General features: G+C 41.1%; 1 protein-coding gene across 1 annotated transcript; it reads right to left on the bottom strand.

Moving 5' to 3' along the window:
- Nucleotides 1-57,800: 57,800 nt before the first annotated feature.
- Nucleotides 57,801-63,241, bottom strand: LOC148020236 (casein kinase 1-like protein HD16). Its single transcript, XM_087700565.1, has 17 exons — nt 62,971-63,241; nt 62,112-62,787; nt 61,880-62,005; nt 61,732-61,805; nt 61,522-61,591; nt 61,346-61,401; nt 61,167-61,238; nt 60,974-61,068; nt 60,827-60,893; nt 60,611-60,740; nt 60,190-60,408; nt 59,934-60,064; nt 59,230-59,404; nt 58,966-59,056; nt 58,681-58,838; nt 58,379-58,567; nt 57,801-58,298 (listed from the first exon to the last, which is right to left on the bottom strand). Exons 2-17 carry the CDS (start codon nt 62,688-62,690, stop codon nt 58,239-58,241), a joined length of 2,292 nt encoding a protein of 763 aa, XP_087556691.1. The 5' UTR covers nt 62,691-62,787; nt 62,971-63,241; the 3' UTR covers nt 57,801-58,238.
- Between the last annotated feature and the right edge of the window lie 8,848 nt (nt 63,242-72,089).

The raw sequence follows: 72,089 nt of genomic DNA, 5'->3' as shown, positions 1-72,089 counted from the left end.
AATGTTTTGGGCCTGCATTGATTTAAGTCGCTGTACATTAACATGACCAATGCGTTTATGCCAGATATCAATATCTGCAACTACACGGTCCCATGTGCAAACATTGCTGCACTCAATTCAGGAGTGTCTGCATCCAATGTAAACATTCTGCCCTGCTTCTTTCCTTTTGCTATCAAGCGACCTTTATTTTTCATATCATCAACAAAGCATCCATGAGGATTAAATCTGACCTGCAAGCCCAGCTCAACCATTTGACCAACAGAAACCAGATTCTTGGTGATATTTGGGACATGAAATACATCGGACAGGTATTTCTTTTTCCCATCCTGCATAGACAAAGGAATTTTTCCAATCTGCACAATAGGATGTGCAGTATCATCACCAGTCTCCACAAATCCTGGTTTTTCCATTTTCCTTGCATCCTCCATCCAGTCTGCATGACCTGTCATGTGGTTTGATGCACCTGAGTCAACAAACCATACATCGTTGCTTTCTTCTGCACTTGTCATAGAATTATTCATGTGCTACACCATTAAAAAATGCTCATTTCTGTCATCACCCTGTCTACTAGAAGATGCATAATTCCCTTATTGCAGTTTTCCATTCATGATGTCATTCTGCTTTTTATAGCAGTCTTTAGCCATATGACCCATTTTACCACAGTAGTAGCATTCAACATTACTGTTTGCATTTTGGTCTCTTTGCCATCCACCACGACCTCTTTGGCTCCCCCTGCCTCTAGAGTTACCACGTCCTCCTCCATAGGACTGGTTTTCTTGAGTTTGCTGCATATTCTGATTTCTACCACGGCCTCCAAATCGGCCTCCTCTACCTCTGCCTCTACCTCTTCCAGCATTTGAGTAGAAGACAGCTTCTTTTGAAGTTCCTCCTGAAGAAGATGCACCACCATTTCTCTGCTCCTCAGAAATTAGAAGAGCAATCAACTCCTCAAAGTCAGGAAATCTTTCACGAACTGAAATGGATGTCCCAAACTGTGCATAATCCTTTCCTAGACCATTCAAGGTCACAGAAACTAAATCATCATCTTCCACTGGCGACCCAATGGAAGCAAGTGCATCTGCAATCTTCTTCACCTTCATGTGGTAGTCATTGATGCTCATATTTTCTCTCTGCACATTATGCAACTCTTGCTTGAGCTGCATTTTCCTGGCTTGCGTATTTGTGCTATACATTTTTGACAAAGTATCCCATGCCTCCTTTGGCGTACTTGCATCTTGAATATGCACAATCATAGAGTCTGAAATGCTGATAGACAGCCAGTACATAACTTTCCTGGCTCTCTCATGCCATGCTTTAAATGCCTGCATTTGCTGTTGATTGGGAACATCAGGAAGAACTGGTTCTTCTTCATTTCCTGCAACAAATTCCCAATATCCTTTTTCCATAAGGAAATTCGTCATTCTAAACTTCCATGCTTGGAAGTTGTTCTTGTCAAGCTTTTCAGTGACAATCTATGAAAGAGAATCAGATGCCATTACAGAACACTGCAAAAAATTCTGTCACTGCAAAAAACACAGCTTCACCCTCACAAGGGAAAATCTGCAAAACTGGCGAAAGTGGTATTTGACCACACAGTCACTTCCTAGTGACGATTTTGCATCAGCAGGCAACAAGGATGATTCTGTAACTCCCAATGTCTCTGCGCACAAGCATACGATGCAATTTCTACAGTAACTTTTCACCGACCTGTAGAACAGTGGCTGCACAGCATAAAACTGGGCCTTTTCCTGAGTGCATGCAAAAAACTTCCGCCTCCAAAACAGGCCCCGAAATGGCCTCAAATCAAAAAAACAAGGTCGCCAAGGGCTAAAGCCCTTACCCGCAGCATATATTGCCCTCTTGCTTCACCGCGAAGGGTGTCTCAACCTGAGACAATGCACTCCTGCACTTTCCGGCTGTGCTACCTGCAGAGATCTGCTCCCAAAACAGAAAATGAAAGCAACACTGCTCCTCTTACCAGAACACCGCGAGCTTGGCTTGCTTTCTTGAGCTCCTTACCACGAACAAGGCTCTGATACCATGTCAAGATTGTGGGAGAGAAGGAAGGAGTCTCACTTGAAGCTTTCTTGCTTGCACAATGGGGGAATACACACAAGGGTGGAGGCTAAAAACAATTTTCCTCTTCTTAGTTGTGTAAGCCAAAAAGAACTCTCATACAAAGAAATAGAAGAACCCTATATATGGGTCTCAAACCAAACTCAACTAACTAAGGTGGCATACTAACTGAGCCACGAACTAGAGTAGATAAGGATAGCTGTCATGTAGCTATTATTCATGGGCGGTGTACCAACCGCGTCTGCAACTGATAAGTCCGTGACATAAATACACAACGGTCACCCTGGCATATCACGAGTGGAGCTCGATATCTCAACAATAAGTTGATGAGGATTGCAAATTTATGGTTATGCACTAAACCTCCCCTAAGGTTAGTGGTAGGAGCCCTTCACCAAGGTTAGAGGCTAGGATCGGTCCTAGATAGAGAGGATGTTAGGCTAAGGGGCGACAAGGGTGCTAAGGGAATTTGGCCATAAATCCCTTGGGTTGGTTGAGGATCATGGTCAGGGACCAACCTAACCCCTACAAGCCTAGGATGGACTTCTTGGAAGGTCCTAATGCTAGATAAGGGTGGATTGGTGGATCCTATGCTGTGAGACTTGGAAATGAGTCCTAGATTAAGGGATGGAATATTATGCCTTAGAAAATATACAAGATAAATACATTATTTTGCAATTTCCTTCACATGATTGTTTGACATTATCTTTATGTTAGTCACAATAAATTACATAAAGGAACCATTTTTTACTAGTTAATTAAAGAAGATATCATTGCATGTCAAATATAAATGTGTAGGTTAATTAAATAATAAAAATATACCTTCAAGGAAAGTGAGAGGGCATAAACCCCAGATAGGTCTGTCCTATGGATGGTTGGTCTTGGTGAGTCAAGAGTGTTCCTTGAAGACCCTAGAATTAGGAAAAGGTTGAATGCTTAATTGCCTAGTATGTTGTCTTAGATCCTCTGATCAATGCCACTTTAGGACACTAGAGTTACCCTAATAGTAGGGGGTCAATGCATATCGCTCCCCTTTGTTTCTCACTCACTATGAACCAAGTGCGGCATTGATCTACTTCAATTTGAGTTGACTTGCAAATGCATTAGCTCAAAGATTGATACTAGACAAGCTATTAGGTGACCTTAACATCCAATTGAGAACCTAAATTCAAGTTGATCCTTATGGATTGAGATCGAAAACTGTCATTACAAAGTGGCCTTGAGAGAATTTAGATGACAAACTTCGTGTTATTCAAAGGATTACTAGGTGGCATTACTCTCTACTCAGCATGCAACTAAATGTCACTGAATCAGCCTCAAATCTATAGAGAGAGAGAGAGAGAGAGAGGAGTTGTACTATGATGAATGCTATAATTGAGAAAGAGAAGAGAGGTTAATAGTTCCTCAAAAGGCTATATAAGTCCTAGCTTCAAGATTAGTGGGGAGTCTTTTTTTGAAATATTGCATGCCACAAGAGAGAGAGAGAGTAGTGGGAGGGGAAAAAAAGATAGAAGAGAGAGGTAGAGGGAGATTATGGTTATAAAACCTTTTTTAAAATTAAAAAGGAAGAGAAAAAGTAATTGACATCAACCATCAATTTGCTGCCATTTGCCATCTTGTGCCACCACTATATAGTTCGATTTGATGCATCACCAATTCTCTCACCAATGCCACCCCTAGTTCACTACACAAGGCAATAGTCCTCCCCTGCATGCAACCATTCCAATAACAAAGGCAATGAGAGAGAGGATGATGATTATTACAAAGAGAGAGAGAGAGGGAGAGAGAGAGAGAGAGAGAGTAATAGTTCCCAATGATGAAAGTACTCCCCCTAAAAGCTACGTAAACACTTATATCGTAAGGCTAAGAAGCTATTAGCATTGAATTTTTTGGAAGAACATGATGCTACACAGAGAGAGAGAGAGAGAGAGAGAGCGAGAGGGAAGATAGTAGAAGAAAGAGAGATAGGAATACGGGGGGGGGGAGAGAGAGAGAGAGAGAGAGAGAGAGAGAGAGAGAGAGAGAGAGAGAGAGAGAGAGAGAGAGAGTGTGTGTGTGTGTGTGTGTGTGTGTGTGTGTGTGTGTGTGTGTGTGTGTGTGTGTGTGTGTGTGTGTGTGTGTGTGTGTGTGTGTGTGTGTGTGTGTGTGTGTGAAGGAAGATAGGGAGTGAGTGAGAGATAGATAGCAAAGGGAGGGAGGAAGAGAGAGAGAGATAGAGAGAGAGATAGAGAGAGAGAGAGAGAGAGAGAGAGGAAGGGAGGGAGAGAGCAATAATATTGGTCTCATCATTGATCGATAAGCAAAAGGAATGGATAACACTCACTATAATCAAAGAAGAGTGGAGACTTGAAGGATCACCTTAGAGATTAGAAAATGTCAAAGATTGTAAATACATCCACAATATTTCTTGACTCAAGCAACCTATCTAACACGGCTACATGAGACTCAACAAGAGTATAGGACCAAATTTTTCTAAGCACATATATAAACTCTTGTATTAAGACTATTTAAGTGCTTCAAAGCAAGAATTGTTGATAGCCTCTATGAGGGAAGAAGGTTATTCTAGAACCTTGAAATTTACTTGTCAGACCCAAAGAGAGGCAATGGATTTATAAGAATTCCCTCCTTGAAAGCAATAATATGTCATGTAAGAGATGTAAATTGTTGAGAAACATGGATCTTGAGCAAGGTTAGCTATGAAGGTTGGAAGTCAATGACAAGAAGCATGATGATATGGACTAGACACATTGACTATTACTCAAGTGAATTAGGTTCCAAGATAGATTAGCTTGGAATCATAAACACAATCTTGAGTAGGCATGATAAGAAATAAACTTTTATAGTTGCAGGATAGTTCCACTTTTCCTCACTGTGCCTATGGGATACATAACATCTCTAAGCTGCATGTTCCTTGCCTTGCTATTCCATACAAAGAGGTGACACATAGGTGTGATTGCATATTTATCAACACCCCTCCTCAATCAAACCATGAAAGGCAATGAGTATATAGAGGCTATTATGAGTAGAACCTTGCTAATAAGTGTGGTCATACCACAAACAAGGTGAAATATTTAGAGGCTATTGCAGGGAAACAAAACATTCTACTAAGTGTGAGTACACCAAAGACACGGTAAACGTCCAGGGACTATTACCAGGCCTCACTGAGTGTGTAGAGGATCTCATGCATAGGTTATATTAGGAGTACAAGACTTACGATAAGAACATTAAGACATGGCAACATGTTTCTAAACATGAGAGCTGCAATAGCTGTGTGGCAAGAGGAGCAGGTGCAATTTTAGTTGGCGAGAAAGAGCTATAGTTTGCTACGCGATTGGCACTAGTTTGTGTTGAGATGGCAAGCTCAACACGTGCGGACATTGATGATGGACCACCTGGCTAGATGGGTCCGCACGTTTACACTTAGCACATTGGTGGTCATTATGATACTCACATGGCCACTGACTTATCACTTATTATATTTAGTTTGTTACACCTACCTATAGCAGGAAAAGACATAGTGCCAGTCGATTAGTGTAGTCAATTATGCACTGTTTGACTTAGTATGCCACTTTCCTTTATGTTGTATCTTATCTATACTTTGTGTACATTATATAGTGTGTGCAAGAAGAAGAAAAAACCAGCAAGAAAACGTTTTGTCCTCCATCTCTCTTTATGTGTTCTTTAGTGAGCTTCCTCTTGTGTATACAGTGTGTGTTTGGTGCAGCAGCTCAAGCAAGTTGAAGGATGGATTTTAGGCCCGAAACGTGCCTAAAAATAGGAGAAAAATGTGGAAATACGGGGAAAAATGCTCAACCACGAAGGCGGCAGCTCGACCTAGGACGATTTTAAGCGTCAAGTGCTTGACGGGCGCCCGTACGACACTCCGAGAATTTTCATAATTTTTCCGTGCGCCTGTGCCAGTCAGTGGAGCTGCCAGTCAGTGCAGGATGTCGAGATGAGCTCATAGAAATTTTCAGACTGACGATCGGAGTCCGTACGCGGAAGATGGCCCGAAACCGGCCGGGGTGCCCAAAAGGGGGCCCAAATTGGAAATTCCAAAAGGTGTAAGGGAGGGGGGGTGACCTTTGGCACCCCCCCCCCCCCCCCCCCCTTTCAAAAAAATGTGATGTAGGGGGGGGGGGGGGGCGGCGGCTGTTTTTCAGCCGCCGAAAAAATCGCCCCCCCCCCCCCAATCATGATGGGGCTTGATAAGCAAGCCATGAAGGTGATCATGCCAGGCTTCTGCATCAATCCTACGCTCCGTATCGCCGGTCTCCGCTCCCGCAATGATGGACTGTAGAGAGAGAGAGAGAGAGAGAGAGAGAGAGAGAGAGAGAGAGAGAGAGAGAGAGAGAGAGAGAGAGAGAGAGAGAGAGAAAATCAGTCTTTCTCTCTCCTCCTTCTCTCTCCTCTTAACCCCCGTTCGTGCGTGGAAGAGTAGAATGGAAATGGATGGCCGGATGGATGCCGATTCTTGACGAGACTGAAGGGCAATGCCAAATCATTGTAGATTGCTAATTCCAAGCAGAATTCAAGGCTGGAAATCAGTCGTGGGACGTGCCAAATTTAATGGAAAAACCCGCAAGACACGGTAATAATTGTTTTTACAAAGAAAATGGCCTTTTGATGCAAATTTGGTTGATAAAAATGTGTTCATATGGATTAAGTTTTGAGTATGTCGTGCTTTGAGTTGTTTTCTGGCTGTTCATCATTTAAAAATTAGAAAAAACATGTGCGGGATAGCAGAAAATAGAAAACCGAGACACGAAAAACCATAAAAATGAGGAAAAATAGGGTTTTTGGGCTAAAAATGATGCAATAAATTAATCCACACCTACTAAAATTCTTTTTCTGCTGAAATGAACTAAGGGCCACAGCCCATAAACTGAACTTAATTTTCAGTAATTAAAAAATGGGAGAAAATGGGAAAAATTGCAAGAAAATGGTGGAAAAACCCTAAAAAATAGGGGAAAATTATATTTTGGGCTTCGGAAAATTAGGAAAATTATGAGTAATGTCCGTGAATGTATAGTGAGGCTGAGGCATGAAGATTCGCTTCAAATCAGCCTTGCTTCCGTGTTTTAGTTCGGTTTTGTCCACTTTTGATATGAGAAATAATGGAAAAAGCCGTAAAATGCCATGCAACGAAGCATACAATCGTTAGAAAGAAACCATGAAAGGGATGTTTTTTGCACTTGTGCACGATACTGTTTTACTAAATGTTTGAGCACTAGGCATCCACCAAATGCATGGAGCATGAAAAAGAATTTAAAAGTATCAGTGTGATCAGCTCCTGGACATGCATTGCAATTGGTTTATGAGGACATGACCTACGTTGAGAGGCAGTGAGATACCCATGCTGTAGGCTAGTCGTGGGATCCTAAAGGGGAAATCAAGTAAGGACAATGGTACATGCCTGGACACGTTTATTGGGTACCGTGAGCGACGTTTGTGCGAAATGTCTAAATGTTGAGCGACACATCGAGGGGCCAATCCCCAAGGTGTAGGAGAGTCACAGAGGGTTGACGGCATTCAGCCGTAGGAGGAACCCCATGTGTATGTGATTTGAGCCTTTTGGCTATGTGAAAGGGACTTCCTCTGAGGAGTAGTGGGCTAGGATCAGTTGGACTACAACGTATTACAAACGCAATGTTTAGGAAGGCAGAGATTTTGATAGACGCTCCTGGCCGCGAGGCCGAGGGGTTGTCTTGTGCGTAGTGACGAGGTCCGGCTAGTGCATGAGCCAGTGCCGGCCCGTTTTTTGGTCCATCACAAGTCCCCCCATCACGTGATTCTTGACATGGTATCAGATCCACGCCACTGAGAGAGGCTGATTTCAAAGGCTGAAGTAAAGGAGAAGAAGCAAGGTTTGAGCAAGCAAGCAATGGGTAAGAAGCTCTCCCATTCTTCCACTCTCTCTCTTGGATAGTGCCTGTGGAGGCACCGGAAGCAGGGTCGAGCAAAAATCTCAAATTGCTGTGAGATTTGGTGTGCAAGCAGATCACTGTATATTCTATAAATGAACCCTTTAGGGCTTGCCACAGTTATTTTGGGCGTCTGAGGCCGTTTCATGCCCCGTTTTAGAGCTGCAAGGTTGCGGACAGCAGTTTCAGGGTACACTGTGATTTTGCCTGTATTGACTGAAAGTGGGTGCACATGTTACAGATTGCAAATCTGTAATTTTTAAAGTGTTTACAGAAAGCAAACATAAGGTTTATCTGCAAACAGATTGCAGATTACATGTACTATTAAGCAATCAGTGAAAAAGGTTGCTTGGTATAGTGTTGTGCACGTGTTGTGAAAGATTGCAGAAGAGTAGCTTGCTGTGTTGCATCCTTGTTTGTGATAATGGCAAAGAACAGTGGAAATCCCATTATTGAGAAGCTCGACAAGAACAACTACCCTTCATGGAAGTTCTGTGCGATGAACTTCCTCATTGGAAAGGGCCTTTATGAATTTGTTTCAGGTGAAGAAAAGGAGCCAGAGCTGGGTATCCCCGACTGCAAATGAGTTAAAAGCATGGAAAGAGTGGAATGTGAAAGCCAAAAAGGTGATGTATTGGCTATCTGCAGTCATTGATAATACTATGTTGGGACATATCAGGAATGCAGAAACTTCACATGCAGCTTGGACAATTTTTGAGAACATGTTTTCAGTAAATACAAAGGCACGAAAGATTCAACTCAAGCAAGAGTTGAATGCCTTGAAGAAAGAGAAAATGCCTATCAATGAATATGTGTTGAAGGTGAGGAGCATTGCAGATGCTTTAGCAGCGATTGATGCAATGCCAGATGATGATGATTTGGTTTCATCCACTCTGAGTGGCCTTAACAATGAGAAGGCATGGAAATCATTTGTTACTTCAGTATATGTACGGAAGCCATTTCCAGATTTTGATGAGCTGATCTCTCTCATGATTACTGAACAGATCAATATGCAGGGTGATTCATCTGAAAGAAATGGTGAACATGTCCAAGCATTTTACTCGAGTTCAGAAAGGGGACGTGGTAGATCCTCTTCGAGAGGCCGTGGTATGGGACGTGCTGGCGATAACCAGCAAAACAGGTTCAATCAATAGTTTGGTGAAATGCAGGTTTCAAGAGGCCAAGGAAACTTTAGAGGCAGGGGGAGCTCTAGAGGAAGAGGTGGATGGCAGAACAGAGGCTCTGGAAATTCTGCTATTGTTTGTCATTATTGTGGCAAGACAGGCCATATTGCAGCCCATTGCTATGCAAAGAAGGATGATATTTGCAATGGTAAATTGCAGCAAGGAAACTATGCATCGTCTTCATCACGATAGAATGAAGACAAAAATGAGCGTCTTTTTGTTATGCAGCATATGATGAATGCAGTTACAGGAAAGGGGACACATGATGATGTATGGTATGTCGATTCAGATGCATCTAACCATATGACCAGTCATGTTGAATGCTTTTGAGGGATGCAGGACTTACAAAACCCAGGCTATGTGCAGACACGTGATGCCCTTATCCTTGTATGATGGCCAGACAAAGAGTCTGACATATGTATTGCATGTGCCATCAATTACAAAGAATCTAGTGTCTGTTGGCCAAATGGTAGAGTAGGGGTTGCAGGTCCGATTCAATGCAAAAGGTTGTTTTGTAGAAGACTTTAATGATAAGTGCAGGTTGGTCTCAAAAGGAAGTGGAGTTCGTCGAATGTTTACTTTAGATGCTGGAATTCCTGCAATGGATGCTGCTATGTATGCTAAAGAAAAAGGAGTAGTTGCAGATATTGAAATATGGCATAAACATATTGGACATGCAAATGTGCAAAGGCTGAAATTAATGCAGTCCAGAGGATTGGTTACAGTGTTGCCTTCTTTTAGAGTTGCAAAATTGCATAAAGTCTGTGAAGCATGCCAGTTTGGTAAGCAGGCGAGACAACCCTTCTTGTGTGATAGAGAAGTGAGCATAAATATACTTGATGTAGTACATACAGATGTTTGGGGGCCTACACAGAATGTATCTCTTGGTGGTAGCAAATACTTTGTCACATTTATTGATGATTGTTCAAGGAAGCTATGGGTATACTTCATGAAGGAAAAGAGTGATGTGTTTGAGTACTTCAAATCTTTTAAGACAACTATTGAAACAGAAATAGGCTTAAAAGTGAAGTGTTTGAGATCAGATGGAGGGGGAGAGTACCTCTCTAATGAGTTCAGTGGCTTCTTGAGGACTCATGGGATAAAGAGGCAATTTACTTGTAGGTATATCCCACAGCAAAATGGTGTTACTTGTAGAAAGAAAAAATAGACATATTGCAGAAGTTGCACGGGCATTAATGGCTGAAAAGAATATGCCCAAACATTTTTGGTCTGAGGCTATCCATACTGATGTCTACATTATGAACAGAACTCCCATAGCTACAATTCATGGGATGACTCCTGAAGAATGCTTTACTGGCAAGAAGCCTGATGTATCGCACTTGAAGGTATTTGGCTGTGTTGCATATGTTCATGTGCCAGATGAACTACAGAAGAAGCTTGATCCAAAGGTAGAAAAATGTGTTTTTATTGGATACTCTTTAGAGCAGAAAGGGTATCGCTGTTATAACCATGTCACAGGTGAGTTCAGAGTGAGCAGGGATGTTATATTTGATGAGATGGAAAGTTGATATACACCTGTTGGTGATGTTTTGGATTATGATAATGATCAGGACAGCTATGTGCAGAAAGATAAACAAGAATCACAAAGTCTTAGTGGACCAGAAACATCATCTGGTACTACACCTACAGTGAGCCCTTGGTTTGGGAGACTAAGGAGTAGCCCCACATCTTCAGATGGATCTATAAGTGTTGCAGGGAAGGACAAAGGAAAGAAGAAAGTGCTGGATGGTAATGATGCATCTACCAGTCATTTGGGATTTGATGGAGATTCTAGTGGTTTGGAGAGTTTGGATGATGAGCTTTGGCATTCCTTTAGTCAAGATGCCAGGTGTACAGAGAGCTCATAGTAATGTAAAGGCTCCATTGAGTGATCTAGTGGTACGCAGATCTAGCAGGGTCAGATACCCTGTTAAAAGATTTGGTTTTGAAGGTTATGCAGCTCACCATTATGCTTATATGGTGAAACTAGTTGAGGATGTTGAGCCCACTTGTTTTGAGAATGTTGTTGGTCATGCTCATTGGGATGCGGCAATGGATGAGGAGATGGCTGCATTAGAAGCCAATAAGACTTGGGAGTTGGTATCCTTACCTAAGGGTAAGAAAGCTATTGGCTGTAAGTGGGTTTACAAAGTCAAGCATAATGCAGATGGTTGAGTTAGTAGGTATAAGGCTAGGCTAGTTGCAAAAGGCTATGATCAAACATATGGCATAGATTATGACGAGACATTCAGTCCAGTTGCTAGGATGGCAACTATTAGGTATGTGATTGCCTTGGCAATAGCCAAAGGTTGGAGTTTGCAGAAAATGGATGTTAAGAATGCCTTCTTGCATGGTGAATTACAAGAAGAAGTGTATATGGAGCAGCCAGCATGTTATGAGGATTTAGAGCATCCTACATATGTGTGCAAGTTAAAGAAGGCGGTCTATGGGCTGAACCAAGCACCTAGAGCATGGTCTGGCAAGATTGGAGAGTATCTTGTCAATATTGGATTTTGTATTTCTGATGCTAATCACTCACTTTATGTGAGAAAGGGAGATGCAGGGTTGGTCATCATAGTCATCTATATGGATAACTTGATTATTACAGGTGACAGTGACAATGGGATTGCTGAAGTTAAGGACTTCTTGAATGTAATATCTCCGCATAATAAAAGTTAGTTGGTTGGTTCGTAAGTTAGTTAGTCAATTAATAAGTTAGTAAGATTACTAACTAAAGACTAACTAAGGTAAAAACTAACTAACATTAATTATTGATAATTTTTATTTAATTTAAAATATTTTATTTAGAAAAATCAAGAGTCGTAAATTCGATATTTTTCTCGAATTGGTAAAGACCGTAGCTACCCTTCACGTAAATTACAACGTGAACGAGACTTATGAGTCATATTAATCATAAGTTCATGTGTATAGTTTGGAAGGTCCAAAAATATTAGACTTTGGGCAAAGCTAGTATATTTTAGATATTTTAGATATTATCCTTTAAAAAAAGATATGGAGATTTTTAGAACTGGATGTCATTTAAAAGAAAAGACAAGTGATATTTTAGTTAGTTTGAAGATTTTATAAAAAGAAAAATAAAGAAAAGTGACTGGCAAAATCGCGCGCGCCGCGATCGCAGTTTACAGGCAGTAGACAGCACTTCGAACAGAGAAAAGAAGAAGGAGTGAATTGAGAGCTTTCTAAACAAGAGTCTTGGAGTTTTACCCCTCTTTCGGAGCCAATGGAACCATCAGATTTTTTATCTGAGCATCAGATCACTGATCTTTCCAAGATCCCCCTCCACAAAGAGCTCCACTCCTCAACCACAAGCCCTCTTCTCTAATTCACTATAAATATGAGGCATGGGAGAGGCATATGAAAGCATAAGGAGATCCCGAGAGGCTGCGAGAGAGAAGTAGAGAGAAGGATACCCCTCCAAGAGATTGTGAGGAAGAGCTTGAGAGAGAGAGAGAGAAGAGTCACCCCGAGAGGCTGCGAGGAAGAGAATTAGCTCAATTCCCTCTATCTCGATCCTCGACTTAACCATCTTCTCTTACGCTCTCCCATCTTGAATCTATTCTACCTCCTTAATCTCTTGAGTCTATTTGCGGTCGATGGCCTCCAAGAGAAGAATGTCACGTGCGGATGATAATCCTGCAACTAGCAATAAGGCTTCGAGCAAAGGCATCACCATCAATCCAACTGCGGTTCCGATCGTAAGTAATGTACTTTCAATTTGATAGATGCTTGCTTTGATTCTCGTATGAGATACGTTAAGCCCATACTATTGCACGAGTATAGGTCATGGGAAAGGATAAATTTCATCTCGCTTACTCGGAAGATGGAGTTTGTGAAGTGGACGGAATCCCCGACGGGTCCGTCCTACGGCAGGGTGGTCCCAGAGAACTGGGAGGCTTCTCACAAGTTTTTATCGTCATTCGACCTTTAGGTATTGATAGGTTAGAACCCGATTCATGCCGTTTTAGGGGACCGGAATGGGACTATGCCCTATGGGCAGAGAGGTTGAGCAACGCATCCCTCTCGTTTCCCATTCTCTTTGAACCAAGTGCGGCATAGATCTGCTTCGGGTTGGGTATCTCTACGTAAAGTAGGATGTCCAATACCCGACGCTAGAATGCTAAGAGGAGACCTTGACAACTAGGAACCCAAATTTCAGGTCGATCCTAGTGGGTTCGGTCGTGAACGTTCCGTTGCGAGGCGGATTCGGGAAACCCTAGGCGACAAAACTCGAAACATTCCTTGGGAGTGTCGGGCAGCGACGCTTAGATTCGTTTCTCGATAGACCGCTAAAAGAGTGCCTGGAAAGCCGATGGGCGGGCACCTCACAGTTGGTATCAGAGCGAAACTTTGTAATGATACGTGATTGATTGATGTATGGTTTGTAGACATACCCTAAACAAAATAATCTAAGCAGTATGGCTTGATTGTTAGGCACATTCTACACCCACGAATGTTGACATGCAAGAGAAGAAATTCCTTCTCAAGCAAATTAAGGTACCCGAGTTTGATGGGGAAGGGATAGACATTGCAGAAGAGGCAGAGATATGGATTGAGTCGATGGATGACTATTTCTTTGCTTCGGGAACTGCCTCTACCAATCAAGCAATGATAGCCAAACTTAAGTTAGTTGGCCAGGCTCGATTATGGTGGAAGCAATGGTGCAAAGATGAAGGTGTTTCTGAAGCCGCTGTTACTTGGGTTCAGCTGAAAGATGCTGTACGCAGACGATACCTTCCGCCAACCTACCAGACTTTGATGATGAATGAATTCTTCAGGCTAAAGCAACTAGAATTAACTTTGGAAGCTTACTACTCAAAGTTTGTAACCCTACTAAAATATGCACCACCTATGGATATTGCGCAGCAAGTATCCAAGTTTTGCCATGGCCTAAACACTCCTCTGAACCACCGTCTTGAAGCAATGCATCCAACAGACTTGCAAGACGCATTACTCCGAGCGAATCCAATCGTCCAAGAATTTAAATCGGAAAATTTTAGTAAAGATGACTCCCGAGATCTGGGTAAGAGATGCCATACATGTGGAGAGATAGGGCACATCCGTAGGAGATGTCCCTACCGTCAATGTTTCCATTGCAATGAGCTAGGACATGTCCAAGTAGACTGCCCTGACTTAAGTCCAAAAGATACGGAGTCTCCAAGAAAACGAAGTTACACAAGTGCAGTCTTCGGATATATAGAGGAATCAGATGAAGACGAATACTTAGAACCTACTACACCACTTTAGGATTATTAGAAATCCTAGAAATTTTGTCGACATGAAATACAACTTGTATTGGAATAAACTTTACTCTTGTAACTACAGTTAACTTGAGTAATATGAGTTGCGTCTATTTTGAGCCTAGAACTTGCAAATGATTAGAGATACTTTGGCAAGGAATGATAGTCATAATGTGCAATGAATTTCTCTTAAGTCATTTCTTCTCAACTAATATAGATTGGGTCTTACCAGAATGTCGAAGCTTGGAAGTATTCTTTAGTATTACAAGCAAAGCCAATTGTCCATGGAGCTCAGTCCCGAACTAAGGGCAGGACAATCTGGAAATGTAATTTCCAAGATAAAGGACCACTCCAATCTGCTAAAAGAATCCTAGAACACTTTGGTCTAAAGAAGAAAATCTTACTAAGGACAACCAAAAATCTTGTGACCACAAGTGACAAAGCTCCGCGATGTTTCTATTGCAGGGAGTTAGGTCATTTCAAAAGGGAATGTCCAAAGCACCCTAAACACCGATGCTCTGAGTGCCACAACATTGGACATAACTATATCAATTATCCCAATGGAACTCGAAGAGAACTTGAGCTTACAAGAAATAAGCCGTACAAGCTCCAATGATCTAGAATATACCAAGTGCTTAGGAAAAACCTAGAAGATATCCATGAGATGTAACTTCAATAAATTTTCTATTGTAAGCAAGACTCAAATATATCAAATACCATAGGTTGTTTTTTTCAAAAGACCGTATGTCTATGAGAGATCAAAGTAGCGCAGTAGAAGCGTGGTGTTCCATAACCCACATATTCCAAGATAATACCCCCTGTTTCTCTCGAGATGAGGACATCTCGATTTCTCTAAGGGGAGGAGGATGTAATATCTCCGCATAATAAAAGTTAGTTGGTTGGTTCATAAGTTAGTTAGTCAATTAATAAGTTAGTAAGATTACTAACTAAAGACTAACTAAGGTAAAAACTAACTAACATTAATTATTGATAATTTTTATTTAATTTAAAATATTTTATTTAGAAAAATCAAGAGTCGTAAATTCGATATTTTTCTCGAATTGGTAAAGACCGTAGCTACCCTTCACGTAAATTACAACGTGAACGAGACTTATGAGTCATATTAATCATAAGTTCATGTGTATAGTTTGGAAGGTCCAAAAATATTAGACTTTGGGCAAAGCTAGTATATTTTAGATATTTTAGATATTATCCTTTAAAAAAAGATATGGAGATTTTTAGAACTGGATGTCATTTAAAAGAAAAGACAAGTGATATTTTAGTTAGTTTGAAGATTTTATAAAAAGAAAAATAAAGAAAAGTGAATGGCGAAATCACGCGCGCCGCGATCGCAGTTTACAGGCAGTAGACAGCACTTCGAACAGAGAAAAGAAGAAGGAGTGAATTGAGAGCTTTCTAAGCAAGTGTCTTGGAGTTTTACCCCCCTTTCGGAGCCAATGGAACCATCAGATTTTTTATCTGAGCATCAAATCACTGATCTTTCCAAGATCCCCCTCCACAAAGAGCTCCATTCCTCAACCACAAGCCCTCTTCTCTAATTCACTATAAATATGAGGCATGGGAGAGGCATATGAAAGCATAAGGAGATCCCGAGAGGCTGCGAGAGAGAAGTAGAGAGAAGGATACCCCTCCAAGAGATTGTGAGGAAGAGCTTGAGAGAGAGAGAGAGAAGAGTCACCCCGAGAGGCTGCGAGGAAGAGAATTAGCTCAATTCCCTCTATCTCGATCCTCGACTTAACCATCTTCTCTTACGCTCTCCCATCTTGAATCTATTCTACCTCCTTAATCTCTTGAGTCTATTTGCGGTCGATGGCCTCCAAGAGAAGAATGTCGCGTGCGGATGATAATCCTGCAACTAGCAATAAGGCTTCAAGCAAAGGCATCACCATCAATCCAACTGCGGTTCCGGTCGTAAGTAATGTACTTTCAATTTGATAGATGCTTGCTTTGATTCTCGTATGAGATACGTTAAGCCCATACTATTGCACAAGTATAGGTCATGGGAAATGATAAATTTCATCTCGCTTACTCGGAAGATGGAGTTTGTGAAGTGTATATATCAAGGGAAGATAATTGCACCTAGTTACATATGACTTATTTGCTAGTAGAGCAATTACAAGGAAGAATCAGTCAAGCGTTGTGAATGGCATAGTCGTCAAAAGAACGACATTAAAAGATTGGGCATATAAGTGCTAGATTAAAGTATAGTCAAGGGTTATAACTAGCCTGATTGCTAAAAGAATATGACGTTAAGAATCATGAATAGAGAAGTACTAGTTTAAAGTTTAGATACTTCAAAAGTACTTAGCCTAAGAGCCTAGGAGTCTAATTACTTGAGATCATCTCACACTTATCTTATCAAGTATTTATATGTTATGCCTATAACATATTTGATATATGAGGATAAATTTCTATTTGCCTCATGACTTGACTAAGAGCTAGTACAAGAAATTGATCATAAGGGTTAAAACTAGGATGTCTTGAGATCCGTTGGATAAGGATGACTTTTGCCAATCCAAATTCAGGGTTGGGTTATCAATCAAGGTAAGTGACCTATAGAACTTACATCATGAATAGTGTTTGAACCCTTAACATATGCCCTAGCCGAAGAAAGGAAGTGTTAAGAACATGTTTGCATGGTATTGCTCTTAGATCCCAAGGGAGGGAGCAAATATACGATGGAAATGTTATATCATCTATTCTTGCATTGTTTGGAAAGAATGCAATTGGTTTTGTTGATTGATCGAACAACATCCTAAATGTTTTTACGTTCAATTGGTTGTTAGTTATTGTTTGGATGATTATTCCAAGTGCTTGTGATTTATGGCAAATGCATGGCAAGGGTCTGTGATGACAAATCGCCATGGGAATAAAGGAATGTTTTCTTAGAAAATGTTATTAGGCTGAATGCCTTGTTTGTGCTTGATTCTTAAAGGATTTAATTAAGGAAGGATATATTGTACGGGTGGATCACCTCCATGGTCGCACCGCGTATTAACCCGAAAGGGCACTGCTCGATTCACGGGCCGAAGGTCGAGTGGTGAAAAGGCCAACCACGGGAATGATGTTTCGCTCCTAGACAGCTTGTGGGTCAGTTGGAGCTCTGGACACCCCTTGCTAGGTCAAGAATGGAGTTGAAGACCTCCGTGGCCCCCAACATCTGGGCATGTTGGGAGATCCTATTCTAGATAAAGGATTGAGTTTTGGTGCCATGTGAATTGGACCAGTTACTTCTGTAGGGCAGAAGGGATACTTCTGTTGGATAGAAGCGAAACATAATTTCTCCTGTATGGGCGGGAGACAAAGATTAACTTGAAGATAAGTTAAGGAACTTGTTTGATCTTGTTTGTCAATAGATTGCTTTGCTCTGTTTTCGTGTCTGTGCTATAATTTACGCGAACGAACCTTGTTCCCTAAAAGGCTTAATTAATGAAGCTGATTTTAAGTGTCACACATAAATGTGGTAGGACCTAATTAGAAAACTAAAGCTATTAAGGGAAGCGGGTGGACGGAATCCCCGACGGGTCCGTCCTACGGCAGGGTGGTCCCAGAGAACTGGGAGGCTTCTCACAAGTTTTTATCGTCATTCGACCTTTAGGTATTGATAGGTTAGAACCCGATTCATGCCGTTTTAGGGGACCGGAATGGGACTATGCCCTATGGGCAGAGAGGTTGAGCAACGCATCCCTCTCGTTTCCCATTCTCTTTGAACCAAGTGCGGCATAGATCTGCTTCGGGTTGGGTATCTCTACGTAAAGTAGGATGTCCAATACCCGACGCTAGAATGCTAACAGGAGACCTTGACAACTAGGAACCCAAATTTCAGGTCGATCCTAGTGGGTTCGGTCGTGAACGTTCCGTTGCGAGGCGGATTCGGGAAACCCTAGGCGACAAAACTCGAAACATTCCTTGGGAGTGCCGGGCAGCGACGCTTAGATTCGTTTCTCGATAGACCGCTAAAAGAGTGCCTGGAAAGCCGATGGGCGGGCACCTCACATTGAAGAAGAAGCTTGAGATGAAAGATTTGGGTGAGCTGAGATACTTTCTTGGTATTGGGGTGATCAGATGTGATGATGGTATATGGCTATCCCAAAGGCAGTATGGCTTGGATATGTTATCCAAGTATGGTATGACTGCATGTAAGCCTCTTTCACTACCATTGGGGCAAAATGTGAAGTTGAGTGCTGATGTTGGGGATGAGATAGAAGACCCTACTATGTTCAGGAGGATAGTAGGGAGTTTGATTTACATGACTATCACAAGACCAGACTTGAGCTATGCTATTGGTCTTGTTAGTCAGTTTATGCAAATGCCTAGAAAGCCTCATTTGGATGCAGTTAGATGTATATTGAGGTATGTGAAATCCACTTTACATTATGGAATTTTTTATGAGGCAGGTAAGGACATACAAGTCTTTGGATACAGTGGGTATTGTTCTTACTAGTTGTACTTGTTGATCTCCACAATGCACAAGTATTTCCATTCCCATAGATGCATCTCTTTGCATCCAACCTTCCTTGTCTACTCCTTGTTCAAGTTAGTATTCCTTGCCATTGATAATATTCCATAGGTTTGCTTGAGATAGGTAAAGTTCCATCCTTAGCTTCCATACTTGATAGTTGATGCCATTGAGTTTGTTGATCTTGATGTGTCAGTTGTAGGAGGTAGTGGCATTGACGAGAGCCATTGGAAGAATGAGAGTAAAGGAGGACTAGTAGTTTTTGATTTTGAGGAGAATGTAATAAGCTAGAGGACTAGGACATGGTGCTCTGATACCATGTAGTGAAAACCAAGAATTAGATAATTTGTAGACAAAAGGACGTTGTGCACAATAAGAGAAAGGAGATAGAGACAATGTAGAAAATGGAGTGAAGTAACTACAGTTAATCATTTCATTGCTAGTAGTTGTATATATACATTGTACATTAAATGAGGTAGGTGAGCTTCTATTCTAAATATCTAAGATATTTACAAAGTGGATATCTATGGATCCTTTTGTCCACATATTTTCTTATCCTTATCTTATCCAAAATTTTATCCTTATAATGGATGCATGGCTAGGCTAGCTAGAGTAGCATTACTCCATCCCTGAATACAATAAAAGAGCATACAAGGCCTAATGTTATTCTCATCAATATGAAAGGGTCGATCCACTCTATTGCCCCTACCCATGGAGTGTGGTAGTAATTACAATGGAAGTATGCACAAAAATATAACTTTCCCCAAATTCCAAACATAAGTCCATTCACGCAAATAAAACCTATTTGTTTTAGCCCTTGGATCTAGTGCTTTCCTTTAGCCACTTCATGTGAGACTTTAGCAAGTACTCAAACCCCTCATTTATTAGAACATATAACTATCTCAAGCTTTGGACAACAAATTTACCAAATTCATCCACCCATTCTTCCCTAAGTCCTCATTGTAGCTTCAAGAGTTTGTGAAAGAACACCCCCCCAGCAAAGGATGCCTCCAAAGGACACTTTCCCCTCTTCTTGAGTAGTATGCTACTCTCCAAGTTTTCATTTGTATTTGTTCCAAAAAAGAAAACAAAAGAAAAGAAAGAAAAAATGCATAGAATCCATCATAGAAAGGGACACAACATTTTCACTACACCTAGGGATTCTCAAGCTAGAAGTTTTAGTATCCTTTGTCAACCAACTCTATCTCTAATTCCCTATCCCTTCCCACAACATAATCTCAAGATATGTCAAGGGCAAGACATTCCAAGCTTGCTCGAACAACTTTCACCTTGAGACATGCACAACACAACAAAACTTTACACCAATTGTGTCCTCAAGTGCAGAATTCCAAGTCTACCTAGTATTTAACCCATCTCCTTATAGTTATAGTAGAATGTGCACTAGTCGCTACACAAGTGAGGTAGAAACACCCCTTAGAAATAGCATGAGTTGTCTTACAAGTTTGTAATGGATTCCTTAAATATCCCTTGACATCAATAGCCCTACATCATTGCCATGATTCAGTGATTTATATTTCCTTCTCCCACCATGGAACCATGATTCTTCCACCCTTGAGATGCAGCGCATTACCCATAACCCACCAGAGTACAAGCTAACTTAAATCCAACAATATCCACCCCATCTCGGCTTCAATTCTTCATTAACACTAGCCATCCCTCCTCTACCAAGATATCTTCATTGACTATCCCAATATTCCTTATCTTTTATGCAAGCTACCTTTGACATGGTGAACTTTAGCACGCACCATAAGGTGAGAATGTGCAAAAATTAATTACAAATTAGGAGTAAGGCTTAGGCTAAGGTAGGTGCCTGCAATTTGAGGAAGACTAGTCAAGAGACTTGGATATGGGCTGGATTCCCAAGGCGAAGTTGGAAATCTAAACCCAAAATCTTCTATAAAAAGGATGAGAAATAATGGAACAATATATTTCTGTGTGTGCTAAATCAAGCTTGTATTATCATAGTACTCCATTTCCTATTGAGTGAGAGTAAAGGAGAGGCAGTATGTGAGAGAGTGAGGGAGTGAGGAAGGATTGAAGCTCGTTCCATCTTCTCCACCCCATCTTAGTGAGTTGTGTGTGTGATTGAGAGAATGAGGGAATGAGGGACATGTGGCAAGAAGCTCTCTTCTTCTCCTTAAGCTTGTGTATTATGACTCCTCTCTTGGCATGAGGGACAATGGAAGCAAGTATGCGAGTGAGAAACTATGCATGTAGATCATGGAGCAACACTCTAACAAGGTATATGACTACAATGTGGAAAGTTTGGTAAGCATTCTCACTACAACCATCACGAATTGACATTCAACTTGTCTAGCACAACAATATCATACCAATATGGTAGCACATTAAATCAACGCAAAAGACCCTCCCTCAAGCACAAAACCTAGGTAGGTGTAAGAAGAATGAAAAATGTAAGCATTACCATAGTAAGAATAGTAAACAGCAATGCTAGAAGATGGAAAATAGGTATTAATGAACCCACACAACCAATCTGCATAAGAAAACATTGTATACAACACCAAATGAGGTGGCAATGCAATCCACTACCTTCAAATATATTATCTCTAAGATGGGAACAAACCACCTAAGGGAAGAATAGGGTAGAAGTACAAAGAAACACAAGAAATCATCCACCAATTTTGAAAACACAACTGAACAAGCCTATAACACCCAAAGCACAACCAAGAAGGACCAAAATCTAGGTAACCAAATGTATGATACCGTGTGAGAGTGCACAATAGAAGTGGAAGAAAAAATCATAAGTAAAACCCATAACAACTAAATAGTGAATGAAGAAAGTATACATGAATGGGAAATGGAGTCCATAATAAAAAGCACAAGAACAACGCCAATAAGGTAACAACTCCTTAGATGAATAGTAATAATGGTTTTAGATCGTCCTTCAAACCCCATGCTTCAAGAGTAAGCAAGAGGAGTAGATTGCAACTAGCTAAACACCAAGCAATAAAAGCACTAGAGTGGCCACCCTCAAATGAGGCTAAGTATTAGGTTGATTGGCATAAAATATATCTCTGTACCACCTAGAATGCCTAGCCTAGTCACCACAAATGTACTCAATACCCATGATACATATAAAGTTAACAATCTTCATTTGCTACTTGCCAAAATCAACTCATCATCAACTTATGATTGAATTTTTCCTTCTTCAACTGGTAGTGTGAGGTGCCTCCTCCAACAAACCCGGAGGAGTCCTCTTAGTAATTGACTGAAATTCACATCCATGCACATCACCATCCAGTCTCCCCATGGGAAACCTAGGACTTAGTTGAACATGGGAATCTCAGTTCTACTTCATAGGGGAAGCGTGGACAAGTCACCCCTAACAGCAATCTAAGACCCACCTAAGAAAGACCACTTTGTAATCAAACAAAGGTAGAAGTGAGATTAACACCGCACTTGGTTCAAAGAGAGTGAGAGAAGGGGGAGAGTGTAACTCGATCCCCCTACCCATAAGGTTAAATTTCAGCTCCGGCCCCCTAAAATGGTGTTAAACCTGGTAACTAATCCTACCGATATTGGGAGGGTCGTGATTTAATCAGCTCTATCTAGTGTTGGAATGTTACCCAACTTATCGAGTCCACCCAGTCATAGGCATTCGATCGTTAGGATCGAAGCCTCCCACTTTTCTCGATTGGGTTTGCTTTAGTTTTCTAATTAGCAAAGCATAATACCACGTTGTTTGGACATATAAAAAGTAACTTCCTTTTATTACTCAGTTAAACTGGGCTCGTTAAACTCAATCTTTAGCACATAATAAACAATTCGAAAATAAAATACTTTATTTCATAATAACAAGCAGAACCATCACTTTGGAGGGTGGTACAAAACCGTATTTCCACAAAAAGACATTGTCCAGCCTAGGATAGGACCTTCCAATCTCATAGGATTGAGCTATATGTGATCACACTCCGTTCATGTGTAATGTCCCCATTACTTAGTTTATTTTAATAACAATGTGTGTATACATTCTAAAGAAAATTGATTTATGCTAGACTTTTTGAAAAAAATTAGCTCTAATTATGAAACTTGCTCTACTTATGAACATAATTGTTATTATTAATGAATTATTATATGTTTGTTCATGGAAAAAAGACTTGTGAAACCCTCCCAAGACTAGCTTATTAAAACTATGTTTGTAGTATAGAACAACAAAAAGAACTATCCTAGTGGATAGTCACTTGGCAGTTAAATGCACTTGGGTGACGACACTGCCAGGATGGGTGACCTCCCAAGAAGATTTTCCTACAAGCTAGTGGAAGCTTCTCATGTGTAGCCAACGATGCCAATGAAGCCTTCATAGCCAAGATGCCAAGGTCTATGCCTTGGTCGCCGCCTTAGTCGTACGCCTTGGAGTGACACCCACCTGATGACACAATGCGCGGTGCGTCCTCGCCCATATTTTGTCAATTTTTATCTTCACACTGCAAAAACAGAGTCCCCCCTCCCTGACGTCATCAATGATATCGTCAAAAATATTAAAAGAAAAGTGTTCCCTCTTTATCATCGATGACATCATCAAAAATGCTAAAAACCAAGCGTCCTTTCTTTACTTCCCTCCCCCCAGTTACTATATTTACAGGGGTAGAGCATCACATTAAAATACACACAAGACACACAGACACACATCAAGGAGAAGTACTGTTGTTGACGTAATGAAGCTCTGCTACAATCAGCTCGCCTGATGATGCAATGCGCGGTGCATCCTCGCCCATATATTTGTCAATTTTTATCTTCACACTGCAAAAACAGAGCCCCCCTCCATCAATGACATAGTCAAAAACCTTTTTAAAAAAGTATTCTCTCTTTATCATCGATGATATCATAAAAAATGCTAAAAAGTAAGCGTCCTCTCTTTACTTCCCTCCCCCCAGTTACTATATATACGGGGGTAGAGCGTCACATCAAAATACACACAACACACAGACACACATCAATCCGTGCAGAAGTCTCTCTACTATTGTTGATGTGATGAAGCTCTGCAACAATCTCTCTCTCTCTCTCTCTCTCTCTCTCTCTCTCTCTCTCTCTCTCTCTCTCTCTCTCTCTCTCTCTCTCTCTCTCTCTCTCTCTCTCTCTCTCTCTCTCTCTCTCTCTCTCTCTCTCTCTCTCTCTCCCCCCTATGCAGAAGCACTATCTGAACCCATCAAGCTTCTTCTATGGCTCCCAAGAGACGTCGAGATGCTGAGCGAGGTTATGCGCAAAGAACTCCCCAATGTGAAGAAGTAGTCACTTCTGAAGCGCAAGTAGAAGTTAACCTCGAATCCATTCAACCCAAATCCATTCAAGCATAACTTAACCTCGAATCCATTCAACCCGAAGGACCGGTTATTCCATAACAAACCGAGGTTATGGCTATAAACCATAATCATGATGGATGGCTAGACAGAGATCATCAAGTTCGTACATATAAGAAAAGGATCACAATTAGTTAGAACAAACTTAAACTTGTAAAAGTATGTTAGTATTATCAAATGCTTTTTAGAAAGGAACACAAAATTTGATAAAGGGGATAGATTCTATGCATCACTTACATTGAAACTGTGTGAAAAATGTTTTATGGTTATGATTGCTTTTGGATTTGTGAATGATGATTTATGGCTCTTATGATTCTGGGCTTGCAAAGCTAGATGAGTTGTGGATTGTGGTGGTTCGAGATATTGGGGTCCCCAAACCAATGCTCCCTAAACACTCTGCGAAGTGTGAAAAAACTCACCTAAGGATGGGGGTCTCGAGCTCCTAAGGAAGGGAGGTGTTTTTGGAAAAACTTACTTGCCAGTGGGAATCCTATGCTCCTGAGGGAGATAGGTGTTTTGATATTTGATCACTCGAGCACCTGAGAGGGCAAAGGGCCGAGTGATAAGTGCCCTTGTTATGTAGGACGGCTCCAGAGGCTTAGGGAAGCTTAGAGGGGCTCTGAGCTAGTAAATTCGGTGTTGACTGCGGATGGAGTGCATACAGCCCAATCTTGAGGGATTGGAAGGTCCTATCATAGGCTAGAGACGGTGTCTTTCTGTGGAAAGACGGGTTTGTACCACTCTGCGGAGTGATGATGAAATAAAGTATCTGATTTCTGAATTGTTTTTAATGTGCTAAAGATTGAGTTTAACAAACCTAGTTTAATGGAGTAATAAAATGAAGCTGATTTTGTATGTCCAAACAGTGTGTTAGTATGCTTTGCTAATTAGAAAACTAAGCAAACCCCATCGAGCTGATTAAATCGTGACCCTCCCAATATCGACAGGATTAGTTACCAAGTTTAACACCATTTTAGTGGGCCGGAGCTGAGATTTTAACTTATGGGTAGGGGGATCAAGCTACACTCTCCCCCATCTCTCACTCTCTTTGAACCAAGTGTGATGTTAACCTCACTCCTGCCTTTGATTGATTACAAAGTGGTCTTTCTTAAGTGGGTGTTAGATTGTTGTTAGGGGTAACTTGTCCACACTTCCCTTGTGAAGTAGAACTGAGATTCCCATATTCAACTAAGTCCAAGGTTTCCCATGGGGAGACGGGATGTGATGTGTATGGATATGAATTTTTGTTGACTACTAAGAGGACTCCTCCGGGTCTATTCGAGGAGGAACCTCACACCGCGGTCAACAAAGAATTTACTAGCTCAGAGCCCCTCTAAGCTTCCCTAAGCCTCAGGATCCGTCCTACATAGCAGGGGTACTTATCACTCAGCCCTTTGCCCTCTCAGGTGCTCGAGTGATCAAAAACCAAAAATATCTACCTTCCTCGGGAGCATAGGACCCCCACCCATAGGTGAGTTTTTCCACACTCCCCAGAGTGTTAGGGAGCATTGGGTTGGGGACCACAACATCTCAAACCACCACAATCCACAACTCGTTCGATTGTTACAAGCACAGAATCATAAGAGACATAATTCATCATTCACAAATCCAAAAGTAGACATAACCATAAAACATTTTTTACACACTTTTCAGTGCATGCAATGCATAGAATCTATCCCTCTTATCAATTCATGTGTTCTTTCCTAAAAAGAAATTGATAATACTAACATGTTTTTGTAAGTTTAAGTATGTTCTAACTAATCGTAATCTATGTAACAGACTTATCACATGGGCTTTTCTAGCATTACTAACTTATCTCTCATTTTATCATAAGATGCAAAAAAGCAATAACATAAAATAGAAAAATTAGGAAGTTCTAGAGTTAATAGCTTAAAAGTAATAATTTTCTTATGTACTAAACCCGATTATCTCTATTCGACCATTCATTGTGATTATGGGTTATGACCGCAACCTCGATTTGTTGTGGAATAACTGGTCCTTCAGGTTGAGTAGATTCGGGGGTAACTTTTGCTTGAGCTTCAGCAATGACTACTTCCTTGCATTGCGGAGCTCTCCAAGCATGACCTCTCTCAGCATCTCAATGTCTCTTGGGAGCCATGGAAGAAGCTTGATGGATTTGAGTAGCGCTTTCGCATAGGTGTGGAGAGAGAGAGAGGCTCAGTTGATTGCAGCATAGCTTTGTCGCGTCAACAACAAAGAGACTTCTACATGGGTTGTCATTCTGATGTGGCGCTCTATCCATGTTTATATAGTAATGGGGGGGTAAAGAGAAAACGCTTTCTTTTAGCATTTTTTGATGACATCATCAATGATGTCAGAGATAGGCTCCATTTTTGGAACATAGCATGGAGATAAAGATACAGTGAGAACCGTGTGTCACATCGCCGGGTGGGCGTCACTCCAAGGCTCACGACCAAGGCATAGACCTTGGCATCTTGGCCTTGGCATACTTGGCAACATGCTATGAAGGCTTCATTGGTGTCATTGGCTACATGTGAGAAGCTCCCACTAGCTTGTAGGAAAAGCTTTCCAGGAGGTCACCCATCCCGGCAGTGTCATCACCCAAGGGCACTTAACTACCAAGTGACTATCCACTAGGCTAGTTCTTTTTGTTGTTCTATACTACAAACATAGTTTTAATAAGCTTGCCTTGGGAGGGTTTTCCAAGCCTTCTCCATGAACTGGTATATAATACATCATCAATTATCTTCATAGTTAGAGCTAGTTTTAAAAATGTGCAATCTTTGCCATTTTGTTTTCAACATAAACCAACTTTTGGAATGTATACGCACATTGTTTATTAAAATAAACTAAGTAATGGGGACATTATAGTATGGAGTTTTTAAGACTTTAGTTTTCTTTCTCAAGATGGACACTTTCATTCCTGAGCTCCTCGATGTGGAGGTTTTTATTATTCTAGATCTGTATTTCCATGTGTGTATGCATCTTCAATTCCTTTTCCATGGAAGACTAACTTTTTTATCCCCTCAACCCACATTCATATATTCTTAATGGTAACATCTTGGTTTTTGCATATTTCCTTCATCTACATCATGCTATCTTAGACAGTCATGCAATGTGCAAGTACCTTTATCAATATTACTCCATATCATGTTGTATTCTTTTCCCTTTTTGCCCTGATTTTTCTTTGAAGTAAACATTTTGCATGCACAAGCTAAGATACAAAGTGATGTAGGACATTAATGACAAACAAATATCGACTTGTATGAGAAAAAGAATGGAAATGTGTACGACTAAAAATTTCCTCCCACAAAGAGAGAGAGAGAGAGACAGAGAGACAGAGAGAGAGAGTACTAGAGTCCAAAGTAGCCTATCAGACAAAAGTATTGAGATGTCCAAAACTTAAGGAAACTAAATTTCTTGAGAGTAGAAAGTGAAAACCACAAAAAAAGAAAAGGAAAGTATCTTGGGGACACTTTTAAAATGAGGGCCTAATAAAAAATGCCTTGATGGAACTAATACAAGTATGGATCTACAACAATACGATGATGGAAGCATATGAGCATCATCCCATGATGTCTCACATAGATGGGTCTAGATATACAGACTCAAGTGTTTCGATAGTGCTACACCAAAATTGCTTGAACCCTCTATGTCTATGGTGACCCCTTGACGTGGAGGATGAGGAGGTCCAAACATCCCTTAATCAACAACTTCTGTGGTCATTTCTTTTTTAATGTGGCCAATAAATTATAGTAATGTTATAGTAATGAGATGAGAAATATTTGCAACATCTATTAGGTTAAGAAACTCTGTGTGTGTGTGTGTGTGTGTGTGTGTGTGTGTGTGTGTGTGTGTGTGTGTGTGTGTGTGTGTGTGTGTGTGTGTGTGTGTGCGTGCGTGCGTGCGTGCGTGCGTGCGTGCGTGCGTGCGTGCGTGTGCGCGCGCGCGTATGAACTACCCTTATAGCATAACTTAAGCAGCAATTTTGTAACAAGGCCTCCTCCCCTAAGAGCTCAAAATAGTCAGCCAACTTCCTGTAGACATTTTCTCATTGCATCATCGATTCCTCCTCTATAGAATTGGGCTTCTCCCCTCCATCTAGCATTTCTTATCATCCAAATGTTTTTGAGACCATGCCTCTTATAACAATCCATATCTTCCACCTCTGTTCATGCATGTTTCCATAATCTCCCAACACCTATTTGCATCTAGTATTGTATGAAGCCCACCTTTATCCATCCGCCTTTGAAAGAATCACCAAATATTCCACATAAGAATACTCCCAAAACAAATGAAAGGAGTCTTCCTCCCTTTTGCCATAAAAGAAACATACTAGGCTAATTTGTTTGTACCTATTGACCATTTTTTAGGAGGCATTTTTTAGAACAAAATCTTCCCAAAGAATCACATTTATTCTAGTAGATGAGTTGCATGCCAAAATCTCCTACACCTACATGCCCATACATGCTATGTATCATTGGGAAAATGATGCCTCCAACTCTCTTAGAGCTCTTGCAAACGAACAAAGGATTGCTAGCTTTCATTTTGGCCTTGCTCACTCTTTGAAGCTACACCCCTTTAGATGTTGACAATACAAAAATACTAGGCAATGCTTGATGATCACTATGGTAGGCCACTATTCTTTCTTGTTGGCCATCACCTCCTTCAACCATGGTGACTCTTCCTTGGACTTAAAAAAATCATGAACCTGGGAATCATCTCATTAGGGGAGTTTTGAGGTATCAAATGTAAGCAATCCTAGAGAGAGAAAACATTTTAGGATATAAAATCATAATGAAGATCTTACTCATTCTCATTAAAGTGAAAACTAATATTCAATTTGAATTTAGTTCAACGTTTGATTACTTCCCTCCATTCTCACTCTCTTCTTTTTTTCCCATCCTTACTGGTTTATTCTTTGTTTTCCTTCTTGTTTCTAATTCACATAGTTTTCCAATCCAATCTTCTTATCACATCCTTACCTATGGAGATCATCCATCCAATGATCTCTACAGCTCTAGTAAAAGACCTCTCTATCATATTCATATTGAGTTGGATAGTGAGTATAAACCAATCAGGAAGAAAACAAAATCCATTACTATTACAGAGTCTATGAAACATATGCTTGGGTTTGAAGGAAAGAAGAATCTTGATCTTTTGTTAGATAGCAAGCTATATCCCAAAAATCCTAGCAAAAGTAGCACTCCACCTTTCTATAATAGCTCTTCATTGATGAGGTTCATTGGTGATGGTTATAATGGATTTCTAGGTTATACACTTAACTTGGTTGCAGAAAAGGATATCCTTAGATTGAAGAACCATCTTTTATCAAAAACATAACAATGAGTTATTGTAGAAGCTAGAGGGCTGTCATCAACAGAGGATTCATTCATTGGAGAAACGAAACAAATCTTGTCAATGAAAGCAAACTATTTTAAGCCTTCAAAATCATTAAAGGGCTCTTTAAAAATTTTAAGAGTCTCAAACGAGGAGGTGGTGATTGTAGTAAAAGAATCCAAGCAGCAATATATTTTTTTAAAATACTAAATATGATTTTTAATAATTAATTATATTGATTTATGATGTTAATTTTTTTTAAGTCTCTTATTCAACCAAATGCAAGTGAAAGAGATTCTTTAAAAGCATCTCAGTTTTATTATCATATTCTTCCTTCAATAGTTTCAAAAGATATTTTAGAGAAGAAGAAATTTAAAAAGGCAAAGAAACAACGCTTGGATTCATTTATAAAGGATCATTCTTTGGATATTGAGTTAATGCAAAAAACTGGATAGTATTGGCATTAGTGGAGATGCTTATATGCAACTTTTCTAGCTTTTACAATCCAATATGAAGTGAGGACAAGTGCGCAATTGCATACTTCCAAGGCCATTTGTGGATAGGACTATCAGTCAAAGAGTGAATAACAAAGTGATGGAGATTTTGGGTGATCCTTTCCATATCAAGGCTAGCTTCAAGGATAAGAAAAAGGAAGTTGTATTCAATGAATTTAACAATATTTTCATTGACTTGCCCACCCTACAATATTTAATGATCTGATTTTATGACTTGTCACCAGAAGAGGCACAAGGAGTGACTAGATTTGTGGTTAAACTTGGTAAAAGTGAGATTCTAAAATGCAAAAAATTAGAGAGGGTCTCTATTATCTTGATGAATAGAGCACTTTCATCAAGTCATTGCAATCAGTCAATGCCATTTAATGTTCAATCTGAACACAATATCTGGTGGCTAGGAGCATTCAAAGTAGATACAGAGGATTTTGATATATTGTATTGGATTTTTCATCAAACATCAATACTTGATGTTATTACGAGACAATAGGAAGAGCTATTTGTTGAAGGATTTGGAAACTATAATATTGAGTTGCACATAGCTGGTGACTTAAAGATGCTCAAATGTATGTATAGTGTGTCAAAGGGAGCCAAATCCAAATCTCCTTGCCTATATATTGCATATCCGCAGTCATAGAGTTGAACTCAAGCAATTGGAATAGAGTTCCCTCTAGGCATAACAAGGATCCATAGTTTAAGTCAATCCTAGATATTCCTTTTGTGAATGCCCATATTTGTACACTCCATGCACTTTGTAGGATAATTGAAAAGCTTGTTTATCTTTATATAGGGTTTGCTTGGAAGCAAAAGCCATTATCAGCTAGAACAGATGCTATAACAAAGATTGAAAAAGTCTTATCAGCAATTGGTTTGCATGATGGTAAGTTGTTATTGAACCAGATCTTCAAAAGTCTAAGGATGGGAATTATGTTCCCAAAAAGCCATCTATTGGTGGAGTGAAGGCTAGAAGGTTCCTAGGCTTTCATGGGAGACTTGGTAAAATAAACTTTAGGAATGGTGGGTCAACTATTAGACACAATTAGTGGAAGTCCCTACATAATGTAGTTAAAGATCAAGCCAATAATGGACAAGCTCGGAATAAAAAAGCCAAAGTTTGAGAAACACTAGACAATTTATTCTTTTATTGTGATAAAATTGAATGCAATAATGATGATCTCAATGGCTTCAAAAACCAATTGAATCTTTTTAAAAAGACAATGACAAAAGCATGGGGTGATCAACACTTCACTCACTATATGATAGGAATTTTACATACATATGTCTATTTATTGTCTAACTCATATAAGGTTTTTTTATTAACTTTTTTTATTTGTTAACTATGTAGCATATTTTATACAACCATGCTCCATTTGTTATCAAGAAATATTGAGCTTCATCTATCTGGTCAACCCAAGTGTTACCGTGGTTCCTACAGCACAAAGGAGCGGAAAATAGAAAAAAGGAAATAGCAAAAAAGGTGCAGGATAAAAGCAGAAAAAGGCGCCTTGACCGGTAACCAAACCCTAAAAAATCTAAATGTTCGGGCACGACCCTCAAAAAGTCTCAGTGTCGCCCCGAGGCAACAAAATAGTAAAAGGCGTACCATTAAAATGTGGAAGCGCCCCCGAATCCTTGTAAAAGAGCGCCAGGCTCGCTCCTATGCAAAGTGTATGCATTAGTCGAGAATAGAATAAATTAGAATGGTGGGAAATGGGAAAAAGGGCCTAGGCTACAGCCGGCCATGTAAAAAAGGGAAAAGGGGATGACCGCCCAAAAAGGATTTAGGGCTTTGTATATAAAGTTGAAAAGTGAATGAGAAGCTCATTCTTTGGTGTGTGGCAAAAGAGTCTTCTTCTTCCTCTCTTCTTCTCTCCTTCTTGCTTGTGTGTTCTCTTGAGAGAGGGAGTATGAGAGTGTGAGGGAGTGAGTATGTGTGGGAGTGAGGAATCAAGAGGGTGAAGCTCTTCACCACCTCCTCTTATCTTCTTCTCTTCTCTTCTCTTCTCTTCTCTCTCGCGCGCGGCTATGGAGGATGGAGCTTGGAGATGGAGGAGGCTTGAGGATGCTTGAGCTAGCATCAAGAATCGTGGAGCTATCGGAGTGCAAGAGAGAGGAGGGTACTCGATCAAGCATCAAGGTAAGCTCACTACACTCGTAGGCGCGTCGGCTAGGTGAGAGATAGCCATTAGAGCTCGCTTGGAATGCTTGAAACAATAAGCGGTCTGTGGGTCTTGGCGGTTGAACGAAAGCTCCCACATTTTGGTTCCGTTTGCCGGGACCAACGAATTCAAGCTTGAGCACTTGCGCGCCTCATATCGAGCATCGAAGTAGGGTATTCATCCCTGAAACAGAGCTTCAGATAAGTAGGAAGTTTGGGTGTTTTTTATCTTCAAAACAGGTAAGTATTTTGGGATATTTTGGTTGTTTGATGAATGGAAAATATGGAGAAATTAGTTCAATGTTTTGCTTTCAATTTTTGTTGCATTTAGAGTAGGTTAACAGTAGGAAATCGCACCCAAGAGGCATAGGGTTTGCTGCTGTGAAACAGGGAAAAAATCGGGAAAAACAGGTGAAAAATGGAGGAAATGCTCATTTGAATGTGTAGGAATCACAAGGAGGATGATTGGTAACATCCGGGTAATGTCCAATAGGGTTATAAGTTCTTGAAGGGCAAGGGAATCCTCATTTGCAAAACCAGCTGAGAGTGAGAGAGAGAGAGAGAGAGAGAGAGAGAGAGAGAGAGCTTGGGCGACCCGTTTGATTGATCAGTGCAAGGAGTGACATTGCTATCGGCAATCCCCAGGTATATAGATCTCTTCCTCATCGCTCCAGCATCATTCCTGTTGAATCTCGTAGCCTATAATAATCGATATCTTAAGATTTTGGACGAATTTATGCCCAAAAGTGCATTCAGGTCGGCGGAATCGGACACCCGATTCAGTGTCCGATTCTCAGAATCGGATGTTCGGACAACTGTCCGATCGGACCAACCCATCCGATTTGGGGACTCAGACCACTTGAACACTCGGACCAACCCCGTCCGATCGGACGCTTAGCCCGATCGTCCGATCGAGGAAATCAGACTCACGAATTAGGACATGTCAGCACTCGGACCACATGCCTGGTTCGATCGGACCAATTGTCCGATTTTCGAAAATCGGACACTTAACCCCCATCCGATTCTGAGACTCGGACGGCTCAAACTCAGACCCACCTGATCCGATTCCCAAAATCAGACCACTGGTAAATCGGATGTCCGATTCTCAGAATCGGACACACCCTTAGGCACAAAAAAAAGGGAAAACATCAAAAATTAACCCCCACGATCGGCTGAAAGCACAACCCGCTCCAGGACAACATAGTGAGCGCCTTGTAGGCAGTTTCCGACGTAGGAGTCAAGACCAAGGGACAGGGGGACAGTGCTAGAGCACTCCCCAGTGACCTGACGCGTTGAGAACGGAAATCCAATCAAAGGACCTGTGATCGACCCCCTAGTGAACAGCAAGAAGCAACGCAGACCCTAGAACCTGCTAGAACGGCCAGGACTTGAGCGACGAAGCTTATCAGGCCCGAGACGAGACAAGAGGGCATAGGCATATAGAGATTGTTGCTGCACTCACATGAATTCCGCACTTGAAGTACACATAAGAAAGCTAAAAGCCTGATTGGGCACAAGTGCACGAGAAATGACACACTCACCGAGTGACCATAAATTGAGGTTTGTATTCAATAACCAAAGGAACTCACTCAGATAAACCACTCAAGGAACCCACCAATAGGAGAGGACCCAAGACATAGACAAACCATCGAAGCGCAGGGTAGGACCAAGCAAGGAGCGCCAACAATGAGGATCTGTCAAGTCTATTCAACCTGATCGACAGCATAGGAGAGCGCGAGAACCCGGCCATGATGGAAGAGAGCTCCGACCATCGATCTAGTAGGAGCTCGATTTGAACATATTCCCAGATGCTATTCAACAGAGCTGGTGAGCAGTTACGACGTGCACGCCCGGTACGAGCACCGTGGTAGGATGGCAGACGCAATCATTGCAGACCTAGAAGAGGAGAGAAGGCTAGCCTGCAAAGCATTGCAGGGCATAGCCGAGTACAATAGGGATCAACAGGCTAGGAGCCAAAGGCAAAGCATGGAGCTGCATGAGGTGCAGCGAGTGCGAACTTGGCTGGCTGAAACCGAACGGACCATGAGAGAGCACTAGAGGGAGACTTGACGTTGAGCGAGCTCCTCATGAAATGGCTACTCGATAACATCACAGCAGAGCAGAGTGCCACCACACTAGCGACGTTGTTGCTCGCAGGATTAGGGGCGAACCAAGGCTCAAAGAGCCAGGCCAAAATACCCATTGCTGCCAAGCAACTCGATAAGTACCAACCTCAAGACGATCCATACAGCTTTGTTGAGCAGTTTGAGCAAGCCTGCGAAGCCAACGGCCTCAACAACCAAACTCAACATTCGCAAGCATTCGAGCTTTGCCTAGGCGACAAGGGTAGGATGTGCTATACAAGCCTGGATGCTGTAGAGCGAGCCAACTTCAATAATCTCAAGGATCTCTTTGTCAAGAGATTCGCCGAGCCCGGATACTCTGATAACTTGCTAGTACGCTTGATGAACGTCAAGCAGAAAGAGAAGGAGGACATCCGCAACTACGTGACCCATGTGAGGAGTCTCTTTAAGAGAATCCCTCTATGCGAACGACCGACTGACAGAGCAGTGTCGACTGTATTCATCAGCGGAATTCGAGACGAGGAGTTGTATAAGGCTTTGGCTGGTAATTCAAGCTTGCAGCGGGACGCGGTGGCTAGAGTGTTTGAGAAAGCCATCAAAGTCGATGATCAGCTGAAAAAGCGAAGCTCCAGGAGCTCCAATCTAGAGGAGACCAACCCTCAAAGCTCAGAGAGAACATCAGCCTCTAGTGAGCGATCAATCCCATCATCCCAAGATAAGGGGAAGGCCACCGAGACAGACCATGGCTTGGCTGAAGTCAAGATGGAATTAGCCAAGTTGCAAGACATGTTGAGACGACCAATGCGCTCGCACGTCCAATGCGTGTATTGTGACGGAAACCACTTGCCGGCCGAGTGTCAAGACCCTAGGTCAAGGCCTTGTGCTAACTATGGTAGGTTCAGCCATGATGTCGCGCATTGTAGATTACCAAGAAGACTTCCATACTCGCAACCCTACGGCCAGCCTTATCTAGCAAACAGGCCGCAGTCATTCTTCGGAAGGGAAGCCCCATTGGCTCTTCCCGCGCCTAACGATATGAAACCATCCGTCCCTAGAATGGACATAAATCCTACAGGCATTCCTAGACCGCATGGTCCTTATGTAACCCACCCACCGAGCAACGCTCCAGTACACTACGTGGAGGAGCCGAATGATGAAGAGACCTACATATACCCTTATGTCTTGCACGACGACGAGGGCAACGCAGTCCTCATGGATTATCGACCCATGCCGGTGATGGCGTTAAGACGAGGACAAGGTAGAGGCCTAGGAGGGCAGCTGCAGGATCCAGTCACTTGTTGGACTTGTGGTCACCCCGGTCATGTCTCATCACACTACCTGGAAAGAGAGCAGCAAAACAGAGACAAGGCTGACCAAAGGTGCGCAGAGTGCGGAATCACCCATCTTTTCATGGATTGCCCAAGGCGAAAGCCATCCTCTAGCTCAGCCAACTTGCCATCTATCCCATTGGGACTGTTTGGTGTCGAAAACCCTGATGGGGAGGCCACACCTATTCCATTGCGGGTCATGACCCGAGCCCAAATGAAGCAGGCCAGCATCTCTCTGCCAGGACATAGCAATCTCGACGCAACCCCGATAGGGAAGAAAATCTGCAGGCGAAAGAAGAAGAGATCGGAAGCTAAAGTCGCACTAAAAACCGAGAGTGCTACGACTCTGCCTACGAGAAAGAGGGTTTCAGACGCAGAGGCAGAGACTTCAGCCCCTAAGATGGCCAAAAAGGGAAGCGCTAAGGTAGGGGAATACCCGCATCCGAAGCGACAGTTAGAGGCCATAGAAAAGGTAAAGGAATGGGTGAAGGAGGCTCAAGAGCATCTCAAAGATGCTAAGCCCATCATAGAGGACGAGATTGATGACCTCTCCAACGTAAGCATGCCGATATCACCGCCTCAACCTAAGTCGACAGAAGAAACCATGCCACAAGCAGTGCCGCTAAGACCAAGCCTAGATGCGACAGAGCCGCAGATCAGCCGTGGCCATTGGCCCGGACAATCTAGGTTAGGGGAAGGACGAGTATCTAACAATCTCCTGACCACGCTAGTGACCACCCCTGTAACACTTAGCCTGGGAGATCTACTTAAGCAGCATCCTACCCTATGGCAAGATCTTAAGCAGTGGGTCGAAGGATCATAAGAGCAAGTCACGGCAGACCCTCAAGACCAGGATGCAGAAACGCAATTGCCAAGTTTGACACTGCACTCCATGCCTAAATCCTTGTAGGTCAATCCCTTTTGGGAAGGCTCTGAGATGCACGCGGTCCTGTCAGTCCTAGCCCTGGGTGACACAACAAGAAAGGGAATCGTAGACACGGGAGCTGGGGTTAGTGTCCTTAGCCACGCAGTGCTTCAGACTTGGGGAAACCCGCTTGTCGAAGCTGCTAGGTTTAATGTCACGTTAGCAAACAGTATGAGAGTGAAGCCATTCGGGGTACTGAAGAATTGGCCAGTGAAGATCGTAGGTGTCCAGTTCTGTGTCAACTTTATAGTCATGAAGGGAGTGGACTACGATGTCCTATTAGGCCGACCCTGGATGTGCAATGCTAGAGTCATCGAAGATTGGGGTAACGGCTTGATCTTCCTTGGCAATAGAAGGGACGCCGTAAGAATAGAGATGGACACTTGGAAGACCTCACCAGTCGACCTAGACGCTATCTCTACTATGCTCAAGGGGAACACTTAGGTCAAGAAGCCCTATGGGTCCTTGACCAAGTACATCCCATGCCCAGAGGATGAGCGGGATTAGATGCACGTTCTTGCTACAATCAACCTACCATTCTCAGATCATGAGGCATATGAGTAGGCCATCAAAACGATCGGCAAGTCCAACGAAGCACTCTCTACACCAGTCTGCATGATGGCAGGAAGCCTCCATGGAAAGCCTGAGCCTGTCACCTTCCACGTACCATCCAACAAAAGGGAACTCCAGGGGATACTAGAATACCTGACGGACCAGCTAGCTGGCAATCCAGCTGCAAATTTCAAACCACTCCAGGATCTCTTAGAGGAGTTCAAGTGGCAATGGACTAGAGTGCATGATTTAAACCTCATGTATAACTGGGCTCTACTCCCTGACCAACGACACGAGGCATACCAAACCCTAGGAGATGACGAGCAGTCAGATGACAAAGACTCTAGCGACGAATACGAAGACTGCCAATCCTTCAGTGATGAGAGCAAGGGTGAAGTAGATATCATAGAATACGACACTGAAGGATGAGAAATTGAGCAAATACGAGCAGACACCAAGCCGCAGAAATGACAGACCCTTAGAGTAGAGCAAGGAGTCATGCGCAGGGATGTGATCGCGCTTGGTTGGAACGCATAGGAGCCATAGACCTTGAGCAAGCGGGCCTAGCCCAACCAGAAACGACATCAATACTTAGGACTGAATCACCATCTGAACTGCGGCCACCAGGCGAGACCACCTCTTCCAACAAAGATGGAGGGTTTGACTCTGAATTGGAAGTTAGTTCGGATAGCAATCCAGAGATCCCTAGGCCACCCATGACCAGACGCACCAAGGGGGACCTACCCGTCCACCTGAGGCGTAGACGGTTAAGGCAGGAAAAGGCAAAGCAACCCAGGGATACACGATTAGAAGAACAGCAGAAGCCGCAGGACCTCCCTAAACGCTTCACAAAATTCAAAAAAGGGGATAAGGTAGTGGTTCTGTTAGGTGCCAAACGTCAAGGGCAGACGAACGAACCAATCAAGGGACCAGCCAAGGTCAAGGAGGTAGACCTAGCCCAGGAAGGGGAAACACCCTGACTAGTGTTCATTGCCAAAGACTTGACTGATGAAGAAGAAACGAGTCTTGTCGCTCTCTTGTGAGAGTATATAGGTGTGTTCGCCTGGTCCTTAGAGGAGCTACATGTGGTAGATCCGAGTGTTGTGACTCACAACATACCCATGACGTCGGACGCGACGTCGGTCAAGCAGCAACCGTACCCTATGAATCCAAAACACGCTCATGCTGTCAAAGAGGAAATTGACAAGCTGATGAGAGCTGGATTCATTTACGAAATTGAGCACACAGACTGGATATTACCCATAGTCATTGTGATGAAGAAGAACGGAAAAATCTGAGTATGCGTCAATTACAAGAAAGTGAACGCTGCTACGAAGAGAGACAACTATCCATTGCCGTACACCGAGCAAATGCTTGAGAGGGTGGCAGGCAAGGAAGCCTATAGTTTTCTGGATGGCTACTCAGGGTACAACCAGGTGCAAGTGCATCCTACAGATAGGCACAAGACCGCCTTTGCCACTGAATGGGGCATCTTCTCGTACATAGTCATGCCCTTCGGGTTGACCAATGCCCCCGCCACTTTTCAATGTCTCATGTGCACTATCTTTAAGGACATGCTTTGCAAGGAGCTAGAGGTCTTTGTCGACGACCTGTGTGTCCATTCGACCTGGATCGAACACTTAGACAAACTCCGCGCAGTCTTTGAACGGTGTCGCTTATGTCGTCTCTCCTTGAACCCCTTGAAGTGTCAATTTTGGGTAAAGCACGAATGCATCTTAGGACATGTGGTGTCAAAGAACGGCATTGCCACTGACTTCTCGAAGGTCAGGGTTATTGTTGACCTTCCACCCCCAATTAATTACAAGGGATTTCAATGCTTCTTAGGCCATACAGGATACTATCGGCGGTTTGTACTGAACTATGCACTGATCACCAGACCATTGTACAAGCTGTTGATTGTCTTCGAGTGGACTGAGGCATGCCAACGAGCGTACGAAGAATTGAAAAAGGCTCTAACAACAGCACCAATTCTACGAGCCCCAGATTGGACCATCACCTTCCACGTGCACATCGATGCTTCTAAGTTTGCCGTGGGGTGTTGTGCCAACCTGGTGAGCACAACCTAGATTATCCAATGAGCTTTGCTAGCAGACAACTCACTGAGACGGAGATGAACTACTCGACAACAGAAAGGGAGGGATTAGCCATGGTGTTCGCTGTGAAGAAATTCCGGCATTATCTATTGGCCACACCCTTCATCTTTTTCGTGGACCATCAAGCCCTACTCTATTTAGTAAACAAACCTTGTGCTACAGGGCCCATAGCTTGGCTGCTCCTACTTTTAGACTTCAATTTCTTCGTGGTGGTACGAAAGGGAAAACAGCATTACATAGCTGATCACATGTCACGCATACCCACAGGAGAAGCCGTTGGACAAGGCATCGTTGACGAGTTACCTGACGCCCACTTATTCCACCTGTCCAGCGAGAGAGACTTATTTAAGGCTGATCTAACGCCATATTGGGCGGACGACATAGTCCAAGTGCTCGAGCACGGACTACCTGAGAGACCAATAGAAAAAGCCCGACTTGGGCGCTTGATCCTGAAAATCCAGCCCTACCAGCTGGTTGCAGGCCAACTCTATAGGATGGGGAAAGACGGATTACTGTGTAGGTGCGTGTGTGAGCATGAGATGCATGATGTGCTCTCAGAGGCGCACAGCGGCATTGCGGGAGGACACTTTAGTGGAGACACGATAGCACGGAAGGTGCTGCAGTCTCAACTATGGTGGCCCACACTTTTCTGCGACGCCAAGCGATTAGTCAAGCATTGTGACGAGTGCCAACGGACAAAAGTTCCGATTCGTAAAGATCGAATGGAGTTGACCCCAATTATTGCTCGCCAACCCTTCGAAAAATGGGAAATTGACTTCATAGGACCCATCAGTCCTGCGGCGCATTACTCACAAGCCAAGTACATTGTGGTGGCCACAGATTACCTTACGAAATGGGCAGAGGCAAGAGCCACACGAAAAAACGACGCTAGGACGACTGCCAAGTTCTTATGGGAGCAAGTGATCTTGCGCTTCGGCTGCCCCATCGAACTGGTTAGCGACCAAGGCACACACTTCATCAATGAAGTGATAGCACATCTCCTATCCACCTTTCTCATTATCCATCACAAATCCTCACCATACTACCCTCAGGCGAATGGCCAGGAAGAATCAACTAACAAGATTCTCATCAATGTCCTGACTAAAGTAGTCTCAGCCTCACGCAGCGACTGGGACAACAAGCTGATGGCAGCCTTGTGGGCCTACTGTACAGCATATAAAACGGCTGTCGCGGCCAAACCCCCTTTAGGCTGACCTATGGAACTGAGGCAATTCTACCATTAGAATTCTTTGTGCCTAGCCTGAGAATAGCACTTCAAGAACGATGGGAAGGGAAGGAGGCATGGACGCAATGCCTAATCGAGCTTGAACGCCTATTAGAGACTCGTCTTCTAGCCACCCACGCGCTTATTTGTGAGAAAGCCCGACGCAAGAGCTGGTTTGACAAGCATGTCAAGCAGCGTGAGTTTGAACAGGGTGACTTAGTGCTCCTTTACTCAGTTAAGGGGCATAAGCAAAAAATGAAATTCAGAGGTCTCAGACCCTTCAAGGTTCGTGCGATCAGCCGAACTGGCAATGTCGAGCTTGAGACACTAGACGGTGAGGGAATAGGTTTCTTCAATGGCAGTCGTATCAAGAAGTACTACCCTCCCACGCATCCTTGGCACGAGCCACCATTGTTAAAACCACCGGTCAAAGTACGGGTAGCTACAATCACCGAAAGCAACGGAGGATGAGGAAGCCGTAGAACCCGCTTACCTCCGTGTCACGGTCACTGCCAAGCAAACATGTGCGTTCAACGCCTTGATCGACGAGGGAGGTAACTTCAATGTCTTAACCCACAATCATTGGATCCAACTTGGCAAACCACTACTTCAATCCACAACTGCCAAATTAAACCCATATGGGGCTCAATCATACGAACTTCTCGGCAAGTGCAGAGTCGCCGTTTTTATCGAGTTTGAGACTGTTCCAATGCTCTTTTACGTATTGCCAAGTGCTACAGACGCAGGCACGGAGTCACTACTGGGGAGAACCTTCAAAAAGCAGACTCACTACAATGTTGATTATGAGTCACAGTGCATCCACCTAGCAATAGGCAACGTGCGCATTGTCACAGCTTTCAGCAAGGGCTGCGCGGCACCATCACCGTCCGCAAAGCCACCGATAGAAACATCCATCAACAAGACTAAGGAGGGGGGTAGTGCACAGCTGCCACTCCCCGACTTCCATAGACCGCAACCCACACAGCAGCCAAAGCTAAGGCCCAGCAGCCTCGCTTCCAGTGGGTGCCTAAATAGCCGCAACAACTGTCTAGGAGTCGACGTGCCTATCCTCATAAGACCCAGAACTCTAAACTTAGGAGGCCAAGACGTAATCATAGGAAGAGCCGCGTGATCAAGCAAAGATGGGTTCTTAAAGCCCTCTTGCATGCGCAAGGCTACTACGAGGGGAGTACCTGGCTGTGGGTCCCAAAGGTCCCCACGGCCGAAGGCAGTATTCCTACGCCACCCTCAAGCTTGATTAGCCCACGTCCCCCAACACCTCAAAACCATAGGCCGCAGTGCTCTCCAAAGCCCCAGCCATCCGACTCATCTATGCTTCTGCCCAAGAGAGTTGCACAAACCTATCAGCCCAAGCAACAGCCACACCGTCACAAGCGGCATCACCCGACCAAGTCAATCCGGCTCTCCACAACAAAGCTGACTGTAGCAGCCCAGCCGTTGTGGCTGACCCAAATCCACCCATAGTCCAAACAGCCCAACTGCAAGCTCAAGGAAACTCCCAACCGCAACTATGTATTGTCAAGGCCTCTAGTTCTAGCAAACCTCGACCGCCCGTCGGCCTTATGCCCTCCTATGAACGAAAATCATTTCTAGCACTAGCCGCCGCTGACCTTGCTGAGGACACTGGGGATGACACGGTGGATTGCATTAAATGACTCAATGCCACCTTCGTGTCACTAGCCCTCAGCTATGACCGCTTGGACTTGGGTCTATTAGAAGAAGCCTTTGCAATGGAAGTGCACAATATGCCTTGCTCTTGGGAGACTTTTGAATTCGCATTTGCAAAAGCTTCTCGCTCTGCTGCTGAGTTGCTCAGCAGCACGATCTCCAAAGAGCAAGCTATTAAACAACGTCTCATCACATCCTATGATCAGTGAACCACTTCTGCTATCACTGATCAGGAAATCACCGAGTTATCCAAGCTCGCTGATACGGACTCCACGTTTTTGAAGCATTGGTACACTCTTAGGCTGCAATGGGAAGTTGAGGGGTGCCGCATAATGACCAATGCTGAGCAGTGCCGCGCAATCAAAACAGCAGAGTACGACCCCACCTACGTCGCGCCAACCTCGTATCAAGTATTAACCACTCTCCGTGGCCAACCCATGGAAGAGCACATCAAGGGGCATCCCTACCTTGACCGCCTCTTAACAGAGAAAGAGCTCCACATTGCAAGTCGGGTCGATTCTGGCGATATCCTAACCGATGTTCTGACATACATTACGCACGTCGGTATCCGCCCATTCGAATTAGACCAGGAAGCTCAACTAGAGTATAACCCCAACTTCTATGCTTGGCTTCTGCACAAATAGGCCGACGCCCTTTATGCTGAATGCCCTTGTCCTCTCAACCTCCAATCCTGGGACGGATTCTTCTCGTTCCAAAGGGGGAGGGGGTAAGGTGGAATTTAAAAAGTAAACCAAGTATGAAATGTCAATAAAATTTGAAATGCAATGGTAAGATGTAATGGTAAAAGTCTGAAAAGAAAAGTTAAGACTATACTCAATAAAATCTGCTACGCTTTTTTTCTTTCAGCAAGTTATTTGTCAAAAAGCACTAATAGTGGAAACGGCTGAACTTGCAGGTAGCGATCATGGCAAGCCAGGACAAAGTGGGCAAGCTCCCCTTCTCGGAGGAGGAGCAAGCGAAGTACAGCCTCACGGTGGAAACGAGAGCCTTCAACCAATTGAAGTTCCGTCACATCTTCAACCTTGAAGACGTGGCCATCGAAGAGCCGGCAGTGCGCTGCCAGATCATAGATCAGTGCCATCTGCAGAAATACCTAGACACAGTGGGCCAGAGGGTGGACTACACCCAGTGCGCCAACTTCTTGCACACCTTTAACAGAAACAGAGGCACCATCACGGTGCGCGAGAATGAAGCCACCAGGCAAATACAAATCGAGCTGACCCCGGAGTTGGTGGAAAGGGTACTAGGGCTGCCGAATAAGGTGGAAAGAAAGCCGAAGAGGGACGTCTACGCCATGTTGGGAATGGACAAGGTGAAGGTCCATACCAATGATGGGATTAGCTTGGCAGACATCCCAAACCCAGAAATCTAGCTGCAAGCAAAAATGGTGCACGCTTTATTCTCAAGCCAGAGGTACAACAGCATAATGAGCCAGATCAATGTACCTCTGCTCGACAGTATTGCGGCACAATCGCTGGACGAGGTGAACCTTAATGGGTTTGTGAGGAGAACCATAGAAGCTTCGGCTAAGGCCCTAGCAACAGGAGGAAGAGCCGTTGGAGGAGAATCCCCATCGTCCCAATCAACCCGCAAGGCATCATCCTCCAAAGCCGCTCTTCCATTGGAGGAGAATCCCCATCGTCCCAATCAACCCGCAAGGCATCATCCTCCAAAGCCGCAACCATAGGGTTTGGAGGCGTCCTTATGGCCATAATCCAAGAAGCACTAGGGCAAGGACGGAAAGAAGAAGACAAGAAGGGAGGAGACGAAGGAAGTGATGAGTCACCGTCACAATCCCCACCTCACACAGAAGAGCAGCATAGGTCTTCAGATGAAACGGAGACTGACGAAGACGAAGAGGGAGAATCCCGGGGCAGCCCACAGAGGCACACAGAACAATGAACAAAATCCCTGCATGGAAAGAGGGAAGAGGAGTGCAAGAAAAAAGAAAAGGAATATCTGAAGAGGGCTCGAAGGGAGTCGGTCAGGGATGAGGAGGAGAGAAAAAAGAAGACTGAAGAGGAGCTGAGAAGGACGGAAGAGGAAGAAATAGCGCTGGCCACCTGTCGCTCCATTGAGGAGTAGCACAAAAGAGACGAGGAAGGCACAGAGAGCCCACACCAAACAGAGGCAGCTAGTTCCACAAGGCTCAAGGCCAAGTGGCTAGCGGAGCGAGAGGCCAACCCAACTGCTTAAGGAGCTGAGGACCGCGAATTTTGACAGGATAAAGTCCTCCAAGTGCCTAGATCTGTGGAAGGCTATAATTGCCAACCCACCTGGAGAAGACGCATTTTTTACGTCGACCTTGACGCGTGGATGGCGTTTTGTAACACCCTCCCTTCTGAGAGAAACGACCCCACTTTCATGCCGTATTCTTGAAGGGTAGGGGTCGACTTTAATCCGTCCATCCATGGCAGGTTCGACTTTTCCATTATCTATAACGCCAATAGCACCTCCCATAAGGACGCCCTTCTCTTTACCCTCCCTGATTTGTACAGCTCTATAGATAGATTTCTTAGTGAGTTCACCTCCTGTCCTGACCCCGCCTTCATAACCACTTGTAATTATCTTAGACTAATTAGGGTCCTAGTCCACCAAGAGCCCGCACCTCAAGAATGCCACCTCCCACTCCTCTACTTCGACCCCAATGCCATAGATAGCAGTACCATGACTCGCCTCATGATGCGCGCTACTCTTTTGCCATCCTTCTATGTTGCACTGCTCGAAGATATGAGCGATAGCAAATTCACCCAGTGCAACCACCCCCTTCCTTTCCACCACCACTCTCAAAACCCGCCTCAACCTCAAGGGCTACTTGTTGAGTCGCAGATTCCTTAACAAGGCCCCCCGCCCTCCACCATCCCCTACCCACCATTCGGATGACAAGGAGTAAACTCCCGTCATGCCCTCGTATCACATGTATCCATGTATAAGCCTCTTTATTTTTTTATTTTATTTTTTTTTTAAGAAAGAAAAAAAAAAGAGAAATGCACCATAGTCACTGCATCTAGGGTTTTCCCTAGCCCCCTCCCCACTTCACACTTGGGGCACATCAAGGGCAGGACTTTCAGACCTGTCACCCTAAGACTTGCACCGCACCTCCAACGACGCACGAACTGGGTCCTCAAGTCTGGGACATTACCAAGGGCTTGCCCAAGGTTAGACCCATCTCCCAGTTCCGCTGCCACGGGCACCACGCTTTACACGGAGAGAAAGACACACCCCTTAGGGAGCGCACAACTTTTCTTGCAGGTTATGTTCGAGTTTCAAGAAATGGCTACTCCGTTGAAGAGGATCACCCACGGCATCCTTTAATGAGCAAAACTTTTTCCATGTGCCGGTGACCAGCCATCTGTCTGCTAATGGCTACCATGATTGAACCAAGTCAAGATAGATCTGCCATTGGCATAGATCTTGGAACCTCGTCTTCCAAAGATGCATGCCCAACGCCTTAAGATCTACGGATCGCTTATTAATTCCACAAGCCTGAAGAATTTCAATGCAGAGTTGAAGATCTTCAACGCAGTACTGAAGATCGTCAACTCAAAGACAAAGACCTTCAAATCAAAGACACAAATTTTCAATCCAAAGACAATCCATATCTTTGTCAAGTCGGAGTTCGGGGGGCGTCTCCAGAATAAATCCCTCCAATACCATCCTCCTAAGGGATTTCTTATTGCTTCAAGTGTTTTTGATGCTCAAGGGATGATCGGCTACATAACGGACGCCACAACTGCGTGAAAGATGCCGAGCATCTTCATGGAGCCTAAAGCACGCCGGAATCTCTCCTGGTCATCGTCACTAAACTCCATCCACTCTCATTCACACCACCACCTTGGAAGCAGCGTCATCCACCCACCAGTTCCGCCTCGCAACAGACCTAACTAGCCGTTACTTCCCATCGCAGTGCCATGGGACTGGCACTTAGCTAGGAGGGGGTAATGTTACCGTGGTTCCCGCAGCACAGAGGAGCGGAAAACGGAAAAAAGGAAATAGCAAAAAAGGCGCAGGATAAAAGCAGAAAAATGAGCCCTGACCGGTAACCAGACCCTAAAAAATCTAAATGTTCGGGCACAACCCTCAGAAAGCCTCATTGTCGCGCTGAGCCAATAAAATAGTAAAAGACGCACCATTAAAATGTGGAAGCGCCCCCGAATCCTTGTAAAAGAGCGCCAGGCTCGCTCCTGTGCAAAGTGTACGCATTAGTCAGGAATAGGATAAATTAGAATGGTGGGAAATGGGAAAAAGGGCCTAGGCTACAGCCGGCCATGTAAAAAAGGGAAAAAGGGGATGACCGCCCAAAAAGGATTTAGGGCTTTGTATATAAAGTTGAAAAGTGAATGAGAAGCTCATTCTTTGGTGTGTGGCAAAAGAGTCTTCTTCTTCCTCTCTTCTTCTCTCCTTCTTGCTTGTGTGTGCTCTTGAGAGAGGGAGTGTGAGAGTGTGAGGGAGTGAGGGATCAAGAGGGTGAAGCTCTTCACCACCTCCTATTCTCTTCTTCTCTTCTCTTCTCTTCTCTTCTCTCGCGCGCACGGCTATGGAGGATGGAGCTTGGAGATGGAGGAGGCTTGAGGATGCTTGAGCTAGCATCAAGAATCGTGGAGCTATCGGAGTGCAAGAGAGAGGAAGGTACTCGATCAAGCATCAAGGTAAGCTCACTACACTCGTAGGATCGACGGTGCGTCAGCTAGGTGAGAGATAGCCATTAGAGCTCGCTTGGAACGCTTGAAACAATAAGCGGTCCGTGGGTCTTGGCAGTTGAGTGAAAGCTCCCACACCAAGGTATGAAAAAATCACATTATCAAGCAAGAACAAAATACTTTAGACACACAAGACATGGAGGTGAAAGATACAAAGCAAACAGTTTATTAGAGGTCCTCCAATGGTTCTATAGATAAATTTGGCACAAATTCAAGCTCAAAGACATAGTCACATCATGTAATACATCATCTTTGGCAAGGACTATACAAACTGTCACCCAAAGAATAAAAAAGGGATATTTAAACTCTTGTGCAAATCAAAAATTTTTAGAATGGTTACAAACTAGACAAAGAGATGGAAAAATATGGGTTTCAAGAAACCCTTGATATCTTTTAGTCTAACTCTCTTGTTACAGAAGAGTCTCTAGTTTCAAGCAACTCACTAGGGCCTCTAGAGAAATCTTTTGTTTCATCCCACTCAATATTCAAGAACTCTTTTTTTCTATAGCTTGGAAGGAGCTTCAAATTCTTGGCATCTCCTACATGGGAGAACAAATATAAGAGCCAAGAACTCCAAAGTATCCTACTCTAGATTCACTATATCTAGGCATGAAGCCAAAAACTCTTACAGCTTCTTCCTTCTCCATCAAAATTATCTTATTTACTCCTCTATTGAAAACTTGGAATCCAATCACCTTGGAGATAACTTTCAAAGCCATCCTTGGCAAGCTTGGAGAGCTTGAAAATCTGCTATGATAAATTACAACTATTTGATTATTTAAGCTTCCAATATAATGACCAAGGTCTTGAATTTTGTCAAGCTTCAATGGCCTTAAGCCCTTGGCTCTTCCAAGAAATTTGTCTGGACCTTTAATTTCTATATGCATAATAAATCACAATAGTGTAAGATGTCAATAGATGAATATCTTGAAATATTTGTCTATAATGCATAACAAAGTCTAATATAAACCTCAATGGATCTCTTAAAATTATATTCCATACCTTAGGGTTTTCAAACTTTTTCAAAAAGACTATCATCATAAAGATTTATTGAACCTTTTGGTTTCTTCTATGATGGAGACTTCAGTTTCTCTTCATACCCCATGTCATCAATACCAAGTCTCTCTCTTGAACTTGTAAGAACTCTTCTTCTCTAGGTAGCCCCTCCTTTTCATATTCCACAATCTAATTAATCCATGAATGCACGACTACATAGCTATCTTGCAAATTCTCTCCCTCAACATCAAGACTTGCTAGCAATTCCTATTCATAATCTATAAACTTCTTATCATTTTGGCCCCATCCTACAAGCATTGCTAAGCAGTAATATTCTCTAAGATCAAAAAGGTGTTGAATATCATTTAGCATGACATGTCTCTTTTTATTGATGAGGTAAGTGGAAAATGTTGAGACACAATCAAGAGGACCTTATTCAATCTCTACACTCAACTCTATCTCCTCTTCTTCCCCTTTTGTAATATTCTCACTTTTAAACAAAGCAACATCAAATCCCTACACTAGTTGGTTCTCAACATCCTCCTGAAACATTTCCCCCTTCTCTGCAACCTCTTTATCTTTATTTGCAATATCCTATGTCTTCTTCTCTTGTATTATATCTAAAGAAGAACTATCCATATGCTAAAGATATACAAGAAATCAAACATCCTTGTGAACTCAGACATTGATGCTGATACTAATAAAACGGGCAATCTACTTTCTACTTCTTGAATTCCTCGTCAATGAGGATAACTCTTGTTTGCAAAGTTATTCTAGCTACATTGGTAGCTTCCACTACATCACTATAATGGACAAACCCCTGAATGTCTAGGCCCTTCACATGTCTATCATAACAGTCCCTATAATCCTTCAGTTTGTCTTCAAGATCCTTCAAGAGCTCTTGCAAATCAAAGGGAACATTGAGCATATCTTTGATGTAGTTGAATCTAGATGAATTCCAATTGCATGGAGAAAATCAAAGAGCTTCCCATCACATGCATCCTCTAGATCCTCTTCCTCCGTTCCCTCTAGAAAAATCTTCCTTTTAGTCATCCTGATTACTCAGAAATTCTGAAACAAGACAAGTTTAGGAATACAAAGAATCAATTCACATTTGCTTACATCTAAATAAGCAATATAGATTTGTATAAGCCCTAATTACCTTTAAAATGACTCAACAAAAAGTGGTAATACATTTTTCAGTCTACATCACTTGGAATATGCTCTTAATATAGAGATTATGAGTTTAGGACTTATAAAATACGAGTTTGCTAGCCAAGCAACAAACATTAGCATCATCTTTCATGTTTCATCTGACATCTGCGATTTATGAGTTGATGACTTATGAAATGCGATTATAGAGGTGTCATAAAAACTTTTTGAGTCTTATCATGTTTCATTTGACAAAATATACCATTCAACAATGGAAAAAATCAACACAAAGTAAAGACAGACCCCTTACTTGTATTTCTTTAAAATAAATTATTCAATCATTTCTATTGCTCTCTGTGGAATTAAGAATAAATCACAACGCATGTGCATAAGAGAAATAATCAATAGAAGTTTGTTACCTTGGAAATATATTGCTTTATGAGCATAAACTAGTTTCATTAATAGCACACCTATTCTTGGCTTACAATGTGCAAGGTGTATGGTTGTAGGAAAGAGAAAAAATGCATAGAAGGAAAGTTTGTGTAAACAACAACCTGACTTAGCTTCACCTTATGTATTTATTTATAAAATGTCACCTTGGAACTCGCTCAAAAGGTACCATGCACACAAATTAAAAAAGGCTATGTTTAAACCTTTCCATTCACTTGAAAAATAATGCCATAATGTTTGAAAAGGTCAATGACACATGGCACAAGTTTCGAGGCAACAAGGATATACCTACCACATGTGTGGAGTAAATTTATTATTATGCTTCAAGGAAAGGTCCTTTTAAAAATAATTTTTGAACCACAAAGCCAATTTTCGAACTACTAAGCTCCTTTCTTCCTCCATTAGCGCGAGGCAGCTTCATCGCAACTTAAAATTTTTCAATACCCAACACAAGGTCCCATAATGCACAATATTTTCTATAGTCTTGGGCTAAAAAGAAGAAATTTTCTCTATAGTAATGTAATTTTCTATTTGATAGATCCTTGCTAGTTGTTATTTCTCTATAGTGATGCAATTTTCTTTAATAGATCCTAGCTAGTTCTATATCATTTTTTGTTTATGGATATTCTCTGAAATAAAATCAAATTTTCTTTTTTGACATATGAAGCGTGAAAACGACGGCTCTCTCTCATGGACATGTCTGCATTTCGCATTTCATATATCAACTGATGCAAGTGTGTTGTCATGCACTTTGAAGCAAAGCACTGGTGTCATTCAAGTATCTCATGATACTCTATATTGCCTTCTTATGTTTTTTGCTAGGGTTTGTCAAATACATGCTAACCACTTCCATTGCATAGGCAATGTAAAGACGTATAGCAATTATGGCATATATCAAGCTACCAACTGTGGATGCATAAGATCCTTGGCTATGTCAATCTTTTGCTTGTTTGACTTGGGATGTCCTAATTTTGAGTTTTTTTTGTTTTTTCTAGAGATTTCAAATGGCTAGAACTAAGTCTACTGCAAGAAAGCAAAAATTTGATCCTAGAGGCCTTGCTTCAAAGATCCATCAATCCTCCAAGTCTTCTAAACTTCCAAGGAAATCAAAGCTGAGGAGAAATTTTTCACAGCATGTTGCCTAAAGGAGATTAGAAGTGTAATGAAGGCTCTCAACAATGCAATTCCAAAACTGCCCTTTCAAAGGCTTGTCACATAAATTTGTGATAAGCATAGTCTTGATAGTTTTAGATGGACAAGGATGGCTCTCAATTGCATCGAGGAGGTTGCAAAAGATTTTTTGATTGATTTTTTTTCAAGATTTCTATATCTATGCTACTCATGCACATAGGGTTACACTTACAGACAAAGACATGATAATTCTTAGAAGGTTGAGATACAAATTTTCAAAGGTCATTGAGCCAGTCCCCCTTTTACTGATAATTCTTAGGCTTACACTTACCGGACAAAGACATGATAATTCTTAGGCTTACACTTATGGACATAGACATGATATTCTTGAGAAGCTAAGATACAGATTTTCAAAGGTCATTGAGCCAGTCCTCCTTATTGATGAGAAGACTTTCAATATTTTAAATGTGCCTCCATATAGAAAAAAGAAAGGTTTCTAAGTCTTAAGTCTTTTAAAGATGTCACCCATGAAAAAGACACAAGACAACATGAGAAAGAAAAAATGGACATAGAAGAGCAAGCAGATAAATGCAGGGAGTATGGAAGGAAGAAGGCAAAAGAAAAGGAAGCAAAGTAGCTACTACCATATTTTGAAAAAGAGCTATCTACCCTTCTTGGAAGGACAGATCTTGAGGGCTTCAATGTATGTTGTTTTTTACCTAGTGATATTAACAAAAGATCTGATATGATATTTTTTGCCTCTAACAGTGTTCAAATCCTCAAGAATAAAATAAGAGAAGTAAATAACTCTATTGTTCTTACTGGGATGATATATAATATACCCAAATTTGTTTTTACTTACTATATTTTTCTAGCAATAGGATTTTCATGTTTATGCTCACTATCTCCATTTCTTTGCTAGGTGTGTAATGCATGAGCTCTCCTTTGATATACAACAAAATTTAAGGTTCTTGATCCATCTATCTCATACTATATGAGGAGCGAGCTTGATGCAAGTGTATTTGATCATTGGTTCAATCCAATTGATTTTGATACTTTGGAGCTCCTTCTAATTCCATACAATGAAAAGTAAGTAATTTGATATTCTATTAAATTTTATGAGATTTTTTTTTTAAATTATGAAGTATGATTTTTTTCAATTCTCATTGGAACCTAATTAGAATAGGCTGTGTGGACAAGCAATGTTTCCTCATCAATCCTTTGAAAAGGAAGCCACGGAAATGCTTAGTTATAAGTTATATGATCCGAGGTTTCCTTGATATTTTGATCTTTTTTTGCAAGTACTCTAAATTTATTTTTTTTTACAAGTATTCTAAATTTTATTGTCTTTTTGGTACAAAGCTTTAAAAAGATTAATTAAAGTGCTAGAGAAAAAGCCTTCCATCCCTTCTAATTTACTTACAACAATGCAATATAGACAAGTTGTGGTAAGGTCTTGATTAATATGGTTGAAATATAATAAGAAAAATTATTCTATAAACTACCATGAACAAGTTTCATAGTTTTACTTTATATTGTTGCTTGCAGTGTCCTCATCAGGATGATAGTCACTCTTGTGGCTTAAGAGTAATTGCAAATTTCAGAAGATTGGTTAATTTTATTAATCTCAATAATGATAAAGTTATAAAGGTAATGTGAAAGATACTAAACTTCAAGATAGAGGTTCATTGCAAAATAGTCCATTGATAATAATAATATAGTCCATTGTAAAAATTAACAGTGAACTAATAATCTTTTTTTATAAATGTATGACAATTTTCAAGGAATTGCTATACAAGTGAGCATGTTTGGTATATAAGAGCAAAGGTCATAAAGTACATAATGGTCAATTGTAAGAAACTAAAAACAAACAATAGTGAGGGCTTGGACAATGAAGGAGAGGAAGTGCATGTAACTGCAACAGGTAAAGCAATGCCTTCAATACCTAAGGCCAACCAAAGCATCAAAAAAAGGCAAAACGACTCCTAGAAAGGATGTCTCTTTCTCCTAAGAAAAGGCCTCGAAAAAATAAGTTGTTTTGCCTTATTGCTTGTAAGCCCTTGTGTGTATAAGTCATGGAGATGGCTGACAAAAACTTGTCACAAAATTTGTGCATACATTTTATATTGATAGTAAAGATATATTTTATTACATATCTTTGCATTGTATATTCTTCTCTCTCCTCAATATCTACAAAAAATATGTTACAAATGTTTGTTAATCAGGAAGTAAAATCAAATGTACACTTAAGTGGATATAATATGATATAAAAACTTACTCATTTGTTATTAAGTTAAAATATAAATAAGCATGGTAGTTCAATATCTTCATTTTGTAAATCCAACCTCACTTGATGTAGCCTACATGATGATCTAACTTTTAGGATTACAATAATATCCTCATTGAACCAAACATCAAGATCCACTATAGGATCTTTGCTAAAATTATTCAGATTTTGATCCAAAGCAACTACTACTACCAATATAATGTCATCTACTATAATAAAATCTAACGATAAAATTTTGAGTAGCAACCATATATTTACAACCTATAGAGTCTTAATCTATCTTACATATAATTTTTTCTTGTCTTAATGTCCCATCCTTCATCAACAAATTGTATGGCATGGTCATATGTTAGTCACTTCACTAAAAGCATGGCCTTTGATCTTCTTATCTCAGCATTAGAAAAAAAATCAACAAATATATTAATAGACATAAACAATGTAATTTTACTTGGTGTATTTGAGAAATTAGGTTTTAATGCTCTCTATATCTCATAAAATATTTTACATCTATAGCCCTCACTAGCAGAGCTGGGACTTGGCAAAGGCCACTCAAAAGCTTAAAAAATCTGGCAAAGGAAGGGGGAATATTGATCCCCATTGGTTGTGTTGCATAGGGACAATATAAAAATGGCCATAAAATAATATTCCATTCTCTACAAGCTCTATCTTCTTTCTACATTTGTACATTTCTTCTCTATTTGAACCATGCATAACATCAATAGCATCAACAATAGACTCGATCGATTGCCATTCCTCAACATTAGAGGGGTAGACATCTACATAACAAACAAATGTTATAATGAAAAACATTAAACCAAGTTCAAGAAAAAAAAAGACTTTAAGAATTAAATTCTTACAACTTAGTTTATGCATTGAAAATTTTAAAATTCCAAGTTCCAAATATGGCTCTCTATGCATAAACACATGTTACACTAGTACCTCTTTTATGCTACTCTTATTTACTCCAAGCTTAAAATCTCAGATTCTACCCTTCCAAACAAAGATAAATTACCTTTTATATCTTCTTCTTTTCCCACATTTTGCCTGCTACATGGTAATCCAACTGCCTATTTGGAATGAGTTAAACATTGATATGGATGTGATTTGGAAGCTTTGACGTCTTGTTGAAAGTCGAATTTATGTATCCATGAGACACACACACACACACACACACACACACACACACACACACACAGGAGTAGGCTACCACAAAGGAGAGAAAACATAAAGTGCCAAGCTTTTTACTAATTTAAATTTAGATTAAACTGATCATTATCACTAATCCAAATATATCATTAAATAAAAGTGACCGAGACTATATACCATTAATACAAAGAATATCATAGTCACGAATGTAAGAGGCTAAAAATAAATATTGATAATATAAATTCGTAATATTATTGTGTACATATATTTTTGTAAAATGATTGTCTTTTTTTAAATAGAAGTTTCATTACAAAAGCTTTGCTCCTATTGGTCTAAAGCACTCTCTCTCTCTCTCTCTCTCTCTCTCTCTCTCTCTCTCTCTCCCCTAAAAAGTTTGAATTTAGATTAAATCGATCATTATCACTAATCCAAATATATCATTAAATAAAAGTGACCGAGACTATATACCATTAATACAAAGAATATCATAGTCACGAATGTAAGAGACTAAAAATAAATATTGATAATATAAATTCGTAATATTATATATATATATCTTTTTGCAAAATGGTTGTCTTTTTTAAATAGAAGTTTGATTACGGAAGCCTTTCTCTCTCTCTCTCTCTCTCCCCTAAAAAGCATTTTTGAGACCTCAAAACTCCCCTAATGCCCATGTTGTTGCTCCTTGATTCTTTTAAGCAAGGTGAAGACAAGCCAATCAAACTTGGCTAGCTCAGATTCAAGCCATAATCGTCCCTCTCTATTGGAAGTCCTTTCTCATTGTCTTTATAGGATTTTTTCTTCTTGTCTTTATAGCTCCACAAGTAGTCTCACAATTGTTGCAAAACATGGTTAAGCAAGAAGATAAGATGAGCTATGGAAAAAAAATAAAGTGGAAAAACATGATGCCACCCATATAGATTTGATTGATTTGATAGTGAAGCAACATTTTCTATAACCTTTCAAATATGCCACTTTTCCCTCTCTTTGCTTACGAGATACGACCCTCTATGCCTATTGCAATTGTCACTTTTCAACTTTACACTGTCCCTTGAATGCCCACAAGACCTCTAGCTCATTTAAAGTGTCAAAGTGTAGGGAAAACAACCTAAAACTTAAAAACTTTGGATTGTTTTGATCCCCTTGGCTATATCATTGGTGTCAATGGCAAACACTACAAATTTTTTTATCTTCAATGCTTGTGCTTTGCGACTCCTTAGGCTTGGTTATCTCTCTTCTTTGGTTCTCCTTGGCTTTGGCTCCACTTTTGTTCTTTCGACTTCCTTTTGACATTCTTTGGTAGGTAGGCTTTATGGAGTGTTTTCTCATCTTGGTCTTCTTCATCTTCTTAAACTTCTTTTCCTTCACAAATTTTAATTGGTTGCTCTTTGACTTTTAAGTCTTGTGACATTCTCTTTTTAATGGATACACAAAGATACATTACTTTGGCTCTTTAAAACATTACATTGGCATTGGATTTGATTTTGAAAAACATACTTGCACACTTGTGTATTAGAAATAAAACATTGCTTTTGGAATACTCAATGGCATATATAATGCATACATGTGTGTATATGACATATAACATTTATATGATAATGAAGATACATCACTAGCTGTAAAATTTGACAAATGGAATGATAAGATTTAGATCAATACCAATTTTTACAAGGCTCAATATGAAAGGGATTAGTTAAGACCCGTTCAAAGGAAGCAAGTGTGAAAATGTCTTTTTTAAATGAGGCTCTTTTAAGCCTTCATGACAACAATTATATTGGACATGAAAAAAAAAGACAGGATGGAGAGAGGAAATGTGACATCATACCAGTCCAATTGAAATGCAAGATCAGGGTGTTAATTTTAAGGCAATGAACTAGGCAACATCTTCCTATTAAGTCAACCAGATTGTAGAGCTTTTGAGCTGTCAACTGAACAAGTATAACATCTTCCTCTTCTTGTCTTTATGCTCAAATGCAACCCCTTTCTCAAGCAACCCCTTTTTTCAAATAAGCATACCTTAAAACAAAAGATAAAACATTTTGATCAAATGAGAAAGGGTGAATTTTGAGGACACATGAGCATGTCCTTGATGCCAGTGACCTAGTGGAGATTATCCTTTTAGTAGTAGGTGCTTGATTTTTGGCACAATATCCTTATATTAAGCAATCAAAGAAGCTCTCTTTTCCTCTCTATCTCTGATAGGCACAAAAGCTACGAAAACCTCTTCAACAATACATGCATTCAGTCCCGTGTGTGGACACAAAAGCACAAACTTGAAAATAATTGTACTCTCATTAGTTGGTCTTTCCTTCCAATGCACCAGTAATAGTACAAGTCTCAACTACTCTTATGCACCCATAAATGCCCTTGGAACCACCTTCCTCTACACGTCCTACACATGGCTACATCGATCGCTCTTCCTTGTTTTTTACCAAATTGCATTATGCGTCCATTTTCAAGACCTTGATATGTAGGTTGCACCTTTCACCACTTTGATGCATTCAAACATCAAATTGCAACTACTGTTGGGCCCTTTCGACCACAACTACCTACATTAGAAAGTCCTTTGATACATCTATTTTGGTGCCCTCTATGATCAATTGTAACATGTGGACATGGCGATTTTAATCTCCCTTTCTTCACCCTTGTGTAACTTAATCTCTTGTTTACATGTAGCTACCTCCTCTGTGCATCTTTCTCCACTTTGACACATTCAAACATCGACTTGCAACCACTGTTAGGCCTTTATGACCACAACTACCTGCATTAGAATCTCCTTTGCTACATCTATTTTGATGTCCTCTAAAATCAATTGTAACATGTGGACATGGCAACTTTAATCTCCCTTTCTTCACCGTGGAGCTTAATCTCTTGTTTACATGTAGCTACCTCCTCTTTGCATGCAACTCCTTTCCCCACAAACCCATCACAAACTTGTTCCTCATAGAACCTTCTTCAATGTATACATGCCATCGAGGCAACACTCACCCACATCTCAAAAACTTCCTGCCAGGTATCTTTACATGAAGGCTCTCGGTAAGTAGGATTAAAATTACAATCACACGCATATAAGAGCAGTTGACAACCCAATTACAGCATGCCACAAAACATTTATGTCGACAACCCAATTATAGCAAACATTAACACAATCCAGTGTACCTTGAGAAGATTACCACTAGACCACCTAATTTCAAACATCAGAGGATAAACCCCATTGCGCTCTCTCTCTCTCTCTCTCTCTCTCTCTCTCTCTCTCTCTCTCTCTCTCACATATTTGCATCACCTGCAAGTCTACTTGAAATCCAGAACCTGCCACTCATCTGCAACAACTCACAAAGATAAACTCAGCCTTCACATTTGTTCCTCTTGCATCACAGAATGTTAGCTCCAGCAGCAGAGAACAAACTCCAAGATAGTTTCACTAGATCTGAATCACCCAGATGTAGAGAACTGCAACAAAGACATCAGAGGACTAGTACTTGACACGTGCAATCAACGACCATAAAAACATACACAAAAATAAGTATCCCACACCAGACTCTGAAACAATGTATATGCTTCAAATGCAAACAATCAATAATGCTTATCAAGCATATTTTGAGGGATTCCACATCTATGTTAAACACTTCAGCTAAGGTGATATGTCAAAAAAGAAAAAAGCCATGGCACATTTATGCATGCCGTAATTTACAAAAGTTGAGACAAAACCAGAACATTTAGGCAAAGCAAAAAATTAGTGCAGAATTTGAAGGACATAAAACAAGTTTGAGGGTAACAGTGAGACTTACCATTGTGTAATTAAGTTCCAGGTAATCAGAAATATACTGAAATTAGTCAAGGTGAGCAGCAGATGCGCAATGCAGAACCAGTATACAACTTGCTGATCTGGCAGCAAGAAACAAGTGCTAACTGACAGCTGTTGAAGTAGCTCTTATTTTCAGAAAGCTACCATGTAAACCTAGAACTACAAGCCTTCTGATGAGGTTCAGCCGTCAGAACAGCATCTTTAGCGCACTAGAGGCACACCAAGTTGATTCAAAATATTAATGTGATATGACCTAACGGGGTACAAACAGCTCCGCTTCCAGATAGACAGCTTATGCAGTCCTTAGGGAAGACTTTTCGAGTAAAAGTACAAGAAAACCTTTGTTCTCCTTGAAAAGATAGGCAGACAGGCTTAAAATCCACCTAAGATACTGTTCGGCCATAGCTCACAGCAGCAATATAAAGATTTTTGGACCACTTTTCCTGCAAAGAAGTACTTAATAGTAAGCATATGTGAATCAGTGACCTGGTTTGAATGAGGAACTTTTTCAGTTGAGCCTCACCTTTACATGTGTACTTGGAAATGCAGATGTACGAAGTGTTTCTTGTGTCTCATCAAAAGGTTTTCTTCTAGGTACACTCAAAACAAAAGCTGCTTGGTCCCAAGTAGCAGCAGTGGCTGTGATTCGATATCCATTATCCCAACGTCGATGGATGCCCTCACTTGGGTACAGAAAATCCAACTCAACTACCTGCCAGCCACAGTAGGCCCAAAAAGTTATTGTTGGTTCACAGAAACTTATATTGCCAAAATAGTTCTTACTAGTAAGGATGATTAACACAAAAAGCAAAACAGATGACTCACTTGATCAGTAAATCCGGCATTTCTAGACATGACAACGCCCCACCGACTCCCAGCAGTGGCCATTGAAGTAACATAAAATCCTTCTCTCCACTTCTTGTTTATCCATTTGAATGGAAATGAATCACTGACTTTGTAAGACTGCTGTGTATATTGAGTGCCTGCGGTTGAAAGATCCGCCCAAATATTTATTTCACATGCAAACTGATTAGACCTTGCTATCATAGCTATCCTCATGCAAGAACAAGTAGACAATCATCCTTTTGCCAGAAGTATTTGGATACTGACCTTTTGACATCACTACCAAGGAGCTTCCATTATTGGCTCCTGCTATGGCACTGATGTAGTAATTTTTCTCCCACTGCTCCATGATCCATTCCTTTAATACAGAAGTTCACCCAGATCATAGCAATTAGAATCAACATTACTCAAAGTCTGTTCTATTCCTCAGAAACACATGTTTACCCAGACCATAGCAATTAGAATAAACATTACTCAAAAGTCCACAAAACAGAATGCATGATAAATGAGGAAATTGATAGGAGTAAGCACCTTGTGTAGAAAGAACTGAGATAATTCATACACTTGCATAGTAAACCCTGTTCCCGCATCCATGATGAGTGCCCACAGATTACTGGATGATGCAACACTACTTATGTACAAGCCATCTTCATTTCCTTTCTCCACATGTTGTGCCAACCTGTTATCTGCAACATTGTAGTGATACCTGCAGAATCAATACAGCAAGAATAACAGATGAACACACATCCTTAAAAATGGGATCTCTAGTACAGGTAAAGCCTGCAGCCTTTTGACCATTTGATCCCTTAGCAAAAAAAAATATTTCACATGCCAATGTCAAAAGCTTTGCCCTTTCATTTTCAAACTATATAATAACACTGAGTTAGCATCAGCAGTAAACTGCAAGCTGAAAAGTCAACAGAACTGATAATTTTGCTTGTCCCAGAATTTCTTCAGCAAATCGAGCAGCTTGTGCTATAAAGATCCCCATACACAAAGTCTTATGGTGCTATTGCATTTTCTGAACTGTGTGAATGTATCAAATATCAATTACTTCTATTAAAGCAGGGCCCTTCTAATCATTGATATTTATGCATCGTGGACAGCTCAAGGACAACTGTAGCCTGATTATTCTCAATAACTGATGCCATACTATGTTTGTTGAAGCCCATAGCCACTGCTGCTAGACAAGCTTTAATCTTTGTATAATGAAGATTTGGGATTGAACCAAATACCTCTGCTTCATAGGCCGGCGAGCATTATATACAGTAATCCATTGTGTGGCAGGCATACCCAATCGAACTTTCTTTTTGGGTTGATCATCTTCCTCCTCCTCAGCATTCAATCTTAAACGTTTCTGGCCAACCTGAATGGAAAAAATCACCACTCACAACCTAAACTAAATCTAGAGAAATGCACGAATGGACCTGCTATATTTCAGATAAAAAGAAAGAGCCTCGATTCACAGAAACTTTAAATATAATAACCAACCTTCTGTGCCCCATCAGTGTTGATGGGCCTCATGGCAGGGTTTGATCCAATAATACCATCAAAGAGGGCAATGAGTTTCCCATAGTTGGGCTCCTCATCAAACTTCATGTTAACAACCAGCTCTAAGAAGTGTTTAAAAGGTGGAGGGCAAAAGCAGCATAGCATTTCAGGAGATGTCGCCATTTTCTTTTTGCACACCAAGAAGCCTTTATTGTCGCCCTGGAAATGTAAAACAGCTGTTAGCAGATGTAAACCTTAACCAAACAAGAGAAGAAAATCCCACTTCAGATCCACCGACCAAGAGAGAGTGAAGCTGACAGTAGAAAACATGCACTGAAAATACATGGGACACAGCAACTTCAATAAGCTACAATAAAAACTGCAATTCAGTGAGTGAGATGGAATCCAACATTTTACAGACCTGATAGCCTTGCCAAGGTAACCGCCCTCTCAGCAAAAAAATTAGAGTGTATGCTAATGATTCCAGGTCATCTCTCCTGCTGCCTGTTCGACCTAGGTGGGCATGCACACTTGCATACCTAACAGTCCCCCTAAACAAACATAACAGTTTATGAGCACCCTGATGATTTTCAAACATAATACCATCTGTACTAGGAAAGATGCAACAGCTCTGTACCTAAAAACATCAGGCTTCTGATCATACTCAACATGCTGACCAGTAGCACCATCCTTCCATCTTGTTGCTGCAAGGCAAAACACATCATCAGTATTCCAGAATAAAAGGCACACAAAACACCAGCTATTCAGTTGTTCCACAACATACCTAAACCCAAGTCAATTAAGAAAAGCTTTTTTTCTTCAGGTGTCCCAGGTTGTCCAAGCAAGAAATTCTCAGGCTTCACATCACCATGCACATACCTAGAAGAAATCAAAGTGATTAAAACAAAACAACACACAAAAGCCCACTAGCATCAGCATTGTGTTGATTGAGCCAGCAAAAAGCATGTGATACACACCCTCTGTTGTGCATTTTCTCAAGGATCGAAATGGCTTCAACAGCTATACAAGCAACCATTTCTGTTGCCATCCTGTAGCACACCAGAGAAGGAAAAACAGTAGAGAATGCTGTTTAAATAATCATCACTTGTTGTCTGTATGGAAGAAACCAAACTATACATTATTGTTGTAATCTTACGCTTGGCCAGAGGTGTTCCAGACATCCCAAAGACTGGGCCCTAGCATGTCCATGACCTGACCAATGACAAAAAACCAAGTAGAACAAAGCATTTTAATGCCTGCAGATTGGGAGGAAAAAACCCACCCTATCAACACCACATTTTTCAACAATTAACAGGACTCTTGAGCACTTGCCATGACATAATAGTCTCCCTGTCGACCTTTGAAGTGTACACGAGGAACACCATGACTGCCACCAAGGGTACTGCCACATAAAAGACATCAACAATAGGTAGATGCTCTCAAAAACTTCGTCAAGCCTAGCAAATATGCTACAAAGAAGATTCCAATCTAAAATTAACTGTTCCAGATCCAAAATCAAGTCTCTGCCAACTAAAAACTTACTTGTACACTTGCCATTCATATGGTGGCCCATAGTTACAACCTTTACTATTACGGTGCTCAAATTTCAAGGCCACCTGCCAGACAGTGTACTGTTTAGTTTGCATTTAAATTACAGGAGCAATCGATCGGTAATCTAGAACAAACTTACCTCCACTGCCTGGGGACCCGTCCGTTCAGTTCCTCCATTTAATCTTCGTCCAATATACACTTGTCCAAATCCACCCTTACCAAGCTTTCTTTCCACCTTATACATTGGAGATCCTTCGACTTGGACCTATTCCATGAAACATACCCAGCAAATGTGAGAAAGGAACTGAAATTGGATCCATAAATGAGACCAAGGTAGACAGACTGTTCAAGAGGGCACTGTAAACACATACCCTTTCAGGTATTGGTGCAGCGCTTTGATCTTCATCAGCTCCAGGCACCTTTTCGGCACTCCTACCAGCACTCTCTTCATCCATTTTCCTCTTATTGGAATGGTGAAGAGGAGAAGGTTCTTGAGCGTTGATATCGGGTACAGCTTTCTCAAAGTTACAACGATCTGCGGGTTGATCTGGCTGTAACGCTAACTTTTTCCTACCAGGAGCTCGTGTAGCCCTAGCTCTCGGGGCTGGCACAACCTTTGCAGTTTGCTTTGCTGTGCGAGTATTTGCTTCCGGCTTGGGTAATGGTGTGCTTGCACCAAGTGCTGCTGCTTCCTTAGCTACAGCTGCCCGAGTCCTAACAGGTTCCCGTGCCGGGGTTACAGCCTCATTAGTTACCCTCTTCCTGCCTGCAGTTTGACGCCGAGGAGTTCGCTGCTGTGGAAGCTGAAGCAGCTCTTCCTCCTTATCTTCCTGTTTATGCCTGTTCTGTGTATATTCCTGCTGTTGCGTGGTGGGATCTACCGTGGGAACAGCAATGGGGCTAACATGTGGAGAACGAGGCTGTCGCGCTCCACTGCGCAGTTCAGGCATCCTTCACCCATGCACTCGAATCGAGGAACGGACGCGGATTCCACTCATATCATCCGCAAGGGAGAAGGTGTTTACAAGGGCCAGGATAGGCAATGAGCTTCCCGGGGGGGAAAAAACAAAAACGGTCGCGTTAGGGTTTCGACCAAATGCAAGCCATTTCCAGGAAGCACAAGACCTACAGAAGGCACAGGCGGAAGCAGAAACGCAAAATCGATGGAGCGAGCTCGAAATGCAGGGCAAGCGATGGCGGATAAGGGAAGGAGGGGCAAGGGGGTCGTACCTGGGGAGAGACGAGGCGAGGGACGGCGATGTGAGCGGGCGGGGGGAGGGGGCCGGGGGCCGGGGAGGCGATGGAGAGCTTGGAGCTGGGGGCGGGGGGAGGTGTGACAGGAGCGGGGCCGTCCGGGCGGTCCGGTCCGTCTGTCTTTCTTTCTTTCTGTTCTTCTTCTGGGTCTCCGTCTTCTTCTTCTTCTTCGTTTTCGCCTTCGTCTTCGTCTGTGCAATCAGAAACAGAAAAGAGAGGCACGGAATATCAACACAAATGGTAAAAGGGGGCAAACTTAACTCTAAGAGGCAGAGACAATTTATACAAAGTTTATTTATATTAGGATTAATTAGGCCTTAATTTCCTCTCTCTCTCTCTCTCTTTTTTTTCGTAAATCCTCTCTCTCTCTCTCTCTCTCTCTCTCTCTCTCTCTCTCTCTCTCTTTTTTCGTAAATCCTCTCTCTCTTTTTTTTTTTCGTAAAAAAATCCTCTCTCTCTCTCTACCGCCTTAACTTCTTCCCCTCTCTCTAGTCCTGCCCGCCGTCGATCTCCATCCAACGGTCACCCTCCCCCCTTCACCACTTTATTAAACTTGGGAAAAAGAAAAACACATATCCCGCCGAATATTATCCCCCTCAACAATCAAATTTTTCGTTTTTTTTGCACCGGTTCCCCCATGGTTTCTTACCCCCCCCCCCCAAAAACCAAACAAAGCTTATGCACACCCAACTTCCAATATAAAATATGTAAATCAAAAACAAATTGCAAGAAAAATGGACACTCTTAGAGTTTCAAGCCTAACATGTGAAAGCTGTCTCCAACTATTTTCATCCTTGTTGACCCTCTCCAAACCCATCTTACCCAAGATGCTTCGCTTACACCCACACCGTTGGGGAATCACAAATATTTAAAAGTATTGCCCCTTCTCATGACATTCTCTTTCCATCCCAATCCAAGCAAGTTCTCCTCCATGATAATAATTGTGGAAGACTTCCCAATATTGATTTTAAATCATGTTGTTTTCTCATATATGTCCAAGACTCGCATTGCCTTCTCCAAGTCAACTTTGTTTACCTTCAAAATCAACAAGTCATTCGCAAAACCTTATCATGCAAGTTATTTACACCTATACTTTACCCCATGTAGCTCACCATTTTAGTAAGGTTAACAATTAGAAATAATAGTGGATGCATAGCCAGAGGGCATCCCTACCTTACCCCCCTTTTCACCTCTGAAGGATTGCAATGAGCCATTTACTAAGATGTATGCTTACATGCTTTCTATGGAGATATGCTAGGTTTTGCAAAAGAAAACATGAAGTGTACAAATGCAACTGAAACATAGCGAACCAAGACACTAATGCATCAAGGGCAAAGCTATCCAACGATCAATTGTTCTCATGGAAGCAATACAAGGAGCAATGTCAATGAGTATCATCCTTCATAGTAGATCCTGAGTACAACAACCATTATGTTTAGGCACAAGATGACGAGGATATAGTAGACTTGAGTTGAGGTTGAGGAAATGCAAAAAACTAATGTGGAAGACCGTGAATGATAGATCAACATGCTAGAAATCAAAATGTAGCATGTCTTTAAGATCAGAGAAGGTAAACACAATAGTGTATAACTTAGCCACTATCTTTGAGTGACGAACAATGACATTGGAAATGAAATGTAGCAGTATGATGCGCCTCCAAGTGCTAAAGAGCAACACGGCAACCTACTAGAATAAAATATAGTTATGAAAATGTTTTGCAAGTAACGAATGATAGGGGGGACTGCATCGAAGAAAATGTGATTATTTACGATATGATGGCAATAGTAGGTTGGAACCAAATGCAATAGTCGATAGTCACCAAATGGTTAAGGTTGCAAGTGCATATGGCAACAACAAAAGTTGCAGTAATGGGCCTACACAATGGCAAAGGGATGCAAGTGACCTAGCACACTCTTTTTTTTTTAAAGATGGAACCAACCAATATGTGTAGGTTTGTTTATGGGACAATGAAGCTAAGTGCATTTGAGCTAACAAAGGTTTAATGTGCAATGCACCTTTTTTAACTTAACACCTTTACCAAAAAAGAATGAAAGATTGGCAATTGTAAAGGATTGGGAAGATATTAATGATTAGGAGAAAATAAAATACCAGCTACATTGGTAGGTATAAGATGTGAGCAACTTTTATTTTTCCCATCCTTTAGTAATAACAAAGATAGTCTCTTTCATCTCACCTTCTCTTGTAGCTTTCATGGTTTCTCTCTCTTTCTCTCTCCATTTCTAGTATGTCTCGTTATCTAAACTTTCTCTCTTTTGTAGTCTTCTCTCTCCATTTCTAGTATGTCTCTCTTTCTCTCTCCATTTCTAGTATGTCTCTCGTTATCTAAACTTTCTCTCTTTTGTAGTCTTCTCTCTCCTCTTAGTACCCTTCTTGACAAGTGGTACCATAGCCACAACTCTTTGGTCCATTTTCAATCACATTCCAAACCTATTTTCTCTATTTTTTAGCTTGAAAATCCATGGCCACTTAGGTACATCAAGTACAAACCTTACAAAGAGAATTGCAATGAGTAGTGGTTCTTCATAGGAAGAAGACAAGCTTTATTGAAGGATTCTACAAGAGATGGTGACAAAGTCAGAGGCAGACCGGTCAAAGTAGCAACATGTCATCAATTTCTATGCCATTTTGAAGGTACTTGAGTAAAGGAAGCTTACAGGAGCTAGAGAGAGTCTTAGTTTTAGTTACTTTTTTTGGAGCAAGTTTCTATCTCTTCGTTCTCTTCAAAACCTACAAGCTACCATGGATCTTGGAGCTCTATTTTTCAGCTAAAAATTCCATGGCCACTTAGTTACATCAAGTACAAACCTTACAAAGAGCATTGCAGTGAGTAATGGTTCTTTACAAGAAGAACATAAGCTTTATTGAAGGATTCTACAAGAGATGATGATGAAGTTGGAGGTAGACTAGTCAAAATAGCAGCACGTCATCAATTTTTGTGCCATTTTGAAGGTACTTGAGTAAAAGGAGGCTTACAAGAGTTAAGAGTGTGTTAGTTTTAGTTACTTTTTTTGGAGCAAGTTTTTGTATCTTCATTCTCTTCAAGACCTACAAGTTGCCATGGATTTTGGAGCTCTTCTTGCTCAAATCATTCATTTCCATTCTTCAAGCCTTGATTAGGAGTGTTTTTGGCATCATTTTAAGCCCTACAATAACTAATGACCATGTGAATGGTTCTATATATTGACAAGGACAACTACCACAAATTTTGGCACTGTTTTTACTCATTTATCTACTCATTCTTTAGTGGCTTACAACACTTAATCTCTCTTATACACTTTAATGAGGCAGTAATTAACAAGTTTCAATAATCTTCCAACAAGATTGCACATCATTTGGCCACTTTCTTCATCTTCTATCATAGAAACCCTAAAATGTAGTAAGACAACCATAGCTACTTGCTTGGCATTCTCAATTTCTTGAAGATTCGTCATTAATGCTTTAGTCTTGAGAGTCTTCTACAGTGTTTCTAGTTGAAGAATGAAGCAAGATTACAAGTATTGGAGCTTGTTGATTACCAATAAGCCATTATGGGGTGGAATTTGGGAATTTTTGTTAGAAGTCTTCAATTCTTCATCAATGAGTACTCGAGAATGATAAATACCCTTCAAGATTGAAGTTTCCTTGACTTCCAAGCAACCATCATTGGTCATTGTACAAGATTGAAGCTTTTTGAGCATTCAAGAGCTATTCTTAGAGCTATGCAATTGAAGATTGATTCTATTTGGTTCTTCAAGCTTCAAGCTTCTGTGGAAGATATATTCTACTGCATCTTTCTCTTAAAATCTCTCTAATTCCACTTGCTTTAGCCAACATCCCTTTATTTAAGATAGATTAGTCTATTCATAGGCTTGATTTCAATTCTTACATAAGAGAAATGCCTCTTGATTTATATCTAGGATTCCATAGAGAAATATTTAGAATTGTTCTTCTAAAATCAAGCTCTCACTAGAAATTTTTCTTATGGATTGCATAACCTTTGATTTTTGTGCTTGACTCAATTACCATTCCCAAAAGAAATTTGTAAGGGGTAAGGTAGTAATTGGTGAGTCACTAATTTGTTAAGGTAATTCCTCTTCTTGATCCCTTATTTCCTTTCGATCCTTGCACATCATTAAAGCTAAAAGCTTTCATTTGGATCGATGCATTTCATCCCTAATTTTTAGAATAATATGCTCCTACCATGTTCAAATATCCACGAGGAAAAAGTGGATGCCAAGTGAGGTATGATACGAAAGAGAGTCGACCCTCCCCTGTATCAAAGATCTCAAATGGGTGCACAACCTAGCTCCAGGAGGAAGTTTGCACACCCCTTGAGTCTCAGAGCCCATGTAGGAAGACAATAATATCACTTCCTCCCTCTATGTGGAGTATTGAAGGCATGATTTTGGACAAAGAATTAGGGCATATTTAGATCACTACAAGGATTTTATAGGTTTCCTCAGGCATTTGATAACAAGTTACATGTAGAATAAGGAATTTCATACCATTTCCAAGTGTTTCACATTCCTATAGGGTATCTCCAAGGCAAAAGATTGTGTATGTTAGCAAATCAAGGATTTTTTGGCTAAGCACCCTCAAGAAGACAATCATGAGAAGTCATAAGAGTATGGGGCTTACAACATTCTTAATGCAACTTTGTGTAATCATCACGAGATGACATGTGGTGACATATTGAATTGGTATCAAAGATTGAATGAATGGTTGAATAGATGGCATAAATTTGAAGATAGACAATCATCTCAGCCTTTAAATTTGAACTTCAATCAAGTATAATTGAAAAGCAGAAATGAGGAACCCATTGCAACTATCCATGCAATAAACTCCCAAGGATAAGAGTACAACCAATTATAAGAAGATTTCAACCTACATATCGTAAGAGTCTCTATGATAAATAAGATCCCAATGGAAGTTATTTGGACAAGTATTAGCAATCTTCTAATGGATACCAAGCATTCATTGATAGACCACAAAGCTTGAGTTTGGGGGCTAGAGCCTAGTTTTTTAGCAAATGTTATGGTTCAAAGGCCTTCCATCCATTCCAAGTAGAGAGTTGATTGAGAGATATGCTCATAGGTATGGAATAGATGTGAATATTTAGCAATCATTTGGCTAGTCCAAAGTTGTTGAAATAGGAATAGTTTGGGGGAACATTTAGAGGCAATAATATGTCAAATAGCAACCTTAAAGTCCAACATACCAACCTTTCAATACAGCAAGGCAGAAAAGGAGTTTTAGGGTAGTAGTTAGCCCCAAAAATGAGAGCAAATAAGGTGACAATAGGGCACCGATTACTTCAAGCATTGGTGGACTAAAAATTATTTCCATGGATCTTTCAACAAGAGGAAAGAAAAAAGATGTGTTGATCATGCAAATAAGTGTATCTACAAGAAAGTGAAAATGAATGACATGTTGATCATAGAGGAGTCATGCGACGAAGAAGTTCCACTCATGATAAACAATGCTAAAAATGAAGACTTTGATCGTGACAATGGTAGTAAGACCAATTTTATGATCCTCAGGAAGTTCCACTCATGAGATAGACAATGTTGAAAATGAAGACTTTGATCATGACAATGGGCAAGACCAATTTTATGATCCTCATGAAGGTTTTCTTTTTTATCCACATGGACAAAAGAGTAGTAAGTAGTAAGTCATTGCCTTCTGCCACTTAAACCTATTCAATATCCATGGATGCATGGACAAGTTCTAGGAAACCATGTATACCAAGGAGACATGGAGATATCCATGGAAAAATTGCGTACATTTTGGTGGACATTGGTAGCATGCAAAGTTTTGTGAATAAGCAAGCAAATACACTCAAGAAATAAGGTTTATTTTAAACACCATAACTGATTGAAGCTTCACTCAGTTAAAGGAATTGCTTATTCCTACTCCTATTTTGGTTTGACCACACTACTTTACAAAGTTCACTATTCTGCGTGATGTTATAGGCGCAGTTTTGTTTACAAGAGCATGAACTTATTGCAATTGGAAGTCGTAAGCTTATAGAAAAGGAGATGTCAATGAATGCTTATGATCAAGAAATGTTGCCTATTCTATATGCACTAAAGAAATGGCACCATTATTTGTATGGTAGCTGATTCAAAGTTAAAATTGATCACATGGTTCTTAAGTATTTTCTTTCTCAGTCCAATCTCATTCCTTGGTAGCGTAGATGGATGGCTACACTACGATAATATGATTTTAACATTACTCATACTCAAGGTAAATATAATATAGAGGCTGATTCTCTCTCCAGAATGTGGGCATGCAAAGTTTTAGTCACATTACTAAGCTTTATGGTGACTAGATTGAAGAGTTACAAGAAGCCTAGCTACTGGATAAAGAACTCGACCATGAATTTCAAAAATTATAACAAGGAAGCATAAAGTAAAACTCTTACTTTTAGATTAGAAATAGTCGCGTTTGATTCAATGTAGAATTGCTACCCCTATGCCTCTTATTTCAAGCAAAAGATTATGAAGGAGATGCACTCTTTGTCCATGGTTGGACACTTAGATGTTTTTAATACTTGTGGCAAGACTTCAAAGAGCTTTTATTGGAAGAAATTATAGATAGATGTAAAGGATTATGTTTCTAGATGTATACTATATCAACTGAATAAGGACAACATTCATAATACTACAAGGGCATGAAGATATATCGTTGTATACTATATCAACTGAATAAGGACAACATTCATAATACTATAAGGGCACGAAGGTATACCGATAGTCCTTTCTTACGTAAATTGGCAATGATGCTATTAACGTCACAAAAAGCGTTAATATCACAAATTAGCAACGCTAATAGCAACACTTTTTGTGATGCTAACAGTGACAACATTCTAAGAAAAAAAAATAGGGGTGAAAATCCAAGCGCTGCATTTTTAGTGTAACAAAATGAAAACGAATGAAAGAGAGAGAGGGAGAGTGCTGGAAGCACAGAGACACACAAAGAGAGAGAGAGAGAGAGAGAGAGAGAGAGAGAGAGAGAGAGAGAGAGAGAGAGAGAGAGAGAGAGAGTGTGTGTGTGTGTGTGTGTGTGTGTGTGATCGACTCCAGCCCCGCCGTTAGCAAGGAAGGAGGAGAGGAGAGAAAAGGGAGGGACAAGAGCAAATGGTTTCTTCTTTGAGCCCTTGAGGTAGGTGCATTGTTTCTCCTCTCTTTGTTTTTGTATTTTATTCTCTTCTCTTTATATTCTTGTTTGTGAAGAGATGCATATATATATATATATATATATATATATATATATATATATATATATATATATATATATATATATATATATATATATATATATATATATATATAGAGAGAGAGAGAGAGAGAGAGAGAGAGAGAGACAGAGACAGAGAGAGAGAGAGAGAGAGAGAGAGAGACAGAGACAGAGAGAGAGAGAGAGAGAGAGAGAGAGAGAGAGAGAGGGGGGAGAAGACAGAGAGAATGAGAGAAGCGGAGAGAAACCAAGAGAAAGGGATGGGGTGAGAGATAGAAATATAGAGGGGAGAGAAAAATAAAGAGACAAAGGGAGGGAAAAAATATAAAAAATAAAATAAAAATAAGCATATAAAAATAGAGAAATAGAGGGAGAGAAGTAAAGAAAGGGGGAAAAGAGAGAGATAGAGGAGAGAAAAGATGCACAGAGAGAGAGAGAGAGAGAGAGAGAGAGAGAGAGAGAGAGAGAGAGAGAGAGAGAGAGAGAGAGTGTGTGTGTGTGTGTGGAAACAAAGAGGGAGAGAAAGAAATAGAAACAGAGAGGGAGGGGGGAGAGATAAAGATGCAAAGGGAGGGGTGAGAAATATAAATATAGAGGGGAGAGAGAAAAGTAAACAAATAGAGGGAGGGAGGAAAAGAAACAAAGACAAATAAATATTTAAAAATAAAGTAAAAAAAGCAAAAACAGAAAATAGACAAATAAAAATAGAGAAATAGAGGGAGAGAAATAAAGAAAGAGGAGAAAGAGAGAGATAAAGAAAAGGGGGAGAGAAACAAAGAGAGATGGGGAGAGAGAGAAATAAAGATGTGAAGAAAGAGGGGGGAAGAGAGAGATAAAGAGAGGGAGGAAAGAAATAAAGATGCAAAGGGAGAGAAAGGGGGAGAGAGAAAAATAGAGAGGTTCTAGAAACAAAGAGGGAGAGAAAGAAATAGAAACAAAGATAGAGGAAGGGGGAGAAAAATACAGATGCAAAGGGTGAGAGAGGGGGGAGAGAAAAATAAAGAAATAAAGGAAGGAATATAAACAAATAAAAACAAAGATAACTAAAAATTTAAAAAATAATAAATTGACAATAAAAAATAAAAAATAGAGGGAGAGAAACAAAGAAAGAGGGGAAAAGAGAAAGAGAGGGAGGGGAGGAGAGAAACAAGAAGGAATGGGAAGGAGAGAGAAATAAAGATGTGAAGAAAGAGGGGGGAAGAGAGAGATAAAGAGAGGGAGAGGAAGAGAAACAAAGAGAGAGGGGGAGAAATAAAGATGCAAAGGGGGCAGAGAGAGAGAGAGAGAGAGAGAGAGAGGGTGTAGAAACAAAGAGGAAGAGTATATTGGCCTCTCAAGACCAAAACAGAAACACAAGCAACGGTCCTGCTTGAAATATTCCTACTATTGTAGACAACTTCTCGAATTGATTTATAGACATATTAATCGTTTACTCTTTAGGCACTACAAGATATAGGCCTTATACCGACGTTTAAAGCGACGAAAATACAAACAACAAAATTTGCCCCCGTCGTCGCAAAAAGCGTCGTTATTAACGACACCATAGAAACGTCGGTATTGGTGTCGCTATTAGCATCGCTATTGGCATCGCTATCAGCGTCGCAAATGCAACGCCCATAGCGACGCCAATAGCGATGCTAATAGCGACGTTTTGTGACGCTCATAATGACGGCAATAGCGATGTGAGCAGTAAAATTTGCAACACTAATAGCGACGGTAACAGGGATAATTTTTTTTTTGAGCACTTGCAAACAAAAAGAATGTATATTGAAATCATAAAACTGATATATGAAATAAATACATGATTGCATAAAAAGCGATTGGTACAATCATAATAGGATATCACTAATACATAG

This window comes from Lygodium microphyllum, chromosome 19, assembly GCF_053477565.2.
Source record: "Lygodium microphyllum isolate KBCC chromosome 19, Lygodium_microphyllum_v1.1.10, whole genome shotgun sequence".
In the NCBI taxonomy this organism is placed as follows: domain Eukaryota; kingdom Viridiplantae; phylum Streptophyta; class Polypodiopsida; order Schizaeales; family Lygodiaceae; genus Lygodium; species Lygodium microphyllum.
Note: the sequence above shows the minus strand (reverse complement) of the source record. Positions and strands in the feature narration are given on the sequence as shown.

Coding starts and splice junctions, on each gene's coding strand:
- LOC148020236 (XM_087700565.1), bottom strand. CDS start 62,690: ATGCCTGAACTGCGCAGTGGAGCGCGACAGCCTCGTTCTCCACATGTT. Junction 60,894..60,973: donor CTTAATTGACTTGGGTTTAG/GTATGTTGTGGA, acceptor TTTGCCTTGCAG/CAACAAGATGGAAGGATGGT. Junction 59,405..59,933: donor CGCCGGCCTATGAAGCAGAG/GTATTTGGTTCA, acceptor TTGATTCTGCAG/GTATCACTACAATGTTGCAG.